This window comes from Leptonotus elevatus, chromosome 2 (assembly GCF_054856555.1).
Source record: "Leptonotus elevatus isolate MCC_2025b chromosome 2, RoL_Lele_1.0, whole genome shotgun sequence".
Lineage (NCBI taxonomy): Eukaryota > Metazoa > Chordata > Actinopteri > Syngnathiformes > Syngnathidae > Leptonotus > Leptonotus elevatus.
The window spans coordinates 44,569,418-44,641,506 of NC_141240.1; the positions used below are offsets into that span (position 1 = coordinate 44,569,418).

The window sequence follows — 72,089 nt, forward strand, 5'->3', positions numbered from 1 at the left end:
GGAATGGCAACGTGATGGTGGTTTGGTCCATCGGCAGTTTGGGGTACCCAAATCTGCAAGAAACGTTTCCTTTCCGACAAGACTTTGTGTGGTTTTTGCTGTGTGCCTGAACGCTGGTGACAATGTCGTGCAGTTCAGGGTCCTCAATCGGGTCTGGTATTTTGCAAGTGATGTACTTGTCGATTAAGTCAATGGCTTCTTGACAACATCTGAGGTCGGGTTCTTCGATGACTGGCGCACCCTTAATCCAGAGCAGCATGTGAGCGTGCGGACTTCCTCTGGCTTGAAATTCTACACGATAGAAGTGGTCTTTTACCGGACCGAGAGGCTGTGCAGGAGACAGGATGAATGCCATAAGAGCATCCATCCTTTTCTCAAAAAGGCGCAACACTGTGACCGGATTGCTGCGAAGAACATCGCATTTGGCATTCCAGTCGAGATGGGAAAAGTCCCCTTGTTCGCCTTGCTGCGCTTTGACTATCTCGATTACTTCAGGCCATCTCATTTCCGCAGCAGAAAAGGTAAGGAAGAATGTGGGGTTGCCCAACTGCCTGGTCATTGCATGGAGGTCCCTAAGGGCACCCTCCCAAAAAGCCGGCGTGCCTCTCAAGGGCTGCATGAAGCGCATCGCATGCTCTCTTTGGATGAGCTTCTCCAGTTCATCTTTGTCCTGAAGCATCCGGTTTGAAATCTTCCTCCCATCCCAAATGAGGGCTATCCCCTTGCGGGCCTGAATGGACATGCTGTTGGTGGCCAGATAGATGCGTTTCTGTCACAAACTGCGCAAAGAAAAGGTAACTTTGATCTTTGGCAAATCGAGTGTCAACGGAGAATAACCTTGCATTGAAATACAAACTGGGTGACAGCTTAATTTCTCTCGCCTCATCGAGTGAGTTCTGTCCTGTTGGGAACTGAACGGGAAAGGCCATGGCTTCGAGGTTTGGCACGGCAAAAAATCCCACCGGCTTGTTTCCTTGGGCAGGAGCGATGCTAAATATGCCGTCCCCATATGACAGCTTTTCCTGCGCGATGTCAGGAGGCTGCATACAGGTGTCGAGCGTCAAGCCCGGCCTGAGCTCCTCTTTGCTCTCTTGGGGTGTCTGTTGCCCTTTGGTTGCGGGGGTGTCGCTGCTCTCTGGCTGTGCATCGGCCTCAGGGATGTTCTCTTCTCCTACCCCCTCGTCTTCCTCTTCTTGGAGACTTTCAAACTGAGCGCTTTCATCTATAGATACAGTTTTGTATTCTGGATGAATGCGTTTCAGTATCGTCAGTGCTGCCAAGACATTTGTCATGTTGACAGTGTAAAAATGCTGGTAACCTTTGTACACAATGCGGCGCTTCAGCTTCACCTGGAGAAGCTGGGCCTCACTGCGCGGCCTTGGGAGGGAGTTCACTACGGCTTCCATCTCTGATGGAACGCACACCACAGAACCGTGTACGGCCCTTTGCCGTCCTTTGGGCAACGCAACAATCTTTGCAAAAGGGATGATTTTTGCAATTAGCTGTCGTTCAAGTACATTTAATTCCGACAGCTCTTCGGGAATGGGTGCCAGTGCCAAGTTATTTGCCACCGCCTGGGGTGGCATGCCACCTCTGAACAGATGGTTGTCACAGGTATGACAAATCCACTCCTGCATCCGTTCTTGAGGAACGGTACATGGGGCGGGGCAACTACAAGTGTGAACAAACTGGCCTGTCAAGCACGCAAACGCCACATCAACATCTTTGGTGTATCTGGCTCGTTTGCAATGCTTTACTTGATTGGGGAAAAGCGCACGGTGGCACACTGTGCAGATATACGTCGGCCCATGCCGAACCCTTTCCCGGAAAGAAGCGATGGTGGCTTCCATTTCTGGATCTACGAGTGCCTGCTTCATTTCCACAGAGACGTCTACTACACCGTTTGCCTGACCCTGCTCAATTTCCTGACACTGGGGAATGATGTGACTATATTTCCTTATTATTTTCACAGCACAATTTAACTTGTGGCGAATACGTTTTAGCGCGTTTGAATCACGCCTGTCCTCTTTGTTTTGTAAACAGCGCCTAATATGAGAGAACCTGAAAGCTGAATCTTTTTGGTACCTTTCTCCCATGTAATTTTTCTGTTGACTCTGAAAAGATATATCCTTTTTGTACCTCTCTCGCAAGTAATGTTTTTGTTTACTTTGAAAAGAAAGGTCATTTTTGTACCTCTCTCGCAAGTATTGTTTTTGTTTACTTTGAAAAGAAAGGTCATTTCTGTATTTATCTCTTATGTACCTTTTCATCAATATCTTCCGCTTTTGCTGAAAAGCAAGATCGTGTTGGTATTTATCAATCAGATATTGCTGCCGTTTTGCCTTAAAAGCAGAATCACTGTTGTATCTATTCTTCTGATAGAGCTTCTTTTTTCCTTAACGCAAGGATCACTGTGATATTTAGAATTAGATGTAATTGAAAGTTTTCTTTGGCACTTACGAATGGGTTGACGTTCTCTATATAAATGTTTTGCACGCTGACTTTTACTCCATTTAGAAAGATCTATATTAACATGCAGCAGTTTGAGTCCTTGCTGAGGTTCCGGAATATTTTGACTCTCATTAATTTGACTTGCTTGGCTATTTGGCTCAACATGTACCGCACTATGTAGCTCTTGATTTGGTACAATACCGATCACAAGTTGTATCGCTTTACTTGGGGATTCACCTAATTCAATTAGTAGCTCTTCATTTGCCTTTGATATGGTTGTAGTAGAATCCCGATGCGTCTTAATGGAACTGCCATCAATATGAAAAGAGACTGGCACAAACTCATAGGTTGCAAACCGGCTATGTCCTTCAAAAAGCTGACGCAAATGCTCAACCAAGCCACACAAGTGAGAAAAAGTCAACATAATTGCAGTTCCGTTTGGGTGTGGCAAGCCCACTTCAGATCTGGAATGTGAATCAAATAACCCAAAGTATCCTGATCTGTCACGGAATACTGCAAAACACTCTGGATTCACAATCAAGAAAGCAAGAGTGACATTTTGTGACAAGCACTCAAGCTGAGCTCCAAGAGACAATCCCAAGTCTCTTTGGGTATGACCGTCATCTATGACATAACCAACGCTGAGCTCATGCATCTGTACATTATAGACATTGGTGTCCGTCATGACTTGTTTTGGCATCTCCTCGACAGTCAAGTGATCATTCCCAAAGTTATGGTCCAAAATCAATTGCTGTTTAGCACCCACGTAAAGAGAGTCCCCGTGTTCAAGCACTCTGTCAAGTTCAAGCGAATTAAACTGCAACCCCTCAGCATGGAAGGCCAAGAAAGTGAGAGCCATACAAGTACATTGGTGGTTGCGAGAAAAACTTGAGTACCTTTCATCCATCTGTGAATGTGTGGCCCTCACGGATAGCGTGCGTTGAGGAAGTCCCACAGCAGGATCCTGAAATGATTGAAACCATTTTAATTATCTTAAATTCTAACTAATATAATTTTAAACATTTCATATGTTAATGGTTAATGTTGTGAGTATAAAAAAGTTACCTCAGTCCCAGGACGACGGGGGGATGATGGTCTGGAAGGAACCTCCGCAGGGGCTGGCCTTTCCTCTGGCTGAAACGACAAGCAAACAATAATTTTTTAACACAGCACTTGTGTGAAGGGTCACTAATTTCTGTTTGTGATTTTAAGTAAGACTTCTCAGGGCTGATAAGAATGCAATGCAAACCTGGTGCTCTCTCCGTGTGCTCTTATGGGCTGGCTGCTGTCGTCCTGCGGTGGATAGAGATAGAGAGATATATATTATTAAATTTTTTTATTTTTTTTGCTTTTACTGCGAAGCATTGTTATGACAAGAATGGACAATTAACTATACTTTTTTTTTTGTCATGAAGATGGATATGTAAATATAACGGGCAAACAAAATAGGAAAACTGAAATACCTTCTTATCCTTTGGATCCTGGGCAGTCCTCAGGGCTGGAAAGATGAGCTGGAGACAGCTTGTCCATCGCCTCCAACATGGGTGGGCTGAACCAGAGAGGGTTCAATGGGATGTTGCACTGTAAAAAACACAACAAAATAGAAATAGAGAAATAGAATTTTAACATGTGCCATGGTAAAAGGCTGAATGAATCCATGATCACCATCACAAACCTGGAGAGTGCCCATCCACCCAGTGGGCCCACAGGTGACCTCAGAGTCCACAACCGAGCTGCTCTGAAATGACTAGTGACATTATTGCAACACACACATTCATAAAATTTAAGGTTTTCAAAAACATGTTAGGAGGTTTTCAAAAACATATTAGGCTTGCGTTTACCTCCTTGGCCTTCCCGACGAGTGTCCAGTCAAAAGGGTTGGAAGGCTGAGGCGCAGTGACCTCACCCTTAACAACCACTTTTGGTCTGAACACTCGAGCTGGTGGCGAACGCTGAGGAGCAGCCGGTGCAGGTGGTGCAGTCCTCTCCATCCGCAGGTTGACGGCAGCCCACAGCAACCGCGCAAGCACCGACATCCCATCGCTGTCACTGAGGTGTACCTTCCAGACATGATCAGAAAAAATATTATACATCTACAAACATACTTTTGATAGGAGGAGCACTAATAAAATGTTTGTTTGTTTTTTGCAGCAACTAATGTACTTACACCGTGTCTCTACACCACAAGTGAAGATGTGACAGCGGGAAGTGGCCAGCAACAGATAGGTAGCGAATACCTACAGTAACAAAGGAAAAAACATTATTAGCTCAAGAGTCCCCCCCGCTGAGACACCAATGAAATCAGATCAGGAGGTGACTTAAAGAAAAGTAGAACTTTGTGTGTGAAAACAATTTTCAACATGGAACATACCCATAAGTACTGCCACCCGGTTGTACTCCTGGCGAAGAAGGTCCTGCTGGTCCAGCTCGACGTTCAGACGAGGGGGGAAGTCCAGCACAACGACCTGCACAAAGTTTAAAACTGTAAAATATACATCTGGAGCAAGATGAACTTTCAATCGTATTCCATCCTTCAATATTCATTAACTGTTTAACTACGGGAAAAGGCTGAAATGTATTTTAAACAGAACATATTTGACATATGCAAGTACATACTTGAAATGTAAATGTATGATCTATATGAAGGAAATGTGTGAACTTACGTTGGGCCAGCGGCTGCAGACGGTGTGCAAGAGCTGGCCAAAGTCAGCCGCTGCCTCAGCGATGGGGCGGCCCAAGTTGTTGCTGGGAGCCAAAATGCAGACCACCTCGGGTGACCGAGGCAGAACAGCATTCAGCACGCAACTCGGAGGCCCTGGCACCCGGGGTGGACATCACGGCAAACGAGAAACGTCCCTCCGGCATCTTCACAACCCCATCGGCAATGGCTCGCAGGTGGGAGTCACCAACAACCAGGACAAACTGTTACAAAAGAAAAAAAAAAGTAGTAATTGAAAAAAGGAAAGAAGTAATTAAAAAAAAATAGACACAAATGAAGGTTGTTAATTTGTTATAAAGGCAGAGTTGATTATAAAACATACCGTGTTGTCCTGGTTCAGTACTGGAATGACCAGTTTGTGCCTCCGCCCAGTCACAGCTGAAACTGGCCATTCCCGAACTCTGTGGCGCCAGCCAGTGCCTCTGCCTAAAATGATGCACACACAGAATACCATGTCAAGTCTCAACTTCAATTGCTGACAATGCACAGTACAAGTACATGTTCCACTTTGAGTGTATATGAACCTGCAAAATATTGGAATTGCTTAAAATAATCGATTGTAAAACTGCTGCAAAAGCAATTAAAATTATGACTGACCTGGTACCAGAGCCTTGGCACCAACAGGGGACACCTAAAACATAAAGCATAGACATTACACAATTGTAGGCATGTGCAGTATGTCAAGGAGGGGAAGCTTGAGGACCCAAATGCGGGAAGACAGGGCGAGGAGGCAGAGGCTCAATCAAAAAGGGGATTTTAATTTCTATAAAACAAAAGGCGAGATCTAAATTGCACGGAAAAACATAACATGGAGAAAACAAGGCAAAACGGGCAGCATGACATGGGGGGGAAAATTCAAGGCAAAAACGGGCAGCATCACAGGGGGAAATACAACAATGACCCGACACAGACAGAGGGGAGACAGCAGACTAAATACACAGACTAAAGACACAACAAGACACACCTGGGGCAAGACACAAGTGGCTGAGGGCACTGATTGGATCACACGAGGAAGGGCAGGATCACACTTAAACAAGACCAAGGGAGACACACAAGGAAAACAGAACCCAAAACATGACAGAACCCCTCCCTCAAGGGACGGCTCCCAGACGTCCCTAACACATAAAGGTCCAAAAACAGGGCGGGCGGAGGGGGGCCCGGAGGCGGGAACCTGGCACACCCATCAAGGCCAGTCCGGAGGGCGCCCCGGACACCACACTGGAGCAAAGAGCGACCACAACGTGCGCCGCCAGACAGGGAGAAGACGGCAGTGGGACGTGCACCTCCTTGGCACGGGGTCTTAGGGCTGCCGCGGCACGGGGTCTTGGGGCTGCCGCGGAGGCGGCAGACGCGGTTCGGGGACTTGGAACTGCGGCGGCAGACGCGGTTCGGGGACTTGGAACTGCGGCGGCAGACGCGGTTCGGGGACTTGGAACTGCGGCGGCAGACGCGGTTCGGGGACTTGGAACTGCGGTGGCAGACGCGGTTCGGGGACTTGGAACTGCGGCGGCAGACGTGGTTCGGAGAGTTGAAGGTGCGACAGACGTGGTTCGGGGAGTTGGGGCTGGTGACTCCGAGCGCCACCAGCTGAAGCCCAACGACGCACGACTCCCTCAATCAAGGACGACAGCAGGTCCAATTGGGCGGCCATGGCGTGCTGGATCTCCTCATGGCGTGACAGGCGCGCCTCCTGATTCCACATCTTGGCTTTCAGCGCTCCCGCTGGGTCCTTCTCGGGTCGGGTCATTCTGTCAAGGAGGGGAAGCTTGAGGACCCAAATGCGGGAAGACAGGGCGAGGAGGCAGAGGCTCAATCAAAAAGGGGATTTTAATTTCTACAAAACAAAAGGTGAGATCTAAATTGCACGGAAAAACATAATATGGAGAAAACAAGGCAAAACGGGCAGCATGACATGGGGGGAAAATTCAAGGCAAAAACGGGCAGCATCACAGGGGGAAATACAACAATGACCCGACACAGACAGAGGGGAGACAGCAGACTAAATACACAGACTAACGACACAACAAGACACACCTGGGGCAAGACACAAGTGGCTGAGGGCACTGATTGGATCACACGAGGAAGGGCAGGATCACACTTAAACAAGACCAAGGGAGACACGCAAGGAAAACAGAACCCAAAACATGACACAGTCACCATAATATAGAGTAAAAAGCAAACATAGGTTGTAATGGTTAAATTAGTTTCAATTAAAATTGACCAGGTATTTTGTACATACAAGTGATGTTAATTCAGGCCAGGTTTATTAATGAAATTCTTAATCACAAAAGAGATTCAAGGACTTAACTGATACTTTTGTTTGTGTCTGAAATACAGTCACAATTGCTCAATTTTGCTAGAATTTTCTGATCAAATACATGAGCAGAAAGGCAGCAGATTGTACCAGATTAGATTATAGTATAAAGGAAGTATATAGAAATATGTTTTTGACAAAACAATGACATACACTGTTTAGATAGACATGAAGTCTAAAACAAAACATTAGTTGTTAAATATAACCGTCTTAGTTATTATTATTTACATCTGGTCTATGTAACTTAAAAGAAACCATGTGAAATATCTGTGTCCGGGCTCAGCATCTCACAAATTTGTGATCAATGTTAGTGAGTTTATTTTTGACATCAGTAAAATTTTTGAAATCTTGTAGAAAACAGACTTCATCACAATTAAATTCAGAATTAGTTTGACATGAATAAAGCAATGCACAAATATCGCTCAGTCATACACTCTATATTTGTCAAACTATGCCCTGGTGAAGACAATCTTGTGTTGAAACATGTTGGTAGTCCATTTTTAATAAAGGATTTTTTTACATTACTATTGAGTGTCTTGAATACACAGACTGCTTTTTACATAAGCATTTTAGCATTTTTTTCTGCTTGACTCTATATTTGTAGCCGGAAATAATGTGTATTGCACATTAACAAAGTTAATTGCATTTTGCCTGCTGTGGAACATACCTGGTGGGTAGCCACAGTAGAGGTATGCGGTGGGGAGCGGGCGTCCACAGTGGCGAGCCGACTGGCTGGAGCTGAAGTTCGGACTCTGGCCTTCTAAATACACATTGCAAATGTTTAGGATATTAAAAAAAAGTGTAATAGTAATAAAAAAATGATAAACTCTTGCTAAAATATGGCGTGAAACTCGTACCTTGTTCACTGGAGACTGCATCGTGGTCCCATCACTGGTGGCAGAGGGTGGGGACCGAGGCTGAAAACAAAATATACAGCACATTGAGGACCTAGCAGTGTGACTCAAAATAACTCAACACAGAATACACCACCGCCAAGTGCAGAATTGAATAGAGGCAAAGTACCTGCTGGGGTGCGATGTTTGGGCTCAGTTCCGGAGCAGCAAGGTCCAGCTTCTTCCATCGGCGCTTGGCTGCCTCGGAACGCTTCCCCTTCCGCGGCATGCTGCTACAGCAACCTTTACTGTAAGCAAAAAGAAAAGAAAAAAAACTTCCCAAGACAAAGTCAAAAGTAAACTGACTGGCAGTAAAAAAGAAATGAAATTTAAACACAACAAAATAGTAAAGTAATGATATTAGAGTGTTTGTAATGTGCTGTTGAGTGCAAGTTCAGCTGTATTTGCGTTCTAGACTCTGTGATGTAGATCTTATATATGTATTATGTTGTTTGAGGGCAAGATGGAAGCAGGTAGATGAGGTGGAAGTCCAAGGCGGTGCTGAAGGTTTGAAATCCAAGTATCACGGTCAGCAGCTTTCCAATTCGCACAGTGCTCAGCGGATCGCTAAAAGATTCAAGATAAAATTTGTAGTTAATCTCAGATGTGTATGAAACATTAAAAATGTACATTGAGTCTAATGAGGCAGTGGTGTCATTGTAATAAAAATAAGAAACCGTCATCAATTGAAGTATAGTAACATCACACATTGTATAGTTCATTGATTATAAATAATGGATGGGGTGAGCAGAGCCTTCAATAAATCCTCAACAATAGAAAAAAATGGATCCACTATAGACTTCCTTGTTTATTTATTAACAAAGAAAACGGTATTGTAATAACATTGTTACTTTTTTTTTCTTTTAGATTAATTTCCATGAGGTGAAACGGTTTGGCAAAATGGATGGATATTCTGGATGGCCATGAAAAAAACGATCGCTACAGAAACCAACGGTAATCTTTCAAGGGGGAAAATAAAGGCAGCTTTGACAATTTACAAATGTGTGCTGTAGTCAATCAATGAAGGTCATTTAACAGTGTAAAATACTTCCAAAATCCCTCATCGGCGCCGCTCCGCGACACGGTCGAGCAGGACACGCCACTCAACAACCGACGCCCCCCTCCCCCACCCCCACCACAACGACGACAGAATAGACAAAAACCTTACTGTATATTGTAGCAACGAGGGCTATACACAATTGAGATTTAGAGCCTACTCAAACTTTTCTTTGTTTTTGTTTTCTTTTACTGCATATTAAAACCTTAAAGTGAGATCTGCTAGCACTAGCTAGCGCTAGCAGGTGTAGTTAGCATGTAGGCTACCATGTCTAGCACTTAACTTTACCTATCTTGTTAAAACAGCAGCCGGATAACACAACGTTCAAACACATCAAATACGTTTCAATACATCGCCAGTATTAACGTGATGTAGTTTAGGATGGGGGAAAACTTGCAAAATCTCACTTATTTAGCATTATACATCAGACTAAAAATAATTGCCGTGCAACACTTACCTCAGACGAGATGAAATGGGACGAGACCGTCGTCGAGAACCTTCTAAAATAGTCTCATTCATGCGTCTTTAATTGGCCACAGCACAGACAAGCAGAAAACGACCAATCAGGGAAAAGAGATAGGACAACACGAACTCCAACTATCAGCAAGAGGGGTCCGTCGTCTAGAACCTTCCAAAATCAAGCGAATGTCATTGGCCACAGCACAGACAGGGAAAAAAACGGACCAATCAGGGTTAGGATTAGAAAAAACCGCGCGAGAGAAGACAACGCGAAGTCCCAACTATCACAAGATGGGTTGCAGCCCGATGGTGAGGTTGGAGCGCGCTGCATCCGAGGAGACCAGTTTAAGGGGGCAACTGCGCTGCGTGCAAGGTTCAATAATGCGGATTGTGTCATACAACACTCGCGGGTTGCGAGTAGGACATACTGCTACATACAGGACAGGCTGTCTGGTAGTGGATGCGCTGCTTGACCAATTGTATGTGTTTTTTGCACATCAACATACAAAAATAAATACATATAAAAAGATAAAAATTGTAATTCAAACATCCACTTTTTTAACCACTAAAAAGAACCAACCATTGTCTAATTCATATCTTTGTTTTCAGTGTTAAGGGAGTGACACATATTTTAATTACTATGCATTTAAAAAAATCTGATTAATCTGTTATTTTAATTTCAGCAATTATCACCTGTCTAAATTATTCAACACAGACAAATCTTTACAAGCGATGAAATATTTCTACAAAAAATCCAGTATTATATATTTTATTATTGGCTACATTGTACATGTCACTGATTTTTTTTTTAAAGTATATTAAACATAAAACAATCTAGTTAAATGAACCTTCCAATTTGAATTTGTTGATTTACACCATTAACCAAATTTTATTAACATCTTACAAATTCCTTTTATATGTCTATGTGTGCCCTGAGGAAACTGTGGAGACAACATGCGCACAGTCACTGTTTGTGCATCTTGAAGAACTCATCAATATTATAAAAGAAAACATTTATTTTAGCAAAGGAAATGGACAATTTTTAGTATTAAATAATAAACCATAATCAGCAAAAAACACAGTAATAGTCACGCTACAAATTTGGAAAATAATCAAATAAAAACATTTTGTGACTGAAAAGTCCTGGCTGTACCTAATCAATTGGCCAAGATGGCCGCCGCCCTCGGCGAGCGGAGTGGCGAGAATCCTGGTCATACCTAATCAATTGGCCAAGATGGCCGCCGCCCCGGGTGGGCAGAGGGGAGAGAATCCTTGGTGTACCTAATTAATTGGCCAAGATGGCCGCCGCCCTGGGTGGGCGAAGTGGCGAGAATCCAGGGTGTACCTAATTAATTGACCAGAATCCTGGGTGTACCTAATCAATTGGCCAAGATAGTAGTAGTAGTAATAGTATTTGCAATAGTAGTAGTCGTATATAGGCCAAGCCTTGAGTACACCAAGAAAAAAAGGGGCTGAGTTGAGCTCAACAGTGAGAGATGATTGGCTGAGGCAGTTGCTATGCAAAAACGACAGATCATTCACGCACACACATTTGATTTTAACTTGTTGCGAGACGTCACGCACCCACATTCCATTGATTTTGTATAGGATACGCTCACCTCAAACAAAAGCCTCTCACGACCTAACGGTTGAAGATGCAGATTCCAGAAATGGCTCGTTAGAACGGCAAGGGTTTGGGGAACGCGAGCATGTTCTCAGTTTTTTAATCGGATGAAAAATGACCAACTTAGGAGCAGGTTGAAAACTTATGATTGATCGAAAATGAAGAGGGAAAAACGGCGAAAATAACATTGAAAAGAGATCGAAATAGTCCGACTTCTCCTCGCTTAAAGTGAAAATAAAGGTACTAAATGACACATTAGCCAAATAAAACTTAGTTTTTCAGAAAGCAGAGGCTTGTGGCTACAAAATGTGCCAATTTGATGTCTAGTGAGCAAAGATTGTGGCCATGGTGACGAGTTGAAGTGAAACTTTTGGAAATAGATTTTTTGGTTCCCGTCACTGAAGCCTTAATTAGTCACACTCTAAATAGGCGACTTTCACCCCTTTGCTCACTGTCTTTGAACCCGCACAGGGGGGAGAGCTTTCATTCCTTAATTTTTTTTTTGACACTGAGCTAAAGATGACAAAAATTCCAACAAAATGAGCTAAAATTCATATCGGAGCTAAAATTCATATCGGTCGGTCAACGTATGCGCGTGTCTTGGAAAAAGGTGTTTGATTGGAGTTGATCTCTTTCGGATTCCCATTCATTCCTATGGGACTTTATTTGGGAGTTTTTTGGGAATAGCGTCGCCATGGTAACTGGGAATTCCCTTGCGGAAAAATCGGTGGAAGATTAAAAAAAATAATAAAAAGAAGAAGAAGAATAATACTAGAAAAATTTCCGCGGAAATTTTGAATGGGCCTGCTGACTCTTGCAAGGTGGAAAGATGCATGCTCTGAACTGTTTGCCAAATGTTGGTGTACTTTACCTCTCAATTTGTGTCAGCAGGAATAGAGTTCAAGACAATTTGTAATAACTGCAGTTATTACATGTGTAATGGCTTCCCTTATGTCTTGATTGACATTTTAGTCATATCAAAAGGGAATCAGTTTAATTTCTTGCTTATAGTGTAAGTGATTAACTAAAATATAAAATGCAATATACTGTATCATGGAGCAAATACAGTATGAATGCAGTGTTTAAATTTGACATTGCATATTAAAAGGCATGTTGGTGCTGATCAATATTGCAGGAATATTACTCCAAAGTACATGTAAAACGGCTCTTAAAAGAGCCGTTTTGGGTCTTTGTTACACAGCATCTTCATCTTTTCCTGAGCACACAAAGGAACAAGTTGTTAGAAAATAGGCAGCAAAACTGAACAGTTAAAACTTAATCTAAATACTCATCCAATACACATGTGACGGTTTTTCAGTGAGGAATCCTGTAGAATAAATCATTTTGGTCTACGTTTGCGGGATCCCTTTTTTCATCTTTTCTCTCCACCAGTTGTACCGGACATAACAACCTTGATATCCTTGGCCATGTCAAGTAGCGCCCCTTGCTGCGCTCCATCCACCTGTATTGCATGTGAAAATGAAAAATGAGTGTTCAATGTTTGCCTAGATCAATTCAGTAATCAATCATCACTTACCATCACAGTTCATCCCTTACCATCGCAGTTCCTCACTGACACCAACACTTTTCATTGTGTTATAGTCACAATCACAATAAGGACAAACAAAACATTCAAGTCCAAATGCACGATGTCCTGCTAACAGAAAAGCACACTGATTAAAAGTAGCGTCATACAACACTGCTCAAAATAAGGGAGCGCTTAAATGGCATATCCCATGTCTTAAATTCAATTTAAAGCTCAATAAGTTTAGAACTAACTAAATGATAAATATGTCTACAAAAAAAATGATTGGCCGCTCTGATTTTGAGTGTAGTTCTGTTATGACACAAATTTTGAACGAGCAAAGGATTTAACTTTTCAGCCTTTACAATTTAAAGTACAGTATCCCCCTGTTTTGAGCAGTGGTATGAAAGGCTCAATAACATTTGCAAAGGCACACTTGTGAAAATGGTGCCCTTGCGATCTACAATGAGCTGACACAAGAAGTTAACACACAGTAGACCGGACTGTGGTAACTGTAATAAGTGTGCAGAACGCCTGATTGAACACAACAATCTGGGCGAGATATGTAAATGTGATCAATCAGTGTCTGCTTTCCAGTTGTGGCCTGGGTGATCAGCTGTGAAAAGCCTCTGGACTGAAACAAGTCCAGAATGGATTTCTTTCCCTTTGAAAGTAAATCCTCATTAAAGTCTCCGCAAACAACAATAGGCTGGCAGTCCATCACGGCCAAGGCATCCAAGAAACTTCCAAGGTTTGGAAGAAAGGTGCGATTGGCTGGCAACCAGTTCAGGGTGTACCCCGCCTACTGCCCGAAGCCAGCTGGGATAGGCTCCAGCAACCCCCGCGACCCTTGTGAGGACAAGCGGTACAGAAAATGGATGGATGGATGGGGAAGAAGGATCCAGACGAATGAGTTTCAGTGAGGCAAAGGACATCTGCCAGCCTCAACTCATGATGAGACTTTAAGTCATCAATATGAGATGGAAGCCCCTTGGTGTTGTGATGAACAATGGTCAAGGTGGGAAAAGCAGTTTGCGGCATTTTGGAAAAGTACAACAATGGTCTTGTACTTTGGAAAGAAGCGCGCGTCATACTGTCCATTGCCGCCGTGACGTTGGGATTGGCGTAGATTTTGGATTCGTCAAAGTCTATGACCCTCAATCCCTGAAGTGACGTTGTGCGGCTTAGGGCAACATAGGCCATTCCAGGTTCAAACACACGCTTAAGAGACACCACTGCAGAGGTCATCGTCATGCCTTGCACTTTGTGAGCCGTGCATCCAAAGGCAAGCTTCATGGGGAATTGCCGCCTGACCACGCCTTTTATGCCCAGGTTTTCCTCCGACCTTTCGATATAGACCAAGTCATCCGTCGGCCCCAGAATTTTCTTGCTTAATTTCTGGCCCGCTTCGGGATTGTCTAGCCTCAGTCCGAGCAAGGTCACTTTCTCCGCCGACCCCTTTGGGGCGCTTTGAACAATGTTGCCTATTGTGCCAAAGGTCCCGTTCACCAATCCGTCCTCGACATCCAAATTCCGAAGAAGCATAACCCGTGCTCCTACACCAGCTTGAAGGGCATCCGGTAGATCCCTTCTCGACCCAATGATCACTTTGGTCACGGTGACCATCGCCCCCGACCGTGGGCTCTTCCTGTAGTCCTCTGCGGGAATATTGACCACAGTCAATTTGAGAGCAGCCACAGTTGCTGCATTGTGCCTATCCACCTCTTTATTGGTGGCAAAGATATGCAGAGTATCCGCAGGGAGGTCTCGCGCATCCGTGACAGCCGTGGTGAGTAACGCCCTGTCACCATCGCCGAGTGGATCAGCCTTCCCCTTCTCCCTGATCCTGTTCAAAAGCGACGTCGTCTTTTTGCCGCATGATTTGAGTAAGCTTGACCATCTGAAAATCTGTCCAGAGGTCAAGAAGATCGTTGTCAGAAACGCAGAGGGGTTTGGACCTTCCGAGGGGTGGCAGTTGGTAGAAGTCCCCAACTGCAAGAACGGAGATGCCCCCAAATGGTCTCTGGTTGCCCTTGATTTGCTGAAATCTCCAGTGGACATAGGCAAAGAGTTCCTTGGAGACCATGGAGATCTCGTCGATGATCAAAATTTCCACGTTGCAAAGGGTTGCTCACAATGCGTCCAACGTATTCCCCAGCGCTTGGTAAGGAGGCTTTAGAGTCCTGGGGAGTTTCAAGAGGGAATGAAGAGTTTTCCCTGAGATGTTGTAAGCCGCCGTGCCAGTAAACGACGTCAGCAGCACAGCAGGCTTGGCCATATCCACTTCGCTGCGGAACCTGGGAAGCTGACGGAGAATCTTACTGGCCTCCTGGTAAATGCACTTGATGACATGCGATTTACCACAGCCAGCTCCTCCGGAGATGAAATAAAAGAAGGGCTCGAGGAGACGATCCGAAACGCGTTTCAAACACCACTCGCGCACAGCGTAAAAGACGGACGCTTGCGTTTCATTGAGACTGCGGTACATGTTCCTCACAAATTCGGCGCTCAACTTTGGCGCCTCAAACGCCGGCAAGACCGCGCCGCTACCAGGAGCGTCCTGGTAGGCTGGAACCTCATCTTGCGGGTCTTCCTGTAACGGATTAGATTCGCGTTCGGCAACACACTCCAAACGCTCTGCTTCTACCTCCGGCGCAAAAGTGCTCCACGCGTTGAGAACCGCACGAAGCTCTTTCAATTTTTCGAATGCATTGTCCACGGTCTTTCCCCGTCCTTCGTACCGCCCCCGATTGCGGTCGAATATAGCCCGCACCCGACCGAACTTTGATTCCCGGGTACCGTAGAACTCCTCGTACGTTTTGAGGTTTTCAGACCTGAGCTCGGCGTCGTCTCTGTGGGGGAGGTACAATTTAAGATGGGTCCTGTAATACTTCTCAGCATACTTTTTGATTGAGAAGCGAGTGAATCTGATGACGGCATCTTTTCCAATCCGCTTCTGGATGAATCCCTTGCCGTGTGAGAGGGGAATGACATTCTTGCTCTCAGTCTGCTGACCATAGACGACCCGGTATTCGGATGCGAATTCGGCGAGACACATCCGCTCAAACATTGCCGTTCTAGGTCTTGCCACATATTTGTCTGAAAGACCAGACATCCACACGTTGTCTGCGTCCGGTTGCATGGTCCTCAGTCTACTCATGGGTAGACTCAATTTCACGCCATCCTCAGCAGTCTGGATGAAAACTACGCTGCGCGAGCACTTCTCGTGCTCCGGTTTGGAAATGTACGACATCATGTACATGAGACACGCGACGTCGAGCAGGTACCGAATATCCATGTTGGCGTTCCATGCCCGCAGCAGATGTGGGTTGTAAGCATTGATCCAGCTTTCCGTTGGAGCACGCTTCAACATGACAACCATTCCGGAGGTCAGATTAGTGACGCTGTCCTTGTAGATGTCCATTGTCAAATTGGCCTTTTTGAGAAGCTCCGGCAAGTCCTGCGGGACATCCGCGTCCATGAGGATCTCTCTGATGCGTTAGAGCTCTTCTTTAGCCTCCCTTTGTTTTTCGGTGAGGCGAGCCGATTTGGCCGCCTGCTTCCCATGCTGGCCTTCCACACTCTTGTCCGTTGGGACGTCTTCAGTCTCCGTCTGGAATGGCAACGTGATGGTGGTTTGGTCCATCGGCAGTTTGGGGTACCCAAATCTGCAAGAAACGTTTCCTTTCCGACAAGACTTTGTGTGGTTTTTGCTGTGTGCCTGAACGCTGGTGACAATGTCGTGCAGTTCAGGGTCCTCAATCGGGTCTGGTATTTTGCAAGTGATGTACTTGTCGATTAAGTCAATGGCTTCTTGACAACATCTGAGGTCGGGTTCTTCGATGACTGGCGCACCCTTAATCCAGAGCAGCATGTGAGCGTGCGGACTTCCTCTGGCTTGAAATTCTACACGATAGAAGTGGTCTTTTACCGGACCGAGAGGCTGTGCAGGAGACAGGATGAATGCCATAAGAGCATCCATCCTTTTCTCAAAAAGGCGCATCACTGTGACCGGATTGCTGCGAAGAACATCGCATTTGGCATTCCAGTCGAGATGGGAAAAGTCCCCTTGTTCGCCTTGCTGCGCTTTGACTATCTCGATTACTTCAGGCCATCTCATTTCCGCAGCAGAAAAGGTAAGGAAGAATGTGGGCTTGCCCAACTGCCTGGTCATTGCATGGAGGTCCCTAAGGGCACCCTCCCAAAAAGCCGGCGTGCCTCTCAAGGGCTGCATGAAGCGCATCGCATGCTCTCTTTGGATGAGCTTCTCCAGTTCATCTTTGTCCTGAAGCATCCGGTTTGAAATCTTCCTCCCATCCCAAATGAGGGCTATCCCCTTGCGGGCCTGAATGGACATGCTGTTGGTGGCCAGATAGATGCGTTTCTGTCACAAACTGCGCAAAGAAAAGGTAACTTTGATCTTTGGCAAATCGAGTGTCAACGGAGAATAACCTTGCATTGAAATACAAACTGGGTGACAGCTTAATTTCTCTCGCCTCATCGAGTGAGTTCTGTCCTGTTGGGAACTGAACGGGAAAGGCCATGGCTTCGAGGTTTGGCACGGCAAAAAATCCCACCGGCTTGTTTCCTTGGGCAGGAGCGATGCTAAATATGCCGTCCCCATATGACAGCTTTTCCTGCGCGATGTCAGGAGGCTGCATACAGGTGTCGAGCGTCAAGCCCGGCCTGAGCTCCTCTTTGCTCTCTTGGGGAGTCTGTTGCTCTTTGTTTGCGGGGGTGTCGCTGCTCTCTGGCTGTGCATCGGCCTCAGGGATGTTCTCTTCTCCTACCCCCTCGTCTTCCTCTTCTTGGAGACTTTCAAACTGAGCGCTTTCATCTATAGATACAGTTTTGTATTCTGGATGAATGCGTTTCAGTATCGTCAGTGCTGCCAAGACATTTGTCATGTTGACAGTGTAAAAATGCTGGTAACCTTTGTACACAATGCGGCGCTTCAGCTTCACCTGGAGAAGCTGGGCCTCACTGCGCGGCCTTGGGAGGGAGTTCACTGTGGCTTCCATCTCTGATGGAACGCACACCACAGAACCGTGTACGGCTCTTTGCCGTCCTTTGGGCAACGCAACAATCTTTGCAAAAGGGATGATTTTTGCAATTAGCTGTCGTTCAAGTACATTTAATTCCGACAGCTCTTCGGGAATGGGTGCCAGTGCCAAGTTATTTGCCACCGCCTGGGGTGGCATGCCACCTCTGAACAGATGGTTGTCACAGGTATGACAAATCCACTCCTGCATCCGTTCTTGAGCAACGGTACATGGGGCGGGGAAACTACAAGTGTGAACAAACTGGCCTGTCAAGCACGCAAACGCCACATCAACATCTTTGGTGTATCTGGCTCGTTTGCAATGCTTTACTTGATTGGGGAAAAGCGCACGGTGGCACACTGTGCAGATATACGTCGGCCCATGCCGAACCCTTTCCCGGAAAGAAGCGATGGTGGCTTCCATTTCTGGATCTACGAGTGCCTGCTTCATTTCCACAGAGACGTCTACTACACCGTTTGCCTGACCCTGCTCAATTTCCTGACACTGGGGAATGATGTGACTATATTTCCTTATTATTTTCACAGCACAATTTAACTTGTGGCGAATACGTTTTAGCGCGTTTGAATCACACCTGTCCTCTTTGTTTTGTAAACAGCGCCTAATATGAGAGAGCCTGAAAGCTGAATCTTTTTGGTACCTTTCTCGCATGTAATTTTTCTGTTGACTCTGAAAAGATATATCCTTTTTGTACCTCTCTCGCAAGTAATGTTTTCGTTGACTTTGAAAAGAAAGGTCTTTTCTGTACCTCTCTCGCAAGTATCGTTTTCGTTGACTTCGAAAAGAAAGGTCTTTTTCGTACCTCTCTCGCCAGTATCGTTTTTGTTTACTTTGAAAAGAAAGGTCATTTTTGTACCTCTCGCCAGTATCGTTTTTGTTTACTTTGAAAAGAAAGGTCATTTTTGTACCTCTCTCTCGCAAGTATTGTTTTTGTTTACTTTGAAAAGAAAGGTAATTTCTGTATTTAACTCTTATGTACCTTTTCATCACTATCTTCCGCTTTTGCTGAAAAGCAAGATCGTGTTGGTATTTATCAATCAGATATTGCTGCCGTTTTGCCTTAAAAGCAGAATCACTGTTGTATCTATTCTTCCGATAGAGCTTCTTTTTTCCTTAAAGCACAGATCACTGTGATATTTAGAATTAGATGTAATTGAAAGTTTTCTTTGGCACTTACGAATGGGTTGACGTTCTCTATATAAATGTTTTGCACGCTGACTTTTACTCCATTTAGAAAGATCTATATTAACATGCAGCAGTTTGAGTCCTTGCTGAGGTTCCGGAATATTTTGACTCTCATTAATTTGACTTGCTTGGCTATTTGGTTCAACATGTACCGCACTATGTAGCTCTTGATTTGGTACAATACCGATCACAATTTGTATCGCTTTAGTTGGGGAATCACCTAATTCAATTAGTAGCTCTTCATTTGCCTTTGATATGGTTGTAGTAGAATCCCGATGCGTGTTAATGGAACTGCCGTCAATATGAAAAGAGACTGGCACAAACTCATAGGTTGCAAACCGGCCATGTCCTTCAAAAAGCTGACGCAAATGCTCAACCAAGCCACACAAGTGAGAAAAAGTCAACATAATTGCAGTTCCGTTTGGGTGTGGCAAGCCCACTTCAGATCTGGAATGTGAATCAAATAACCCAAAGTATCCTGATCTGTCACGGAATACTGCAAAACACTCTGGATTCACAATCAAGAAAGCAAGAGTGACATTTTGTGAAAAGCACTCAAGCTGAGCTCCAAGAGACAAATCCCAAGTCTCTTTTGGTATGACCGTCATCTATGACATAACCAACGCTGAGCTCATGCATCTGTACATTATAGACATTGGTGTCCGTCATGACTTGTTTTGGCATCTCCTCGACAGTCAAGTGATCATTCCCAAAGTTATGGTCCAAAATCAATTGCTGTTTAGCACCCACGTAAAGAGAGTCCCCGTGTTCAAGCACTCTGTCAAGTTCAAGCGAATTAAACTGCAACCCCTCAGCGTGGAAGGCCAAGAAAGTGAGAGCCATACAAGTACACTGGTGGTTGCGAGAAAAACTTGAGTACCTTTCATCCATCTGTGAATGTGTGGCCCTCACGGATAGCGTGCGTTGAGGAAGTCCCACAGCAGGATCCTGAAATGATTGAAACCATTTTAATTATCTTAAATTCTAACTAATATAATTTTAAACATTTCATATGTTAATGGTTAATGTTGTGAGTATAAAAAAAATTACCTCAGTCCCAGGACGACGGGGGGATGATGGTCTGGAAGGAACCTCCGCAGGGGCTGGCCTTTCCTCTGGCTGAAACGACAAGCAAACAATATTTTTTTAACACACAGCACTTGTGTGAAGGGTCACTAATTTCTGTTTGTGATTTTAAGTAAGACTTCTCAGGGCTGATAAGAATGCAATGCAAACCTGGTGCTCTCTCCGTGTGCTCTTATGGGCTGGCTGCTGTCTGTGCCCTGCGGTGGATAGAGATAGAGAGATATATATTATTAAATTTTTTTTTTTTTTTGCTTTTACTGCGAAGCATTGTTACGACAAGAATGGACAATTAACTATACTTTTTTTTTGTCATGAAGATAGATATGTAAACATAACGGGCAAACAAAATAGGAAAACTGAAATACCTTCTTATCCTTTGGATCCTGGGCAGTCCTCAGGGCTGGAAAGATGAGCTGGAGACAGCTTGTCCATCGCCTCCAACATGGGTGGGCTGAACCAGAGAGGGTTCAATGGGATGTTGCACTGTAAAAAACACAACAAAATAGAAATAGAGAAATAGAATTTTAACATGTGCCATGGTAAAAGGCTGAATGAATCCATGATCACCATCACAAACCTGGAGAGTGCCCATCCACCCAGTGGGCCCACAGGTGACCTCAGAGTCCACAACCGAGCTGCTCTGAAATGACTAGTGACATTATTGCAACACACACATTCATAAAATTTAAGGTTTTCAAAAACATGTTAGGCTTGCGTTTACCTCCTTGGCCTTCCCGACGAGTGTCCAGTCAAAAGGGTTGGAAGGCTGAGGCGCAGTGACCTCACCCTTAACAACCACTTTTGGTCTGAACACTCGAGCTGGTGGCGAACGCTGAGGAGCAGCCGGTGCAGGTGGTGCAGTCCTCTCCATCCGCAGGTTGACGGCAGCCCACAGCAACCGCGCAAGCACCGACATCCCATCGCTGTCACTGAGGTGTACCTTCCAGACATGATCAGAAAAAATATTATACATCTACAAACATACTTTTGATAGGAGGAGCACTAATAAAATGTTTGTTTGTTTTTTGCAGCAACTAATGTACTTACACCGTCTCTACACCACAAGTGAAGATGTGACAGCAGGAAGTGGCCAGCAACAGATAGGTAGCGAATACCTACAGTAACAAAGGAAAAAACATTATTAGCTCAAGAGTCCCCCCCGCTGAGACACCAATGAAATCAGATCAGGAGGTGACTTAAAGAAAAGTAGAACTTTGTGTGTGAAAACAATTTTCAACATGGAACATACCCATAAGTGCTGCCACCCGGTTGTACTCCTGGCGAAGAAGGTCCTGCTGGTCCAGCTCGACGTTCAGACGAGGGGGGAAGTCCAGCACAACGACCTGCACAAAGTTTAAAACTGTAAAATATACATCTGGAGCAAGATGAACTTTCAATCGTATTCCATCCTTCAATATTCATTAACTGTTTAACTACGGGAAAAGGCTGAAATGTATTTTAAACAGAACATATTTGACATATGCAAGTACATACTTGAAATGTAAATGTATGATCTATATGAAGGAAATGTGTGAACTTACGTTGGGCCAGCGGCTGCAGACGGTGTGCAAGAGCTGGCCAAAGTCAGCCGCTGCCTCAGCGATGGGGCGGCCCAAGTTGTTGCTGGGAGCCAAAATGCAGACCACCTCGGGTGACCGAGGCAGAACAGCATTCAGCACGCAACTCGGAGGCCCTGGCACCCGGGGTGGACATCACGGCAAACGAGAAACGTCCCTCCGGCATCTTCACAACCCCATCGGCAATGGCTCGCAGGTGGGAGTCACCAACAACCAGGACAAACTGTTACAAAAGAAAAAAAAAAGTAGTAATTGAAAAAAGGAAAGAAGTAATTAAAAAAAAAATAGACACAAATGAAGGTTGTTAATTTGTTATAAAGGCAGAGTTGATTATAAAACATACCGTGTTGTCCTGGTTCAGTACTGGAATGACCAGTTTGTGCCTCCGCCCAGTCACAGCTGAAACTGGCCATTCCCGAACTCTGTGGCGCCAGCCAGTGCCTCTGCCTAAAATGATGCACACACAGAATACCATGTCAAGTCTCAACTTCAATTGCTGACAATGCACAGTACAAGTACATGTTCCACTTTGAGTGTATATGAACCAGCAAAATATTGGAATTGTTTAAAATAATCGATTGTAAAACTGCTGCAAAAGCAATTAAAATTATGACTGACCTGGTACCAGAGCCTTGGCACCAACAGGGGACATCTAAAACATAAAGCATAGACATTACACAATTGTAGGCATGTGCAGTCTGTCAAGGAGGGGAAGCTTGAGGACCCAAATGCGGGAAGACAGGGCGAGGAGGCAGAGGCTCAATCAAAAAGGGGATTTTAATTTCTATAAAACAAAAGGCGAGATCTAAATTGCACGGAAAAACATAACATGGAGAAAACAAGGCAAAACGGGCAGCATGACATGGGGGGGAAAATTCAAGGCAAAAACGGGCAGCATCACAGGGGGAAATACAACAATGACCCGACACAGACAGAGGGGAGACAGCAGACTAAATACACAGACTAAAGACACAACAAGACACACCTGGGGCAAGACACAAGTGGCTGAGGGCACTGATTGGATCACACGAGGAAGGGCAGGATCACACTTAAACAAGACCAAGGGAGACACACAAGGAAAACAGAACCCAAAACATGACAGAACCCCTCCCTCAAGGGACGGCTCCCAGACGTCCCTAACACATAAAGGTCCAAAAACAGGGCGGGCGGAGGGGGGCCCGGAGGCGGGAACCTGGCACACCCATCAAGGCCAGTCCGGAGGGCGCCCCGGACACCACACTGGAGCAAAGAGCGACCACAACGTGCGCCGCCAGACAGGGAGAAGACGGCAGTGGGACGTGCACCTCCTTGGCACGGGGTCTTAGGGCTGCCGCGGCACGGGGTCTTGGGGCTGCCGCGGAGGCGGCAGACGCGGTTCGGGGTCTTGGGGCTGCCGCGGAGGCGGCAGACGCGGTTCGGGCACTGGGAGCGGAGGCGGCAGACGCGGTTCGGGGACTGGGAGCGGAGGCGGCAGACGCGGTTCGGGGACTGGGAACTGCGGCGGCAGACGCGGTTCGGGGACTGGGAACTGCGGCGGCAGACGCGGTTCGGGGACTGGGAACTGCGGCGGCAGACGCGGTTCGGGGACTGGGAACTGCGGCGGCAGACGCGGTTCGGGGACTGGGAACTGCGGCGGCAGACGCGGTTCGGGGACTGGGAACTGCGGCGGCAGACGCGGTTCGGGGACTGGGAACTGCGGCGGCAGACGCGGTTCGGGGACTGGGAACTGCGGCGGCAGACGCGGTTCGGGGACTGGGAACTGCGGCGGCAGACGCGGTTCGGGGACTGGGAACTGCGGCGGCAGACGCGGTTCGGGGACTTGGAACTGCGGCGGCAGACGCGGTTCGGGGACTTGGAACTGCGGCGGCAGACGCGGTTCGGGGACTTGGAACTGCGGCGGCAGACGCGGTTCGGGGACTTGGAACTGCGGCGGCAGACGCGGTTCGGGGACTTGGAACTGCGGCGGCAGACGCGGTTCGGGGACTTGGAACTGCGGCGGCAGACGCGGTTCGGGGACTTGGAACTGCGGCGGCAGACGCGGTTCGGGGACTTGGAACTGCGGCGGCAGACGTGGTTCGGAGAGTTGAAGGTGCGACAGACGTGGTTCGGGGAGTTGGGGCTGGTGACTCCGAGCGCCACCAGCTGAAGCCCAACGACGCACGACTCCCTCAATCAAGGACGACAGCAGGTCCAATTGGGCGGCCATGGCGTGCTGGATCTCCTCATGGCGTGACAGGCGCGCCTCCTGATTCCACATCTTGGCTTTCAGCGCTCCCGCTGGGTCCTTCTCGGGTCGGGTCATTCTGTCAAGGAGGGGAAGCTTGAGGACCCAAATGCGGGAAGACAGGGCGAGGAGGCAGAGGCTCAATCAAAAAGGGGATTTTAATTTCTACAAAACAAAAGGTGAGATCTAAATTGCACGGAAAAACATAATATGGAGAAAACAAGGCAAAACGGGCAGCATGACATGGAGGGAAAATTCAAGGCAAAAACGGGCAGCATCACAGGGGGAAATACAACAATGACCCGACACAGACACAGACACAGGGAGACAGCAGACTAAATACACAGACTAACGACACAACAAGACACACCTGGGGCAAGACACAAGTGGCTGAGGGCACTGATTGGATCACACGAGGAAGGGCAGGATCACACTTAAACAAGACCAAGGGAGACACGCAAGGAAAACAGAACCCAAAACATGACACAGTCACCATAATATAGAGTAAAAAGCAAACATAGGTTGTAATGGTTAAATTAGTTTCAATTAAAATTGACCAGGTATTTTGTACATACAAGTGATGTTAATTCAGGCCAGGTTTATTAATGAAATTCTTAATCACAAAAGAGATTCAAGGACTTAACTGATACTTTTGTTTGTGTCTGAAATACAGTCACAATTGCTCAATTTTGCTAGAATTTTCTGATCAAATACATGAGCAGAAAGGCAGCAGATTGTACCAGATTAGATTATAGTATAAAGGAAGTATATAGAAATATGTTTTTGACAAAACAATGACATATACTGTTTAGATAGACATGAAGTCTAAAACAAAACATTAGTTGTTAAATATAACCGTCTTAGTTATTATTATTTACATCTGGTCTATGTAATTTAAAAGAAACCATGTGAAATATCTGTGTCCGGGCTCGGCATCTCACAAATTTGTGATCAATGTTAGTGAGTTTATTTTTGACATCAGTAAAAATTTTGAAATCTTCTAGAAAACAGACTTCATCACAATTAAATTCAGAATTAGTTTGACATGAATAAAGCAATGCACAAATATCGCTCAGTCATACACTCTATATTTGTCAAACTATGCCCTGGTGAAGACAATCTTGTGTTGAAACATGTTGGTAGTCCATTTTTAATAAAGGATTTTTTTACATTACTATTGAGTGTCTTGAATACACAGACTGCTTTTTACATAAGCATTTTAGCATTTTTTTCTGCTTGACTATATTTGTAGCCGGAAATAATGTGTATTGCACATTAACAAAGTTAATTGCATTTTGCCTGCTGTGGAACATACCTGGTGGGCAGCCACAGTAGAGGTATGCGGTGGGGAGCGGGCGTCCACAGTGGCGAGCCGACTGGCTGGAGCTGAAGTTCGGACTCTGGCCTTCTAAATCACATTGCAAATGTTTAGGATATTAAAAAAAAGTGTAATAGTAATAAAAAAATGATAAACTCTTGCTAAAATATGGCGTGAAACTCGTACCTTGTTCACTGGAGACTGCATCGTGGTCCCATCACTGGTGGCAGAGGGTGGGGACCGAGGCTGAAAACAAAATATACAGCACATTGAGGACCTAGCAGTGTGACTCAAAATAACTCAACACAGAATACACCACCGCCAAGTGCAGAATTGAATAGAGGCAAAGTACCTGCTGGGGTGCGATGTTTGGGCTCAGTTCCGGAGCAGCAAGGTCCAGCTTCTTCCATCGGCGCTTGGCTGCCTCGGAACGCTTCCCCTTCCGCGGCATGCTGCTACAGCTACCTTTACTGTAAGCAAAAAGAAAATAAAAAAAACTTCCCAAGACAAAGTCAAAAGTAAACTGGCAGTAAAAAAGAAAATAAATTTAAACACAACAAAATAGTAAAGTAATGATATTAGAGTGTTTGTAATGTGCTGTTGAGTGCAAGTTCAGCTGTATTTGCGTTCTAGACTCTGTGATGTAGATCTTATATATGTATTATGTTGTTTGAGGGCAAGATGGAAGCAGGTAGATGAGGTGGAAGTCCAAGGCGGTGCTGAAGGTTTGAAATCCAAGTATCACGGTCAGCAGCTTTCCAATTCGCACAGTGCTCAGCGGATCGCTAAAAGATTCAAGATAAAATTTGTAGTTAATCTCAGATGTGTTTGAAACATTAAAAATGTACATTGAGTCTAATGAGGCAGTGGTGTCATTGTAATAAAAATAAGAAACCGTCATCAATTGAAGTATAGTAACATCACACATTGTATAGTTCATTGATTATAAATAATGGATGGGGTGAGCAGAGCCTTCAATAAATCCTCAACAATAGAAAAAAATGGATCCACTATAGACTTCCTTGTTTACTTATTAACAAAGAAAACGGTATTGTAATAACATTGTTACTTTTTTTTTCTTTTAGATTAATTTCCATGAGGTGAAACGGTTTGGCAAAATGGATGGATATTCTGGATGGCCGTGAAAAAAACGATCGCTACAGAAACCAACGGTAATCTTTCAAGGGGGAAAATAAAGGCAGCTTTGACAATTTACAAATGTGTGCTGTAGTCAATCAATGAAGGTCATTTAACAGTGTAAAATACTTCCAAAATCCCTCATCGGCGCCGCTCCGCGACACGGTCGAGCAGGACACGCCACTCAACAACCGACGCCCCCCTCCCCCACCCCCACCACAACGACGACAGAATAGACAAAAACCTTACTGTATATTGTAGCAACGAGGGCTATACACAATTGAGATTTAGAGCCTACTCAAACTTTTCTTTGTTTTTGTTTTCTTTTACTGCACATTAAAACCTTAAAGTGAGATCTGCTAGCTCTAGCTAGCGCTAGCAGGTGTAGTTAGCATGTAGGCTACCATGTCTAGCACTTAACTTTACCTATCTTGTTAATACAGCAGCCGGATAACACAACATCCAAATATGGAGGTAAATATGGTGCAAAACTAACTTGTGCAAAAAATTTGTACCTGTAGAAAAAAGTCTAAATTTGTGATTTGTATCTGTAAAAAAAATGTGTGCCTGTAAAAAAAAAAATTGTGTCTGTAAAAGAAATTTGTACCTGTAAAAAAAAAAAATGTGTATGTGTAAAACAAATTTGTATCTGTAAAAACAAATTTGTACCTGTAAAAGTCATGATTTGTATCTGTACAAATTTTTTTTGTACCTGTACAAAAACTATAAATTTGTATCTGTAAAAGTTGTGATTTGTACCTGTAGAAATGACAACTTGTAGTCAAAGAAGTCGCCACTAGGAGTCACAAGTGGGCTTTCTGCTGCTGTTCAGTGACGTGAGTTTTGCCCCATTTGTCGCGCTACAAATGGAGCAAAACTAATTTGTACTTGTAGAGCGCCGTGATTTGTACTCGTAAAGAAGGGGGCGGGCTCTGGTGTAATGAAGGGTTGTCTTGACCAATCAAGTGAGAAGGATTTGAGCGGATTGGAGCGCAACCTCATTGGTTTAGCGAACGACGGTGGCGGGACTCGCGGAAGGATACAAGCAGGACACATCGTCGCCAACCAACATACATATTAAGAATACTTCAGTCTCTTTTGGTTTTTGCTATGACAAGGTAAGTATTATGTTACTTCATCATTCTTTCAAATATTGACGATGGTCATCCAACCTGTTTTTATGATTAGCATCACATATTTAGCTTTCTAGCTAGCTGGCATTTGATTTCATGCTAAAGCAGTCTAGTCATTATCGTCATTTCTGGCGCCACGGACTTAATTGCATCTCATGCTTTGGAATATTGTGGCTATATGACAACAATGAACAACTAAACTACTTCATTATATGCCAAGAATGGTGCAGTGCGCTGCTCCCCTGTGTTGGTTAAAATTGTTATTTCTTGTATTAGTTAGCTGGCTAACAAACGAATTCATGTAGCTCACATATGCGCCATTGACAGGTACTGGAGGGAAGATGCACCCAATCGATGTTATGTATGTACACATTTGACTCCATAGTGTTCTTTATCTTGTTTTGCCTTCTAGAAAAATGACCGATCAGAGCAACAGCTCTTCGCTGCAGCAGCAGGTGAGCGGAATATCGCTACTGCCTTGACATTAATGGTGTGTTTTTTGTTATTATTTCTTCCTGTTTGCATAATAATGTAATCAATAATAATGCACATTACACACGACCTATACAGAGTGTCCCAAAAGTCTCTTTACAATTATAACAATTTTGAGATATTTTAAGTACCTTCATTTGTGTGAGTTTTTTTTTAAACTTAATTTAATAGACCTCTATATGGGCATCATCATTTACACCAAGCACATGAAAACGGTACTCGATTTGTTGCCATGTTTGCTGCAGGTTTACCATCCATCAACACAGTATCTGAAACAAATAAATTCAATATGAATGAATACTTTAATTAACAAACACTGGTTAAAATAAAACAAATCTGTTTAAGACATCTCAACAACTGCCTTTGTAATATATTGTTTTAAAAATTGTAAACATGTTATGGACACCCTATATTTCTCTCTAGGAACTGCTGCTGAATCTTTTACTGGCCCGACTCCATAACAGACTATCAGCTGCCCTTGAGCGTGCCCCTCTGGACCTGGACTATCTACAATTTATAATTTCACAGGACATGGTTTTACTGAGTGCACTAGCTAACCAAATTCAGATCCCTCAGCAAGTGTATGAAGCCCTTACTGATGTGCATGGTCTACTCTCTGCCCAAGATGAAATGGAGCTTCATGTAAGTGAAGTGGTAAACACTAACACTTGTAAAACCTAAAAACTTGAAGCTATTTACGACACAAGTCCAAGCTACAGTTTTTCATTTTTGCAATATCGCATGATTTTAAATTTTCATTTGATTTGTAGCTTTATAGGATATCCCCTTGAGATGCAACATCTAATTTTCAAAGGTGACACTCCAACACATACAAATAGTAATAATGTACAAAATAAAGGTAAAGAATTCTGCTATGTTCTTTTTTTTAATCACCCTTACTTTCTCATTACTTGAAATTAATGGAATGTTTGTTTCATTTATGAAACTGCATTTATCATTTTAAACTACTTTTTTTGTTGATAATAGAAAAAAAACATTTGCCATTGAAATGCTTAAATTTAAAAGGATTTAGAACAATTCAAACATGCTCTCAAAAATGATTAAATAATTAATTGGATAGCCAAGTAGTTGATTAATTGTTGCACCCAGTTGCTTGTTTGTCCAAATATGATTCACTTTTTTACATGGTTTAAAATGTCTTCTTTAATTAAAAAAAAAAGGGGGGGGGCACAATTACATTGACATTACAGAATTGAACGTCTTTGGCGAGATGTCTACACAGCAGTCACTTGCCTCTACTATGCTGCGTTGCACCAAATGGAGGAAGATGATCTCCTGGACCTGTCCAGCAGTGTTCACCTTTTCTGCTGCCATTATGTCTTCATTCCTCGCTTACAAGCCCAGCTTGATGTTTTTAAAGATGGCTGGGACAGTCATCCCATGAGCAGCGAGGGAAATCGTACCCCGAACCAACTGTGGCACATGGGACTGCACTATAATGTACAAGAGTCTAATGATGTTGTAAGTACTTTTAAAAAATTGGTAAGCAAAACTTACTTTAAACAGTAGACAATGAATTGTTTTTCATATCAACTACAGGATTTGAACATCCCCCTGATAAACTGGGAGAGTAGTGGCCTTGTGTCCAGCAACACCGACTCTTGTGTCTATGTGCCTGAAACTGACTGCCCTTTGACACCTCAAGAACTGGCTGGACTCCATGCTGCTGTGGATCCAGCAGGACCTTCTACACGCATGGGAGTAGACCATTATTTGGCTGCAGTGAACTACATGCACAGTATAAACTATGTGTAGGGTCTAGCCAAGCGCTTCTGGGCTGTTATTTGTTTAAAACTGCCTGCACTAAATTACATTTTATAATTTAGTGCTATATATTGTCTTTTCGTACAAATTGACAATGAACTGTAATAAGAACCTATCTAGCAAAACATCAGAACTACATTATTTAAAGTAATGAAATAAAGATTTTGATCTATACCAAACCAAAACCAGTATCAGTTGTGGCGATGCAGTTCTTTAAATGGTCACTGAATTCTGTGTAATGGCTGTAGTGGCCAGGTAACTTTAAGTTTTGGAAGCATGTAGAAGACGTGGGATGTTCCGCTCTCACCACCTCCACTTTCATATCTGGCATGGGTATCTCCCATCCCACCCAGAACTTCAGGAGTCTTTTAAGATTCTCTTGAGACCCTAAAAAAAAGGAGAAAAAAAGTGGAATTAAGCTGTGCATGCTATTAAGTAACAATAATCAATTAGATTACTGTTTTTATAATTTAATTTATGTATTTTTTTGAGAAAAAAACAGGTTCTGCAACATCTGGGAAAAAAAGTGATCCCTGCTAGAGGATGATCATTTAAGAAAATCAAATCACAGATGTATCTATAAATTAAAATTCTGCCTTGTAGCAATATGTGTATGCTTATGCTTAATACTCATAATACAACTTGTGTTCATAAACAAGAAAAAAATGGTTAAAAACACCTTGATTTTCAACCACATTTGAAAATCTGCATTTTTGCATTACAAAATGTGCACAAATATCAACATGTAATTTACCTGTCCTCACAAACTGACGCAAGTACCCCATTATTCTACATCTACAGTCAACGGAGTAACCATCTTCATCGTCCAACCCAGATTCCTCAGGCCATTTGATTAGGTCCAAAACAACCTAGGACAGCAAATGAGACAATCATTATGGCACCATAGTTGGCATTGAACCAATTCATTCTATTTTACAATTTTCTCTCTAATTTATACATATGGTCAATCCACACATGGGTGTTAATTGTGTGAAGGCTGATGTTGTGGTCTCAACAGCCTAACAATGAAATGTGTATCCTGCTGAGGAGAACATGTGATTGTTGATTTCTCATCAGACTTTGTTCAAGGTTGGAATTGTTCACTGAAAATGATTCCAAATCAAAATTTCCTTGGAACAAGGAAAAAACATTAAAAATGTTTGCATAACTGAACATATGATGACGAATATTCAATAATATAACCCTAACCCTAAGCAAACACTCTCCCTCTCATTTGGATATGGGCTTAAAGGTTGTATCTAACTGTGCGTCAAAGGTTTGCATGCAAGGGACTGTGCATGTAGCGAGTTTTTCTTTGTTGTCAGTTTTTAATTATTATTTATTCTAAGGTTGCAAAGATGTTCTCAAGACACTTGCAAAGTATATTTACGGCACCAAACATTCTATGTAAATCGCAAAGGAATAATGAACATGTTGAAATTTCTTTGCGAGTGTCTGCCACACAGCGGCCGAAATGAGTTTCTTCCGTTGGGTGTCCGGGCTTTCCCTTAAGAGATTTGGTGAGAAGCTCAGTCATCCGGGAGGGACTCAGGGTCGAGCCGCTGTTCCTCCGCGTGGAAAGGAGCCAGTTAAGGGGGCTCGGGTATCTGGTTCGGAAGCCTCCTGGACGCCTTCCTGGAGAGGTGTTCCGGGCATGTCCCACCGGCGGCAGACCCCGGGGACGACCCAGGACATGCTGGAGAGACTATGTCTCTGGGCTGGCCTGGGAACGCCTTGGGATCCAGCCGGAGGAACTGGTTCAAGTGGCTGAGGAGGTCTGGGCTTCCCTCCTAAAGCTGCTGCCCCCGTGAATCCGACTCCGGATTAGCGGTAATAAATGGATGGATGGGTGGTGGGTCTGGCAAACATCTTTGCAACCTTGAACTAACCCTAATGAAAAAATAAATATTTTTTTGTTTTGCCAGACTGTCACATCAAATCAAAATTGATATAGCTCCTTTCATACATTACATTGCAACTCAAAAGCGTTGAGTGAGTAAAACATCCATAGTACAGCACAAAGAAAACCCTAACCTTCCCCCCAACATGCCCATGAGCAGGCTCACTCAAACTCGCACAACCTTTAAAAAAAAGTGTAATTAAGTTATCTGGTCAATCTTGACCTAATGAATTCCGTTTGCATTCCCATAAATTCCAGTTAATTCCCATGCAAAAAAAAATATTTTGAAAATTACAGACATTTTAGAATCCTAGACATGCTTCATTGAATACCTCCACACTGCACTCAGACTTTGTTTCTGTTGGAAAAACTGATGCCACTGCATCGGGTCGAGACTCCAATAACAGCATAATGAGGGTTTCTTTTAGTCCTTGCTTCAGCTGTTTGAGTTGGCGGGAGTTTCGGCCGAGCACCTTAAAGTATCACAGGGGTGAGTGAGGTATGGATGAAGGGACTCCAAGTAAATATATACATGCAGTAAATTAAATTCAATTATTACTCTGTGCACATTCAAACACTGGTCTGTATATATTGCTGTACAGCCGATCGCCCATACACACCGTGCAAGCCATTGAAGCCACAGGGCGACCATCTTACCTCTCCCATCCTGAGAGAAGACTACTATATATACTATAGGTATACATACAGATTAGACATATACAGCTCCTAGGCTCTTAGTGTCGGGCCGGGAGGCAGGTGTGGCAAGGTGGTCACAATTTTTTTAACAAGTGGACACTGGACAGTATGTGCTGCTTTGACGACCCCTTTTTTCTTTTATCGCTCAGTTCTTTAGACCCCAATATTAGATTTGGCAGAGGCATCTTTTGTTGAGTTAGTTATAATTCATTTATTAAAAAATGTACAATTTTCCTCCTACAACCCTCATTAAGCATATAATGTATACATGTATTTAAGGCAAGTTGTAAAATGTCTGAAGTCCTCTTGTTTATGTTTAATAAATTTATAAACATCGTAAATCAAATGTTCTCCAATTTCAATACGGTAAATATATTCGAGGATCGTGTGTGACATAATGTTCATTGTGACATATTGTGATGGCTGCGAGATATCAGGAGGGTATAATTTGATGCTCAAAGCCTGGTTTCCAGTTGATGCTGACAGGGTTTGTGAGGCTCACTTTATTACCGGTAATTACTTGAGCCTATAGATTTGTTATTTGGAGAGGATTTAAAAAACGAAGAAATCGAGTTTGTGCAGTAGCTATAAAAAAACACTAAGTCATATTTCTTTTTCAGTCTTATTCAGGTGTTCCAAAGCATGATCAACAGCCACCCTGACTTGTTCCTCGCCTTGAAATGGGCGATATTGTTTGACGTCTCATCTATACAGCGCGACTGAGCCCGCTATCATTTTCTGTCACACAACCAACCGCGCATGCGCAAACATTTTTCATCAAAGATCCTCCCTATAGGATTGTGTTAGAGTAGACAATATTAAGTATTGTACTCTTTGCGTGTTCAATTAACTGAATGGTGAGATCCTGGTGAAGAAGTCCCCTTGCAAAGGTGAATATTTTTCAGAAGCTTCTGATCACACAATTGAAGTCACCCAAGCAGTGCTCTGTTCAAATGTGTCTTCTCTCCAGCCCACATCATTATTTATTCAAAAGAGGGTTCATAGAAAAGTCAGCCCACAACACACCTGGTTACAACTGAATGAATACAAGAGAATCCGTTCCGTTCCGTTCCGTTCCGTTCCGTCTTCAATTCCGCTTATCCGGGGTCGGGTCGCGGGGGCAGCAGCTTTAGCAGGGAAGCCCAGACTTCCCTCTCCTCAGCCACTTCAGCCAGCTCCTCCGATGGGATCCCAAGGCGTTCCCAAGCCAGCCGTGAGACGTAGTCTCTCCAGCGTGTCCTGGGTCGTCCCCGGGGCCTCCTGCCGGTAGGACATGCCCGGAACACCTCCCCAGGGAGGCGCCCAGGAGGCATCCGAACCAGATGCCCCAGCCACCTCAACTGGTTCCTCTCAACGTGGAGGAGTAGCGGCTCGACGCTGAGTCCCTCCCGAATGACCGAGCTTCTCACCCTATCTCTAAGGGAGAGCCCGGACACCCTGCGGAGAAAACTCATTTCGGCCGCTTGTATCCGGGATCTCGTTCTTTCGGTCACGACCCACAGCTCGTGACCATAGGTGAGGACAGGAACGTAGATCGACCGGTAAATCGAGAGCTTTGCCTTTCGGCTCAGCTCCTTCTTCACCACAACGGACCGATACAGCGTCCGCATCACTGCAGACGCTGCACCGATCCGTCTGTCGATCTCCCACTCTAACCTACCCTCACTCGTGAACAAGACCCCAAGATACTTGAACTCCTCCACTTGGGGCAGGACCTCATCCCCGACCCGCAGAGAGCACTCCACCCTTTTCCGACTGAGGACCATGGTCTCGGATTTGGAGGTGCTGATCCTCATCCCAACCGCTTCACACTCGGCTGCAAACCGCTCCAGTGAGAGCTGGAGATCACGGCTTGAAGAAGCCAGCAGCACCACATCATCTGCAAAAAGCAGAGATGCGATGTTGAGGCCACCAAACCGGACCCCCTCGACACTCCGGCTGCGCCTAGAAATTCTGTCCATAAAAATTACGAACAGAATCGGTGACAAAGGGCAACCTTGACGGAGTCCGACCCTCACAGGAAACGAATTCGACTTACTGCCGGCAATGCGGACCAAACTCTGACATCGGTCGTACAGGGACCGAATAGCCCGTATCAGGGGGCCCGGTACCCCATACTCCCGAAGCACCCCCCACAGGACTCCCCGAGGGACACGGTCAAACGCCTTCTCCAAGTCCACAAAACACATAAGGACTGGTTGGGCGAACTCCCACGCACCCTCAAGGATCCTGCCGAGGGTGTAGAGCTGGTCCACTGTTCCATGGTCCATTCGGACTCAACGTCCCCCGCCTCCCCCGGGACAACGGAGAAGCTCTGCCGGAGGTGGGCGTTGAAACTCTTTCTGACAGGGGATTCTGCCAGACGTTCCCAGCAGACCCTCACAATACGTTTGGGCCTGCCTGGTCGGACCAGCATCTTACCCCGCCATCGGAGCCAACACACCACCAGGTGGTGATCAGTTGACAGCTCCGCCCCTCTCTTAACCCGAGTGTCCAACACATACGGCCGCAAATCCGATGACACGACTACAAAGTCGATCATCGAACTGCGGCCTAGGGTGTCCTGGTGCCAAGTGCACATGTGGACACCCTTGTGCTTGAACATGGTGTTCGTTATGGTCAGTCCGTGACGAGCACAGAAGTCCAACAACAAAACACCGCTCGGGTTTCGATCGGGGGGGCCGTTCCTCCCAATCACGCCCCTCCAGGTCTCACTGTCATTACCCACGTGAGCGTTGAAGTCCCCCAGCAGAACGAGGGAGTCCCCGGGGGGAGCGCTCTCCAGCACACCCTCCAAGGACTCCAGAAAGGGTGGGTACTCTGAGCTGTTGTTCGGTGCATAAGCACAAACAACAGTCAGGACCCGTCCCCCCACCCGTAGGCGGAGGGAGGCTACCCTCTCGTTCACCGGGGTAAACCCCAACGCACAGGCGCCCAGCCGGGGGGCAATGAGTATGCCCACACCTGCTCTGCGCCTCTCACCGTGGGCAACTCCAGAGTGGAAGAGGGTCCAGCCCCTCTCGAGAGGATTGGTACCAGAACCCAAGCCGTGTGTGGAGGTGAGTCCGACTATATCTAGTCGGAACTTCTCAGCCTCGCACATCAGCTTGGGCTCCTTCCCTGTCAGAGAGGTGACATTCCATGTCCCCAGAACTAGCTTCAGTAGCCGAGGGTCGGACCGCCAAGGCCCCCGCCTTTGGCTGCCACCCAGCTCACTGCGCACCCGACCCCTTTGGCCCCTTCCACCGGTGGTGAGCCCATGGGAGGGGGGACCCACGTTGCCTTTTCGGGCTGTGCCCGGCCGGGCCCCATGGGTGTAGGCCCGGCCACCAGACGCTCGTCTTCGAGCCCCACCTCCAGGCCTAGCTCCAGAGGGGGGCCCCGGTGACCCGCGTCCGGGCAAGGGAAACGAAAATCCAAAGTTTGTATGCATCATTGGGGTCCTTCGAGCCATGCTTTGTCTGGTCCCTCACCTAGGACCTGTTTGCCATGGGTGGCCCTACCAGGGGCATGAAGCCCCGGACAACATAGCTCCCAGGTTCATTGGGACACGCAAACCCCTCCACCACGATAAGGTGATGACTCACGGAGGAGAGAATCCGTTCCCATGGGTATAAATCAGATTAGAAAAAATACAATAACAATAAGCCTGACTCCCTTCCGACACAGCAGAATCCGGCCCTCCCATTTAGAGATAGCGAATGAATAGACAGACCCGTTGCTCTTTCTCATGAAAGTAACACAGATAAGAATATATTTCTATTCATTCAGCCATACTGAGTTAACATAATTATACCTACATCTACACAGCTATAACTAATTACAAAATGGTTAAAATATAAAGTAAAACAGTAAAAATGTATACAAAGTTAACAATTGTATGCCGAGAAACATTTATTGAGAGTAATAATATGGAATTGGCCTATCGGCTATCCAGTTACATATACAGAGGTAATGTGTAAAATGTACATTTATCAAAGCATGATATACTGTTAGATAGGAGACACTTAAGTAGGACAACTTTTGATGGATATAACGCTAGTCAGCCACACTTACTGCATGCTGAAGTAGATTGTGAAGGAGCCAGGTGCTGTTACTAGCCGTTAATATAGGCATGTCCCATGCCAATGCCAGGTCATTAACAGCCGTTGTCTGACACTCATTGAGTCCTCTTTTTTCACTTGTTTCTTCCTTTCCAGCAGATTCTTGATTCTCAAACAGCTTTAAAAAGAAAATACCGCACATTTATTTCCAATAAATTACATTTAAAAAGTAAAAGTATAGTCCATATTTTTTCATTGAATGACAATGTTTTCCAATGGATAACCTTGCACTTTACCGTACTTACCGGGCGTATGGTCTCCCCGATGTCCATGTCTGCCACATCTTCTAACATGATTGTCGCTGTCTGTGGTGATTTACCAAGCAACACATGAATTACTGCTGGGCTAATACCTAACAGACAAGGGCCCCCATGAAGGAAAGAATGCCCAATCATTCTTCCTGCCATGACAAACAGGTCATTCTGTGCAAATACTTGGGAAGTGGCAGGAATTAAATGATCTGGTTGGCCTTCAAACAGCACAGTGCCGCATGCGGTTCCTATAAAAAATTAAAAAAAATGTTAATGGGGTTTGCCATTTTATGTTCAATACGGTTATAATAACCACATGATTGCAATTTCCTGCCTATGATTGTGTATTAATCTTTAGATTGACAGATTTGTCATGTGTTATGGCTATGCTGTCTGTTGTTAGTTATTCATAGTATAGCTGAATGATAACTTGTATTTGCTGAATGATTAATTTACAATAATTTGCAATATAATCACTGACCATAACTAAAGCTGTCTGCCAGGATGGTGCACGTAATTCCTTCATAAGATCATGAGTCAATTATCTAACATTTATGTTCTATTTTGCCTTGCAACTTAAACAAACAACCTTTAGTGGAGTTGGGCCAGTGTCTTTAGGATTCTTTAAGACCTACCGCAATCAAGTTTGAAACCATGTTGTAACTTGTGCATTATCATACTGAAGAAGTGTCTGTTAACCCCTTCTCCAATAGCCACATCTCCTAAAAACACAAGCAATCACATCCATCTTTCAGGTCATGGGTTTTCTGGCCTTCAAATTTGTATTTTTCATGTTTTCATATGTTCATGTGGGATTGCTGTTGTTACAGCATTGTACTCCCACAATAAAAATATTCATGCAACATGCAACATGGACCACTTTCGTGTCATTACATATTTTGAATGACTGCCGTAGCCACAGTACAGTGATGCGAAGATAACTGTCCTTCTGGCAGCACTTGTACGACGCCTTCAGCCACATCTCCATGCAAATGCATCAGTTTCCAGGGAGATAGGCTACTCAAGCTAGCTGTCTTAGCGGTTGTTCATAGAAAGCTTTAAGTGTGAACTTAAAAAAGAAAAGAAAAAAAAATAAGTTTAACAAGTACATTACTACATTATTGTAATTTTGGTGCTCATGCGCACTAACATGCTACTTATCTGCACCCCTACAAATATATAAAAAGCAAAACATGTTACGAATACAATACTCAAAAACAACATGTGTGAATTGAGGTTTGTTTACAGCACCTTTTAGTTTAGCTTGAAATGGTTTGGCCCAATCTATATTGGGAGTCTTGTAAAAAGTGAGGATTCTGGCTTCCTGGTCCATTATGTCTTCTCCAATGTCTATTATTATTTTTAGGTATGGCTTATCTTCATTGGTTTGCAGACACTGCCTTCTGTACTGGTCAGCTGCTAATTCCGGATCCACTACGTTTTGCCATGCTGTAGTAACACACAAAAAATAGAAGAAAACAACTGTTTATTATAATTGAAGTTGTAATTTAAAAAGTAATGAATTGCACAACATTCACTACTCTACAAATTGTGCCTATAACCAATTTGTAGAATAAACAAAGACATATGCAAGTCTATGACAAACTCAATAATTGTAATTCGATTTTTGGTGAGATGGAAAAAAAATTACAGCACTGTAATGAATATTGGCATTTTAACATCTTTCAATGTGATTGTTTTTCTTAACTTTCACCAAACATGTCATTATTTATTCATAAATTTTTTTAGACAAATACTAACGCATCTCATCCATTTCATCAGGTCTGGACTGTAAAAGGGTATTGTCTGTTGAGAGGGTCGCTGTTGATGTCGTTATATCAGGTGATGAGCAGATAACTGATGCACCAGTGCTGCTTTGAGTCATGTGGTCACTCGGCATATATGATTGTGCAGAAGTGGAGCTACCACATGGAAATCTTGAAAAAGATTGAATGAACACACGTTTTAGCACACATATTAAGAAAAAAAACAAACATTTTATACAGTTTGATTATCACACTTGCATCATCCAAAAAAGAAAACTCATACACAGTGGTCATGTGTCAAATTATGTACAATTTTATATCTTGAAAATGTACCTGACGATTTACATGAAGAAATTTACGCTTTATTTATATATTTTTTATTTTTTTCTTAAAGAGCTCAGTATTGTTCATTCGGAAATGTCATCATCATTGCTCTTTATTTATTTTTATTTATTTTTATTTTTTTATTTTGTTTGTGTGTGTGTGTGGGTGAGTATGTGTATGTGCGTGCGTGCGTGTATTTGTTAGCTCACCAAAAAAACCTATTAGAAAAAATCTCATACCGTTCACCTAAACCGAACACCGCCGTCAGGAGACCCGAGGGGACCAAAGAAAACCAAGGAAGGTGAAATCCAGCACCGACCAGGCACCACCCACCAGAACTCCTCCCCAACCCAAGAAACATCCAGACCCCAACAAATCCAAAAAACATAAAATCAGGGAGGCCTCAAGAGACCGAAGGAGAGACCGAGAAAAGGAAGGAAGGACAGACGAAGCCGAGTGAGATCCACAGACACCAGCCTCCACCGATTCAATGACCTGAGGAGGAAACAGATTGTGTCTGAGTTTCGGTAGATGCTGGTGTGGTGGATCTGGCATGCTTGAAAATCTCCACCAAAGAGGGGAGCCGTTGACCCCTGCCGGAACAGAGCAAGCGCAACACCTCAGGGCCCCCCAGGCCGCGGCAGCGCCAAAGGACGACCCCCGGGCCCCGCCAGGACCACCGGCCGAAGAGCAATCCCAGGAGCAGGAGCACCCCCCGCCCCAACACGGCCCGCGCCCCCGACCCAACGCAGCAGAACGGGGCACTGCAGGCCCGCCAGGCACCCCACCGGCCCCCAACCCCCGCACCCCCCACGAACCCCCGCCCCCCCATCCACCCCGCCACCCACCCCAACCCAGCCCCAGCCGCCCCCAGGTCCCCAATCCCCCAGACACCCCACCACCCCCACACCCCGCAACCCCCACCACCGCCCCCCCCCAACAAAGCCCCCCCCCCCCCCCGACCCCACCCCGACCAACCGGCAGCCCCCCAACCCCCGACCCCCAGCCCCCGGGGACCACCCGCACCCAGGCACCGGCGCCGAAGAGGGGCCGGACAGCGGAGCGGAGAGGGCAGCCGCGCCCACCCCACCCCCCGCCGTGTGGAGGGACGGAACACCGGGGGCAGAAGGAGGAGATGGGGGCACCGGAGGGCGGCCGACACCCCCGAACCCCAGGCCCAGCGGGGGAAGGCCCCGGTCGTCACCCCAGCGTTCTTTGTGAAAGTTAACCCCTGTTACTGAGTCCGCCAGCTCGCCGACTGGCGAACTCTACCCCTAAGGGGAAATTTACGCTTTACATTTCAAGCACCATTATAAGTAATAAATTAATTGTAGTATTTTGTGCATATTCTCATGCAGTTTTGATATCTCTAAATTTACGTCTGTCATACCTGTCACCACATGAACTTGCATGGTGTGCAACAATTTCCGCAGGAAATATATTTCCACAAATTGGACAGGAGTCCTAAAAGTACCAAGCATATAGAGACATGGTTTCATAAAGTAGAAGTAACATAACTGTTGAATACAATATAGAACAAAGTATAGCAGATCATGACATTTGAATAAACACACTACTGTTACACAAATACACGGATTGCTTACCTCACTAATTACTTCTAAATCATGTTCTGCTGTCGGGACCGTTTCGTCTTCACAATCATCCTTCGTCTATGGAAAATATGGAATCAAATGAATAGAATTTTCATAAGACAAACTTGACAGTTCCACCGAAAAAGCCAAATGTTCATAGACAGGTGCCTGTGACAGGAGTTTAAAAAAGAAGTAATTTGACAAAAAAATTGCTATGCTTAAAATGACTTTTATCTGTTAACCCTGTGATTTTTAACAAGTGTGCGGTGAGAAATCGTCAGGTTTTCTAGTGGAAAATAATCAAATGTCAATTACTAGTTAATAAAAAAAAAAGTATATTTTTTTATTGATTTATAGCAACCAGCACGTATAGTAGCAGATATGGGCAACATGCCACGGACTTCCAACTTCTGTAACGCTGCTCAATTTGAACGTTGCCGTTGATAGGTGTGAGTGTGTAGGCCAGGGTGTCTCAGTTCTCCAAAGCACTTCGGAGAACTGAAACACCCTACACACGAAAACAGCATAGGTGTCTGACTTACTCAATGCTGACTGAAAAAGAAGTGGGTATACTCAGTATACCCGCGTATACCCTGGACTTCACCACTGGGTGTTATCAAGGGCTTAAAGTTTTTAAAAAAATCCTGAGCCTGAACTTTTCCAGGGAGCGGTGGTGCAGTGTCCAACATGCCGATTCGTTGTTCGACCGGCATCAAGCCATTACTATTTGATTTGTCGCCGTGGATGGAATGGGCATTTGGGAAACTCATTAAATTCCCAATTGGCCAGTCCTCCCCAAGCGTCAGGTCATCTCTTTCATTATCCATTTATATTATGTATGGTACAGTATAGCATCCCCTCTAGTGCTGCAGCTATCAAATATTTAGGTATACAAACATCATATGGAAAATTCTATTGAATAATCAGGTATTTGGATTAAATATAAATATTTTCGCACGGTGAAAGAACAATTATGAATAAAGAAGACAATAAAAATATATTCCCACTTACTAATGATCGACCAACTTTCATTTCTAGATAATCAACTTTTTTGTTTTACTTAAATTTAAATTGTGCTTAACAGCACATTATTTTCCTCTCTAGAAAGTTTGGGAGATTTTACAAAAATCTCTCCCCATGGATTGAACTTCCGTTAAATATTAGGACACTTTCATCTCTACCCACTCTTAAAACACACTTACTTACCTACTTTTTTTTCATTTAATTGACTTATTCATTTACCCGCTTAAGATAATTATTGATTTTTTTGGTGATATTTTTGTTTTACCTCTTTACACACTTTTATATCCGCTGTCGCACACACTTGTTTTTCCCACGGACTCTTAGAAACAACCCCCAAACACTTCCACCTTGCCAGCGCTTCTGCAGAGCGTGAGAGCGTGCAAACGCCTGACGTCACGCTCAAGGAGAAACCTTACGTTTCCGTCCCGAAACCGTCATCATTATTTGACAAAACAGGAAAAATAGGGGCAACAGCCATTGTGCCACAGTAGTGCCTCCTGTCCTTTAACATTTTTCTTAAGCATGTGTGGGTGATAAATATGGTTGTTTTAACACTCCAAAATTTGACATGCGCCTTTAAGTTACGTGAACTTCCTGCCACGCATATTCAGCCAACATTCAGCCAGTCACGAATGTACGTATGGATGTAGGCCGTGTGCCTCACAATGAACTGAAATAATAAGTAGAGCCATTATCATTGGCCAGTAAAGGAGTAGTCAAATACAACAAAAATCAAACCAAGTGCAGAGTAGACTGAGCTTTGCACTATATTAGAGCTGGGTACGAAAAGATAGCCCTTAGACTACAAAGATAAAGGGAAAAAATGCTACCACAGCTGAGCAAATGTAATAATTTGATTTTATCTATTAGGGAAACATTTGTAAAGACAACTTACATGAGCTCTACAGGACTCAATGTGGACCTGGATCAAGGGCAATGGAACCATCTGGCCACAGGTCATGCATCCATTTTTGGGCATTTTGTTGAACTCAGCAGCATCATACGGCAGTGGGGTAGTATCTATTTCTTCTTGAAGAGGGACAATGTACAGCACATTTTTCCCATTGTTCGAAGCAGTTTTGAGAGATTTGGCAGTGTATCTTTGTGAACCTTGAGCCACAGGATTTAATCTTCTTTGTCCACCGCCTCCTTAAAAAGTAAGAAAAACAAACAAAGAAACTGTCATGTCTGGGAAGATCTGGTTTTGGTTGAGGGTCCCGATTGGTCCTGAGTGGGTTCCAGCCTTTCCGCGGGTTGACCAATCCGGGCCCTCGGCCACTTGTGCCTGGCCCCAGGTGTGGCGAGTTACCCAATTAGTGTGGGTGTATTTAGTTCCCGGGTGGTGATCAGTCGGCGTGCGATCATTGCCGCTTGTCACGGTCACCACCGGAGTTCTGGCTGTCAGTTTGATTTTGTAACTTTTCAGTTTGTTGTTTAGTTAGCATTAACCAGTACCCTGGTTAGTGTTTTCTGAAAAATAAAGCACGCCAGTCTCGCTCCTGCTGTGGTTCTCCTGCCTCCCTGCATTTTGGGTCCTCCACTTCACACGCCGACAGACACCACACCGCCCCGTGACCACACCGTAACAGAAACTATACAAATTTGAAGGACTTTCATCAACAAACAAAATATACCACCATAACCTTTTCAGATATTCACAAAAAATATATATATTTGTGATATGCCGCAAACTATCGGTAGTTTGCAATTCCACTGATCACAAACAGTTGTGGCGATTACTTGACTACTTAGATCATGTTCAGAATAATAACGCATCACCAACTTGCTGCAGTTAAATAACCATCATTACTTTACAGCTTCAATTCGTTGGTGTATGCACATAATTATAATAAAGACAATTACTATGATGGTTAAATTTGCAGCTTGTAACAGCATTCCAGACATTAATAAATAAAATGTTACACTCACAATTAATTCAACTACGCAAAGTTGCAATAATACTAGGAAACCATTCTGTGGCATTAGTAGGCATAATTTAGAAGTATTAAATTGATCAACAAAATTAAAAAAAGAGGTATGTACCTGAAAGGGGGGGATTTTCAAAGATTATGAGTTTCTGCTGAGGCCTTGTGACAAATATGTCATGTTTTGTAACTTTCAGTGTTTTCATTGACAATTGTGATGCTACGTCAAAATGGCAGTCATATACTGCATATGGTTTGGAGTCAGATTTATCCCACTGGGAGTGACCCAGTTCTGGCCTAAAAGCGTTAGAGGCAAATGTAAACAGCAAAGATTGCTGATTACAGTAATTTATTTGTTCTGGTTAATACAGTCATTCCAAAACACATTGTGTCACGTGAACATATTATATCATGTATTTACTGTGCATTTTCCTTGAACGCTTTGAGGTCGGAACTGACAATCTAAGTGGGATAAATCCGATTTTCCACTTTCCTCAAGTGCAGAAATTATCGTTGGTGAAATGAAGCTTTCCACTCGTTGAAAAGTATTAGACTTTGGATCGTCGTAATTTGATTTGTGAGGATTGTTTTGTTTTGAGAACGTGAAAAACTATAATTTTAACAATATGCCTGCTTTGTATGCTTGTCACGTTGTTGTCACGGTGTTACATTGTGGAAATATAAGAGATGCCAGAACTTCGGAATTGTCAATTTGAGTTCGTAAACGGAGAAAGTTGTGAGCAAGCATGTGTGTTCCTGTTTTGATGTTAACTACGGGCGTACAGTAGCTTTGTTTTAGCTGTTAAAAAACACGAGTTAACTGACTAATGTTTACATTACACGTGGCAGTGTGTTAGCGCACCAAACAGGACATCGTGTACCATTACATCAAACACACATGACAACCTGTGTGTGCTCAGGCTATCTTACTGACACGAATGTACCAATGGATTCAGGCATCATCCGCAACGTGCTTTTCTTTTTATATATCACATTTGATAATGCAATTAATTGTCCATGTAGTCATGATTAACCAACTTATCTTAATGTGCAACAACTGGCAGCGTTGAACCTGAACAAGTTAAACGAACAAAAGCCCATTAATGCATGTATATTGCTGCCCGATGCACACTTAAGTCAGTGTGGTTAATTTTGGCATCTGAGAATGGCAGTTCATTTTCATTATACACTGCCAGGTTTCACTAGACATCAATGAGAAAAGCTGTAAACAAGGCTTCAGATGAAGGGGACCAAATGCCTTATTTGGCAACCACGGCCTCGAAGTGTCACACTGTCGGATAATTTAGAGCTTGGTATAAAAAACAAAATTAAATCAAAGAAAATTGAAGTATGTATTGTTAGAGTTTACAATATTTGTATTCTACTCTTTGTGTGTTCAATTAACTGAATGGTGAGATTCTGGTGAAGAAGTCCCTTTGCAAAGGTATTATAATTATCAGAAGCTTCTGATCACACAAATGAAGTCACCCAAGCAGTGTTCTGTTCAAAAGTGTGTGTCCCTCCTTCTCCTGCACATCATTATTTATTGAAAAGTGGGTGAATACGAAAAGTCTCCTCTCCCCTCCCATTCACAAAAAGGCAGAAGTTCCCAGGAATACAAATCAGATTAGACCTAAACAATAATAAGTCAGCCTGTCCTTGGACTCGACCGACTGAGACTGGTACAAACTCTACTCCCTCTTTCCCAGGCAAGAGAGACAGATAAGAATACAATAGACAATACTATTCATTGAGCTACACAGCTATAACTAAATCCAAAACGGCTAAAATATAAATTGAAACTGAAAAACAATGTTAATAATTCAACAGTATCCAATGAAGAACCATACCTGTAACTTTTTTAAGAAACCAGCCACCTTGTAAATCTCGCATCCTGGGATATTCTTCTTGGAGCAGTCTGCTTATCTGAAAGTAGTAAGCAAGTGCTGCTGACATAGTTAATTGTTATATGTATAAATTTTCATAAAACTTTGTTAGCTGCAAATGAAAATTAACAGTTTTGCGATATGGTGGAAAATTCAAATGACGGTATCGGGAGGGTAACCAAACAGACCGACCGACATCTTAAGATTATAATTCGTTGTCCGTTTGACAGAGGGAGTCAATGCGCACAAGGATCAGAATTAATTTATTTATTTGCAGTAATTGCGGAGCAGTTTTGCGTATCATGACTTCATTTGAGGAGCAAATTTATTTTTTCCTCTCCTTTTTTTTTTCTTTCTTTAAGGAGCGAATTTAGAATTTTGTGGAGCAATTTCTTTTTTCTTTTTGTACCCGGTTAATTCCAGGGACGCTTAGCCTGGCCGAGGGTCAAGAAAAGCCTGGCGGCTCACCGCTCTATTAAAACGCTGGGGAAAACACTGGTTTCCATTTAGTCTTTTCACGATACCGAAATTTTGACTTTGATACTAAAACCTGCATAAAATACCTCAATGCCGGTACTGAAACGCTAGACAAAACTCTAAAACATCAGCAAAAGCAGCAAAATTAAAACTGGCTAAAGAACTTCAAATTATTTTTACTTATTATTAATTTGAAATATTGGGACGTATACATGTTAAATTTATGTACATACGGTATATATTTATGTTTATACTGTATGTGCTTTCACATTGCATTCTGTATTCTTGAAGTGCTGTATTTGACTGCATTTGATGTCATCCGTTTTAAAAATTGGCAATAGTGGCACTCCAATAACTCAATGTAACGTTGCTTGATTGTTCGTGCATGTCTCGGCTCTTCTCCATTTCGCTCCTAATTAGTCGAATGCATCATCAAATACTACAAATTGGGAACAAAATAATTCAAACTCCACTTATTTTTAAGGGAAGTGTCAAAAATGCGTCACAACCTGTGTCTGTTGCTCTGTCAGTCGTCTGAGCTTTTACTATGCATAAGTGTGATATCCTACTGTGTGCCTGTTCATTGAACGCACTGTGCCTAAGTCCACTGCAGGAATGATTGCTGCTTTTTCTTCTGCTTCTTCACGAAAAACATTTGCTCTTGTCACAAAACCTTTCTAAAACTGAAAATTGAAAACCACACGTGTTCTTCGTGTGCTGATTGAAAACATGCGTAGGCAATGCCAATGCTGTTGGATAGCTTACGTGGACGTCCAGCGAGCACTACACTTAATAAGCTTAATTAGCGCTTCATGCTTCTCCACGAGGAGTGCACGTCCAGCAAGCGCTTCAGTGCGTGAAGCTATCTTCCTGCGCCCTCTCGCACACACGCTAAAAGAGGCGTGTCGCTTACTTAAGGCGTTTTCCACATATCGGTAGATAGAAAACAAGAGTTGGCGGGCTGTCTCGTTTTTTTTTTTTTAAGTACCGGTACTAAGAAAAAAATTATACCGAGCCGTTTTTGACACCAAAACATAAAAGGTATGGTACTGGCACCGGTATCCCGTGCAACACTATTTTCATTACACTTTTGCGAAATACTTGTATTTAGACATGTCTCAAAAACCATGGGAAAGCAAATTTTTTGGGCCGATATTTGCATTTTTTTTAAATTACAGTGTTTCCATTAACAGTTTGCTTTTGCACAACTTGCATTTTGCGCAAATCTGAGGGTAATGGAAACACACATATACAGAAGGAAACAAAACATTAAAAAACAATACAATGGCAAGACTCAAGTGTAGAATTGTCTTTTAGGCTTACCTCTGCGTGATCGGCATTGTCACCCATATTTATGGTCCTCCTCCCAAGACCCGCTTCCAAGAGAAAAGTTTCCTCTTTTGGCGTTTTTTCCAGGTTTGTTGATAGCAGACAGAACTGCAGTTCTATCAACTTACACACAGAAACATTAGGAGGATTTGCCAAACTTCTTTTGCGCTTCTGACCTCGAGAAGCAAACACTGGGAAACATCTATGAAGCACAAAAAGTTTTTAATTAGTGAACATTAAATTGTCAAGGATCTAATATCTGTCAGTGACTCAAAGACAAATATATATTCTAAATATATTATATTTAATATTTTTTTTAAAATTCAATGGTACAAAGTTGTTGTTTTTTAAAGCTACATACCACATGAGTACTCTCATTCTAAAATCGTAATATCGTTAACCAATGTAATATTGGCTTCCATTTTTCAAAAACAAGCTAGCACATTGTAATGGCCACTTACCTCTGCATCTCTTGCTGCACTGTGCCTGGTCTGGCTATGACACTGCTGGTAGGCCTCATAGCTGCTGGTTGAACAGTGTGCTGGGATGTAGGTTGAGCAACAGGTGAAGAACTTGTGGTGCTTCCAAGCTGATGACTTAAGCAGTCAAGCAGCACACGGACTGCTGATTCCACATTTAGTGTATTCTGAAAATATAGAGGTATGTGAAGGCTGCATACAGCAATTAGAGACAGCTGGAACATGAGATTTTTGAGTGACTAAATGGATGTGTTGTCACATGTGCTGAACAGCTGAAAAATGAAAATATACATTAATTAAATAATTGTTTAATGGATCAAATACAAGACATTCCCAAAAAAGAGGGGGAAACAACCAACTACAGCACTACAAATCACACAAAAGGGCTCATCTCGATTGTCTTAATTGAAACATACAACTACGAGCTCCAAGTTGTCCTTCAAATCTTTGGAAGCAACTCAAAAGATTTTCTTATGCAGCCGTTTTAAGGAGGGAGTAAATTGTTTTAAAGACACATCTTGGAACAAGGATGGACCACTGAAAAGATTTCATGGGTCAGCTTAAGTAACGGGTCCGCTGATAGATCCTCTAAGGAAGTCATATAGCTTCTTGATGTTGAGGTTTGAAAACCAGCTGGACTGTAAATGATCATAAACTAATATTGCATTGTTTATCATATTGGATAGTACATCATATTTCAGATTTAATATACAGTAAATATTTTGTTGCAGTATGTCTGTTCTTTTTTGTGAAGTGTTTGATACTAATATGACTTAATTATATGGGTGTTAAAAAAAGATTCAGCAATATATCACGAAATTACAGAGCACAGCACAATTCTTGAATTGATTTGATACGCGGCCGAATCTATTTTTAAACCTCAATTTTTTTAATGGAAATATTCAACCAACGTCTTACTTTAGGGTTAGGGTTCATACGTTAAACATGGAAGAATGTTATATTAATGGACATTAAGCCTTAATATTTTATTTCAATACTGTTCAAACATCAAACAGATTTCAACAGGTTGTTGTTAAATACAGTGGCTCACAGTTATGAACCTGAAGTTTAGTATTAGTAAATAAATAAATGTTCATACAAATCTTACAGTGTACACGTACAAGTTAACTGATGAGTATTTTCTAAATTTGAGTTAAAAACAAACACACGCAATAAACAATTTATAGATTCGTATCAGGATTAATTGGTATCGAATAGAATCGTGACCTATGAATCGTGGTACGGATCAAATCGCCACGTACTAGGCAATTCACACCCCTACTTAATTACACTGGCTCATGATTACCACATCTAAGAAAGTGATACCACCTACGCCTGAGGAATTTGTCAAATTACACAATCAAGGGATGACGTCTCATTTTCCTGAATTATTTACAAAAGGCCAGTTGTTGTTTTTTAAGGTTGGTTGGGTTATTCGAAATGCTCGTCCTGTTGAGTGTAACAGTAGTAGTAGTACGGCATCATAACTGATAAATTAATATTAATTTAATAACATGTTTACAATTTTTAAAACAATATATTACAAAGGCAGTTGTTGAGATGTCTTAAACAGATTTGTTTTATTTTAACCAGTGTTTGTTAATTAAAGTATTCATTCATATTGAATTTATTTGTTTCAGATACTGTGTTGATGGATGGTAAACCTGCAGCAAACATGGCAACAAATCGAGTACCGTTTTCATGTGCTTGGTGTAAATGATGATGCCCATATAGAGGTCTATTAAATTAAGTTTAAAAAAAAACTCACACAAATGAAGGTACTTAAAATATCTCAAAATTGTTATAATTGTAAAGAGACTTTTGGGACACTCTGTATAGGTCGTGTGTAATGTGCATTATTATTGATTACATTATTATGCAAACAGGAAGAAATAATAACAAAAAACACACCATTAATGTCAAGGCAGTAGCGATATTCCGCTCACCTGCTGCTGCAGCGAAGAGCTGTTGCTCTGATCGGTCATTTTTCTAGAAGGCAAAACAAGATAAAGAACACTATGGAGTCAAATGTGTACATACATAACATCGATTGGGTGCATCTTCCCTCCAGTACCTGTCAATGGCGCATATGTGAGCTACATGAATTAGTTTGTTAGCCAGCTAACTAATACAAGAAATAACAATTTTAACCAACACAGGGGAGCAGCGCACTGCACCATTCTTGGCATATAATGAAGTAGTTTAGTTGTTCATTGTTGTCATATAGCCACAATATTCCAAAGCATGAGATGCAATTAAGTCCGTGGCGCCAGAAATGACGATAATGACTAGACTGCTTTAGCATGATATCAAATGCCAGCTAGCTAGAAAGCTAAATATGTGATGCTAATCATAAAAACAGGTTGGATGACCATCGTTTAAACAACAATATTTGAAAGAATGATGAAGTAACATAATACTTACCTTGTAATAGCAAAAACCAAAAGAGACTGAAGTATTCTTAATATGTATGTTGGTTGGCGACGATGTGTCCTGCTTGTATCCTTCCGCGAGTCCCGCCACCGTCGTTCGCTAAACCAATGAGGTTGCGCTCCAATCCGCTCAAATCCTTCTCACTTGATTGGTCAAAACAACCCTTCATTACACCAGAGCCCGCCCCCTTCTTTACGAGTACAAATCACGGCGCTCTACAAGTACAAATTAGTTTTGCTCCATTTGTAGCGCGACAAATGGGGCAAAACTCACGTCACTGAACAGCAGCAGAAAACCCACTTGTGACTCCTAGTGGAGACTTCTTTGACTACAAGTTGTCATTTCTACAGGTACAAATCACAACTTTTACAGATACAAATTTATAGTTTTTGTACAGGTACAAAAAATTTTTTGTACAGATACAAATCATGACTTTTGCAGGTACAAATTTGTTTTTACAGATACAAATTTGTTTTACACATACACATTTTTTTTTTACAGGTACAAATTTCTTTTACAGACACAATTTTTTTTTTACAGGCACACTTTTTTTTTACAGATACAAATCACAAATTTAGACTTTTTTCTACAGGTACAAATTTTTTGCACAAGTTAGTTTTGCACCATATTTACCTCCATATTTGAACGTTGTGTTATCCGGCTGCTGTTTTAACAAGATAGGTAAAGTTAAGTGCTAGACATGGTAGCCTACATGCTAACTACACCTGCTAGCGCTAGCTAGAGCTAGCAGATCTCACTTTAAGGTTTTATTGTGCAGTAAAAGAAAACAAAAACAAAGAAAAGCTTGAGTAGGCTCTAAATCTCAATTGTGTATAGCCCTCGTTGCTACAATATACAGTAAGGTGTTTGTCTATTCTGTCGTGGTGGTGGGGGTGGGGGAGGGGAGATACAAATCACGACTTTTACAGATACAAATTTAGACTTTTTTCTACAGGTACAAATTTTTTGCACAAGTTAGTTTTGCACCATATTTACCTCCATATTCAAACACATCAAATACACGTTTCAATACATCGCCAGTATTAACGTGATGTAGTTTAGGATGGGGAAAACTTGCAAAATCTAACTTATTTGCATTATACATCAGACTAAAAATAATTGCCGTGCAACACTTACCTCAGACGAGATGAAATGGGACGAGACCGTCGTCGAGAACCTTCTAAAATAGTCTCATTCATGCGTCTTTAATTGGCCACAGCACAGACAAGCAGAAAACGACCAATCAGGGAAAAGAGATAGGACAACACGAACTCCAAATATCAGCAAGAGGGGTCCGTCGTCTAGAACCTTCCAAAATCAAGCGAATGTCATTGGCCACAGCACAGACAGGGAAAAAAGCGGACCAATCAGGGTTAGGATTAGAAAAAAACGCGCGAGAGAAGACAACGCGAAGTCCCAACTATCACAAGATGGGTTGCAGCCCGATGGTGAGGTTGGAGCGCGCTGCATCCGAGGAGGAGTCCAGTTTAAGGGGGCAACTGCGCTGCGTGCAGCTGCAAGGTTCAATAATGCGGATTGTGTCATACAACACTCGCGGGTTGCGAGTAGGACATACTGCTACATACAGGACAGGCTGTCTGGTGGTGGATGCGCTGCTTGACCAATTGTATGTGTTTTTTGCACATCAACATAAAAAAATAAATACATATAAAAAGATAAAAATTGTAATTCAAACATCCACTTTTTTAACCACTAAAAAGAACCAACCATTGTCTAATTCATATCTTTGTTTTCAGTGTTAAGGGAGTGACACATATTTTAATTACTATGCATTTAAAAAAATCTGATTAATCTGTTATTTTAATTTTAGCAATTATCACCTGTCTAAATTATTCAACACAGACAAATCTTTACAAATGATGAAATGTTTCTACAAAATATCCAGTATTATATATTTTTTTATTGGCTACATTGTACATGTCACTGATTTTTTTTTAAAAGTATATTGAACATAAAACAATCTAGTTAAATGAACCTTCCAATTTGAATTTGTTGATTTACACCATTAACCAAATTTTATTAACATCTTACAAATTCCTTTTATATGTCTATGTGTGCCCTGAGGAAACTGTGGAGACAACATGCGCACAGTCACTGTTTGTGCATCTTTAAGAACTCATCAATATCACAAAAGAAAACATTTACTTTAGCAAAGGAAATGGACAATTTTTAGTATTAAATAATAAACCATAATCAGCAAAAAACACAGTAATAGTCACGCTACAAATTTGGAAAATAATCAAATAAAAACATTTTGTGACTGAAAAGTCCTGGCTGTACCTAATCAATTGGTCAAGATGGCCGCCGCCCTCGGCGAGCGGAGTGGCGAGAATCCTGGTCATACCTAATCAATTGGCCAAGATGGCCGCCGCCCCGGGTGGGCAGAGGGGAGAGAATCCTTGGTGTACCTAATTAATTGGCCAAGATGGCCGCCGCCCTGGGTGGGCGGAGTGGCGAGAATCCAGGGTGTACCTAATGAATTGACCAGAATCCTGGGTGTACCTAATCAATTGGCCAAGATAGTAGTAGTAGTAATAGTATTTGCAATAGTAGTAGTCGTATATAGGCCAAGCCTTGAGTACACCAAGAAAAAAAGGGGCTGAGTTGAGCTCAACAGTGAGAGATGATTGGCTGAGGCAGTTGCTATGCAAAAGTGACAGACCATTCACGCACACACATTTGATTTTAACTTGTTGCGAGACGTCACGCACCCACATTCCATTGATTTTGTATAGGATACGCTCACCTCAAACAAAAGCCTCTCACGACCTAACGGTTGAAGATGCAGATTCCAGAAATGGCTCGTTAGAACGGCAAGGGTTTGGGGAACGCGAGCATGTTCTCAGTTTTTTAATCGGATGAAAAATGACCAACTTAGGAGCAGGTTGAAAACTTATGATTGATCGAAAACGAAAAGGGAAAAACGGCGAAAATAACATTGAAAAGAGATCGAAATAGTCCGACTTCTCCTCGCTTAAAGTGAAAATAAAGGTACTAAATGACACCTTAGCCAAATAAAACTTAGTTTTTCAGAAAGCAGAGGCTTGTGGCTACAAAATGTGCCAATTTGATGTCTAGTGAGCAAAGATTGTGGCCATGGTGACGAGTTGAAGTGAAACTTTTGGAAATAGATTTTTTGGTTCCCGTCACTGAAGCCTTAATTAGTCACACTCTAAATAGGCGACTTTCACCCCTTTGCTCACTGTCTTTGAACCCGCACAGGGGGGAGAGCTTTCATTCCTTAATTTTTTTTTTGACACTGAGCTAAAGATGACAAAAATTCCAACAAAATGAGCTAAAATTCATATCGGTCGGTCAACGTATGTGCGCGCAGCGTGTCTTGGAAAAAGGTGCTTGATTGGAGTTGATCTCTTTCGGTTTCCCATTCATTCCTATGGGACTTTATTTGGGAGTTTTTTGGGAATAGCGTCGCCATGGTAACTGGGAATTCCCTTGCGGAAAAATCGGTGGAAGATTAAAAAAAATAATAAAAAGAAGAAGAAGAATAATACTAGAAAAATTTCCGCGGAAATTTTGAATGGGCCTGCTGACTCTTGCAAGGTGGAAACATGCATGCTCTGAACTGTTTGCCAAATGTTGGTGTACTTTACCTCTCAATTTGTGTCAGCAGGAATAGAGTTCAGGACAATTTGTAATAACTGCAGTTATTACATGTGTAATGGCTTCCCTTATGTCTTGATTGACATTTTAGTCATATCAAAAGGGAATCAGTTTAATTTCTTGCTTATAGTGTAAGTGATTAACTAAAATATAAAATGCAATATACTGTATCATGGAGCAAATACAGTATGAATGCAGTGTTTAAATTTGACATTGCATATTAAAAGGCATGTTGGTGCTGATCAATATTGCAGGAATATTACTCCAAAGTACATGTAAAACGGCTCTTAAAAGAGCCGTTTTGGGTCTTTGTTACACAGCATCTTCATCTTTTCCTGAGCACACAAAGGAACAAGTTGTTAGAAAATAGGCAGCAAAACTGAACAGTTAAAACTTAATCTAAATACTCATCCAATACACATGTGACGGTTTTTCAGTGAGGAATCCTGTAGAATAAATCATTTTGGTCTACGTTTGCGGGATCCCTTTTTTCATCTTTTCTCTCCACCAGTTGTACCAGACATAACAACCTTGATATCCTTGGCCATGTCAAGTAGCGCCCCTTGCTGCGCTCCATCCACCTGTATTGCATGTGAAAATGAAAAATGAGTGTTCAATGTTTGCCTAGATCAATTCAGTAATCAATCATCACTTACCATCGCAGTTCCTCACTGACACCAACACTTTTCATTGTGTTATAGTCACAATCACAATAAGGACAAACAAAACATTCAAGTCCAAATGCACGATGTCCTGCTAACAGAAAAGCACACTGATTAAAAGTACCGTCATACAACACTGCTCAAAATAAGGGAGCGCTTAAATGACATATCCCATGTCTTAAATTCAATTTAAAGCTCAATACGTTTAGAACTAACTAAATGATAAATATGTCTACAAAAAAAATGATTGGCCGCTCTGATTTTGAGTGTAGTTCTGTTATGACACCAATTTTGAACGAGCAAAGGATTTAACTTTTCAGCCTTTACAATTTAAAGTACAGTATCCCCCTCTTTTGAGCAGTGGTATGAAAGGCTCAATAACATTTGCAAAGGCGCACTTGTGAAAATGGTGCCCTTGCGATCGACAATGAGCTGACACAAGAAGTTAACACACAGTAGACCGGACTGTGGTAACTGTAATAAGTGTGCAGAACGCCTGATTGAACACAACAATCTGGGCGAGATATGTAAATGTGATCAATCAGTGTCTGCTTTCCAGTTGTGGCCTGGGTGATCAGCTGTGAAAAGCCTCTGGACTGAAACAAGTCCAGAATGGATTTCTTTCCCTTTGAAAGCAAATCCTCATTAAAGTCTCCGCAAACAACAATAGGCTGGCAGTCCATCACGGCCAAGGCATCCAAGAGACTTCCAAGGTTTGGAAGAAAGGTGCCAAGACTCAGGTTGGGTGGCCTGTAGACCGTAGCTATCAAAGCCTGGACGGGAGCGTCAACCCTGATGACAGCAAATTCCAGGTCAACCACATTCCGAATAAACCGACGGGGCTCCGCTCGAAGACAATCGCGATAATAGACTGCGACTCCGCCACCCTTTTTTTGGGCCATGTCCAGTCTATTTGAATACGAAACTTGTCTGTTGCGCACAAAAGTGCTGCATCCCTCCAGTTGCAAGGGAGGGGGGGAAGAAGGATCTGCGATTGGCTGGCAACCAGTTCAGGGTGTACCCCGCCTACTGCCCGAAGCCAGCTGGGATAGGCTCCAGCAACCCCCGCGACCCTTGTGAGGACAAGCGGTACAGAAAATGGATGGATGGATGGGGAAGAAGGATCCAGACAAATGAGTTTCAGTGAGGCAAAGGACATCTGCCAGCCTCAACTCATGATGAGACTTTAAGTCGTCAATATGAGATGGAAGCCCCTCGGTGTTGTGATGAACAATGGTCAAGGTGGGAAAAGCAGTTTGCGGCATTTTGGAAAAGTACAACAATGGTCTTGTACTTCGGAAAGAAGCGCGCGTCATACTGTCCATTGCCGTCGTGACGTTGGGATTGGCGTAGATTTTGGATTCGTCAAAGTCTATGACCCTCAATCCCTGAAGTGACGTCGTGCGGCTTAGGGCAACATAGGCCATTCCAGGTTAAAAAAAAATACGCTTAAGAGACACCACTGCAGAGGTCATCGTCATGCCTTGCACTTTGTGAGCCGTGCATCCAAAGGCAAGCTTCATGGGGAATTGCCGCCTGACCACGCCTTTTATGCCCAGGTTTTCCTCCGACCTTTCGATATAGACCAAGTCATCCGTTGGCCCCAGAATTTTCTTGCGCAATTTCTGGCCCGCTTCGGGATTGTCTAGCCTCAGTCCGAGCAAGGTCACTTTCTCCGCCGACCCCTTTGGGGCGCTTTGAACAAATTGTTGCCTATTGTGCCAAAGGTCCCGTTCACCAATCCGTCCTCGACATCCAAATTCCGAAGAAGCATAACCCGTGCTCCTACACCAGGTTGAAGGGTATCCGGTAGATCCCTTCTCGACCCCATGATCACTTTGGTCACGGTGACCATCGCCCCCGACCGTGGGCTCTTTCTGTAGTCCTCTGCGGGAATATTGACCACAGTCAATTTGAGAGCAGCCACAGTTGCTGCATTGTGCCTATCCACCTCTTTATTGGTGGCAAAGATATGCAGAGTATCCGCAGGGAGGTCTCGCGCATCCGTGACAGCCGTGGTGAGTAACGCCCTGTCACCATCGCCGAGCGGATCAGCCTTCCCCTTTTCCCTGATCCTGTTCAAAAGCTCGGCAAAAGCGACGTCGTCTTTTTGCCGCATGATTTGAGTAAGCTTGACCATCTGAAAATCTGTCCAGAGGTCAAGAAGATCGTTGTCAGAAACGCAGAGGGGTTTGGACCTTCCGAGGGGTGGCAGTTGGTAGAAGTCCCCAACTGCAAGAACGGAGATACCCCCAAATGGTCTGTTGTTGCTCTTGATTTGCTGAAATCTCCGGTGGACATAGGCAAAGAGTTCCTTGGAGACCATGGAGATCTCGTCGATGATCAAAATTTCCACGTTGCAAAGGGTTGCTCTCAATGCGTCCAACGTATTCCCCAGCGCCTGGTAAGGAGGATTTAGAGTCCTGGGGAGTTTCAAGAGGGAATGAAGAGTTTTCCCTGAGATGTTGTAAGCCGCCGTGCCAGTAAACGACGTCAGCAGCACAGCAGGCTTGGCCATATCCGCTTCGTCGCGGAGCCTGGGAAGCTGGCGGAGAATCTTACTGGCCTCCTGGTAAATGCACTTGATGACATGCGATTTACCACAGCCAGCTCCTCCGGAGATGAAATAAAAGAAGGGCTCGAGGAGACGATCCGAAACGCGTTTCAAACACCACTCGCGCACAGCGTAGAAGACGGACGCTTGCGTTTCATTGAGACTGCGGTACATGTTCCTCACAAATTCGGCGCTCAACTTTGGCGCCTCAAACGCCGGCAAGACCGCGCCGCTACCAGGAGCGTCCTGGTAGGCCGGAACCTCATCTTGCGGGTCTTCCTGTAACGGATTAGATTCGCGTTCGGCAACACACTCCAAACGCTCTGCTTCTACCTCCGGCGCAAAAGTGCTCCACGCGTTGAGAACCGCACGAAGCTCTTTCAATTTTTCGAAGGCATTGTCCACGGTCTTTCCCCGTCCTTCGTACCGCCCCCGATTGCGGTCCGCGATAGCCCGCACCCGACCGAACTTTGATTCCCCGGCACCGTAGAACTCCTCGTACGTTTTGAGGTTTTCAGACCTGAGCTCAGCGTCGTCTCTGTGGGGGAGGTACAATTTAAGCTGTGTCCTGTAATACTTCTCAGCATACTTTTTGATTGAGAAGCGAGTGAATCTGATGACGGCATCTTTTCCAATCCGCTTCTGGATGAATCCCCTGCCGTGTGAGAGGGGAATGACATTCTTGCCCTCAATCTGCTGACCGTAGACGACCCGGTATTCGGATGCGAATTCGGCGAGACACATCCGCTCAAACATTGCCGTTCTAGGTCTTGCCACATATTTGTCTGGCAGACCAGACATCCACACGTTGTCTGCGTCCGGATGCATGGTCTTCAGTCTACTCATGGGTAGACTCAATTTCACGCCATCCTCAGCCGTCTGGATGAAAACTACGCTGCGCGAGCACTTCTTCAGAGGGAGACTGCATGTCCGCGCCACCGCTTCTTGAGCGCTCACCTCTCTGTGCTTGGAATACGCCGCCATTATTTTCATCAATTGAAGTATAGTAACATCACACATTGTATAGTTCATTGATTATAAATAATGGATGGGGTGAGCAGAGCCTTCAATAAATCCTCAACAATAGAAAAAAATGGATCCACTATAGACTTCCTTGTTTACTTATTAACAAAGAAAACGGTATTGTAATAACATTGTTACTTTTTTTTTCTTTTAGATTAATTTCTATGAGGTGAAACGGTTTGGCAAAATGGATGGATATTCTGGATGGCCGTGAAAAAAACGATCGCGACAGAAACCAACGGTAATCTTTCAAGGGGGAAAATAAAGGCAGCTTTGACAATTTACAAATGTGTGCTGTAGTCAATCAATGAAGGTCATTTAACAGTGTAAAATACTTCCAAAATCCCTCATCGGCGCCGCTCCGCTACACGATCGAGCAGGACACGCCACTCAACAACCGACGCCCCCCTCCCCCACCCCCACCCCCACCACGACGACGACAGACGAGACAAAAGCCTTACTGTATATTGTAGCAACGATGGATATACACAATTGAGATTTAGAGCCTACTCAAACTTTTCTTTGTTTTTGTTTTCTTTTACTGCACATTAAAACCTTAAAGTGAGATCTGCTAGCTCTAGCTAGCGCTAGCAGGTGTAGTTAGCATGTAGGTTACCATGTCTAGCACTTAACTTTACCTATATCTTGTTAAAACAGCAGCCGGATAACACAACGTTCAAACACATCAAATACGTTTCAATACATTGCCAGTATTAACGTGATGTAGTTTAAGATGGGGGAAAACTTGCAAAATCTCACTTATTTAGCATTATACATCAGACTACAAACAACTGCCGTGCAACACTTACCTCAGACTAGATGAAATGGGAAGAAGCCGTGGTCGAGAACCTTCTAAAATAGTCTCATTCAAGCGTCTCTAATTGGCCACAGCACAGACAAGCAGAAAACGACCAATCAGGGAAAAGAGACAAGACAACATGAACTCCAACTATCAGCAAGAGGGGTCCGTCGTCTAGAACCTTCCAAAATCAAGCGAATGTCATTGGCCACAGCACAGACAGGGAAAAAAGCGGACCAATCAGGGTTAGGATTAGAAAAAGACGCGCGAGAGAAGACAACGCGAAGTCCCAACTATCACAAGATGGGTTGCAGCCCGATGGTGAGGTTGGAGCGCGCTGCATCCGAGGAGGAGTCCAGTTTAAGGGGGCAACTGCGCTGCGTGCAGCTGCAAGGTTCAATAATGCGGATTGTGTCATACAACACTCGCGGGTTGCGAGTAGGACATACTGCTACATACAGGACATACTGCTACATACAGGACAGGCTGTCTGGTGGTGGATGCACTGCTTGTATGTGTTTTTTGCACAACAAAAAAAAAAAATAAATAAATAAAAAAAGATACAAATTGTAATTCAAACATCCACTTTTTTAACCACTAAAAAGAACCAACCATTGTCTAATTCATATCTTTGTTTTCAGTGTTAAGGGAGTGACACATTTTAATTACTATGCATTTAAAATAATGTGATGAATCTGTTATTTTAATTTCAGCAATTATCACCTGTCTAAATTATTCAACACAGACAAATCTTTACAAGTGATGAAATGTTTCTACAAAATATCCAGTATTATATATTTTATTATTGGCTACATTGTACATGTCACTGATTTTTTTGAACATAAAACAATGTAGTTAAATGAACCTTCCAATTTGAATTTGTTGATTTACACCATTAACCCAATTTTATCAACATCTTACAAATTACTTTTATATGTGTATGTGTGCCCTGAGGAAACAACATGTGCACAGTCACTGTTTGTGCATCTTGAAGAACTCATCAATATTATAAAAGAAAACATTTATTTTAGCAAAGGAAATGGACAATTTGTAGTATTTAATAATAAACCACAATCATCAAAAAAACACAGTAATAGTCACATGCTACAAATTTGGAAAAGAATCAAATAAAACAATTTTGTGACTGAAAAGTCCTGGCTGTACCTAATCAATTGGCCAAGATGGCCGCCGCCCTGGGTGGGCGGAGTGGCAAGAATCCAGGGTGTACCTAATGAATTGACCAGAATCCTGGGTGTACCTAATCAATTGGCCAAGATAGTAGTAGTAGTAATAGTATTTGCAATAGTAGTAGTCGTAGATAGGCCAAGCCTTGAGTACACCAAGAAAAAAAGGGGGTGAGTTGAGCTCAACAGTGAGAGAAATAATTGGCTGAGGCAGTTGCTATGCAAAAGTGAGAGACCAGGCAGTATAGCTAAAAAAGCACTATTTAAATAGCAGTCCATTCCATTTCATTTAAAAATAATAATAATGTGTGTGTATTGTGTGTGTTTTTTTAAATGTTTTTTTTTTAATGTAAATGAGCTGAACAGTTTAAAATTTAAACCATTGAAATCGGTCAAGAAATGTGGAAGTTCACCATAATCAACATCAACTAAAAGTATCTTACTGCCATTTTACAAAACATGCACATTCACGCACACACATTTGATTTTAAGTTGTTAGGAGACGTCACGCACCCACATTCCATTGATTTTGTATAGGATTACGCTCACCTCAAACAAAAGCCTCTCGCGACTTAACGGTTGAAGATGCAGATTCCAGAAATGGCTCGTTAGAACGGCAAGGGTTTGGGGAACGCGAGCATGTTCTCAGTTTTTTAATTGGATGAAAAATGACCAAATGAGAGCAGGTTGAAAACTTATGATTGATCGAAAATGAAGAGGGAAAAAACGGCGAAATTAACATGGAGGAGATAGGCGCCAAAGTCCGACTTCTCCTCGCTTAAAGTGAAAATAAAGGTACTAAATGACACCTTAGCCAAATAAAACTTAGTTTTTCAGAAAGCAGAGGCTTGTGGCTACAAAATGTGCGAATTTGATGTCTAGTGAGCAAAGATTGTGGCCATGGTGACGAGTTGAAGTAAAACTTTTGGAAATAGATTTTTTGGTTCCCACCACTGAAATTTTAATTGCGTAATAGAGTGGCGATTACACTCACTGTCTTTGAACCCGCACAGGGGGAAGAACTTTCATTCCTTAATTTTTTTTTTGACACTGAGCTAAAGATAGGAAAAATTCCAACAAAATGAGCTAAAATTCATATCAATTGGTTAACGTATGCGCACGCAGCGTGTCTTGGAAAAAGGTGCTTGATGTGTGATTTTGTCTTTCCTTTTCACATTCATTTCCTATGGGACCTTCTTTCCCTGAATTTTGGGAGTTTTTTGGGAATAGCATCGCCATGGTAACTGGGAATTCCTAGAAAAATAATGCCGCACCGAGTCAGATCGAGCCGCATCGTTTGATACTTCATTTGTCCTGGTGCGATGTACGGTACGGGCCGCATTCTTGCGGAAAAATCGGTGGAAGATTAAAAAACTAGAAAAATTCCCGCGGAAATTTTGAATGGGCCTGCTAACTCTTGCAACTCTTTTCAATGAGCTGAACAGTTTAAAATTTCAACCGCTGAAATCGCTCAAGAAATGTGGAAGTTATAATCAACTAAAAGTATTACTGCCCCTTTAAGAAACATGCACATTCACGCACACACATTTGATTTTAACTAACATTTCAATGAGCTGAACAGTTTAAAATTGAAACCATTGAAATCGCTCAAGAAATGTAAAAGTTAACCATAATCAACAGTATGTTACTGCCCCTTTAAGAAACATGCACATTCACGCACACACATTTGATTTTAACTAACATTTCAATGAGCTGAACAGTTTAAAATTTAAACCATTGAAATCGGTCAAGAAATGTGGAATCTACCATAATCAACAGTATCTTACTGCCCCTTTACAAAACATGCACATTCACGCACACACATTTGATTTTAAGTTGTTAGGAGACGTCACGCACCAACATTCCATTGATTTGTATAGGATTACGCTCACCTCAAACAAAAGCCTCTCGCGACTTAACGGTTGAAGATGCAGATTCCAGAAATGGCTCGTTAGAACGGCAAGGATTGGGGGACGCGAGCATGTTCTCAGTTTTTTAATCGGATGAAAAATGACCAAATGAGAGCAGGTTGAAAACTTATGATTGATCGAAAATGAAGAGGGGAAAACGGAAAACATTGAAAAGAGATCAAAATAGTGCGACTTCTCCTCGCTTAAAGTTAAAATAAAGGTACTAAATGACACCTTAGCCAAATAAAACTAACCCTAGCAGAGGTTTGTGGCTACAAAATGTGCGAATTTGATGTCTAGTGAGCAAAGATTGTGGCCATGGTGACGAGTTAAAGTGAAACTTTTGGAAATATATTTTTTGGTTCCCAGCACTCTGTCCTTAATTAGTCACGCTCTAGCTGATGCAAGAAAGGCGACTTTCACCCCTTTGCTCACTGTCTTTGAACCCGCACAGGGGGAGAGCTTTCATTCCTTAATTTTTTTTTTGACACTGAGCTAAAGATGACAAAAATTCCAACAAAATGAGCTAAAATTCATATCGGTCGGTCAACGTATGCGCGCGCAGCGTGTCTTGGAAAAAGGTGCTTGATTGGAGTTGATGTCTTTCGGATTCCCATTCATTCCTATGGGACTTTATTTGGGAGTTTTTTGGGAATAGCGTCGCCTTGGTAACTGGGAATTCTTAGAAAAATAATAGCGCAGCGAGTCAGATCGAGCCGCATCGTTTGATACCTCATTTGTCCCGGTGCGATCTACGGTTCGGGCCGCATTTTTGCCATCGCAGTTCATCCCTTACCATCGCAGTTCCTCACTGACAACAACACTTTTCATTGTGTTGTAGTCACAATCACAATAAGGACAAAAAAAACATTCAAGTCCAAATGCACGATGTCCTGCTAACAGAAAAGCACACTGATTAAAAGTACCTTCATACAACACTGCTCAAAATAAGGGAGCGCTTAAATGACATATCCCATGTCTTAAATTCAATTTAAAGCTCAATACGTTTAGAACTAACTAAATGATAAATATGTCTACAAAAAAAAAGATTGGCCGCTCTGATTTAACCCTAGTTTAAACCCCTACTTTGAAACCCTAACCCTAGTTTAAAACCCTACTTTGAAACCCTAACCCTAGTTTGAAACCCTAACCCTAGTTTAAACCCCTACTTTGAAACCCTAACCCTAGTTTAAACCCCTACTTTGAAACCCTTACCCTAGTTTAAAACCCTACTTTGAAACCCTAACCCTAGTTTAAACCCCTACTTTAGAACCCTAACCCTAGGTTAAAACCCTACTTTGAAACCCTAACCCTAGTTTAAACCTCTACTTTGAAACACTAACCCTAGTTTAAAACCTTACTTTGAAACCCTATCCCTAGTTTGAGACCCTAAACCTAGTTTAAACCCCTACTTTGAAACCCTAATCCTAGTTCAAACTACTACTTTGAAACCCTAACCCTAGTTTAAAACCCTACTTTGAAACCCTAACCCTAGTTTAAACCCCTACTTTAGAACCCTAACCCTAGGTTAAAACCCTACTTTGAAACCCTAACCTTAGTTTAAACCCCTACTTTAAAACCCTAACCCTCGTTTAAAACCCTACTTTGAAACCCTAAGCCTAGTTTAAACCTCTACTTTGAAACCCTAATCCTAGTTTAAAACCTTACTTTGAAACCCTATCCCTAGTTTGAGACCCTAAACCTAATTTAAACCCTTACTTTGAAACCCTAACCCTAGTTTAAACCTGTACTTTGAAACCCTAACCCTAGTTTGAAACCCTACTTTGAAACCCTAACCCTAGTTTGAAACCCTACTTTGAAACCCTAACCCTAGTTTAAAACCCTATTTTGAAACATTAACCCTAGTTTAAACCCGTACTTTGAAACCCTAACCCTAGTTTGAAACCCTACTTTGAAACCCTAACCCTAGTTTGAAACCCTACTTTGAAACCCTAACCCTAGTTTAAACCCCTACTTTGAAACCCTAACCCTAGTTTAAACCCCTAATTGAAACTTTATCCCTAGTTTAAACCCCTACTTTGAAACCCTAACCCTAGTTTAAAACCCTACTTTGAAACCCTAACCCTAGTTTAAACCCCTACTTTAGAACCCTAACCCTAGGTTAAAACCCTACTTTGAAACCCTAACCTTAGTTTAAACCCCTACTTTAAAACCCTAACCCTCGTTTAAAACCCTACTTTGAAACCCTAAGCCTAGTTTAAACCTCTACTTTGAAACCCTAATCCTAGTTTAAAACCTTACTTTGAAACCCTATCCCTAGTTTGAGACCCTAAACCTAATTTAAACCCTTACTTTGAAACCCTAACCCTAGTTTAAACCTGTACTTTGAAACCCTAACCCTAGTTTGAAACCCTACTTTGAAACCCTAACCCTAGTTTGAAACCCTACTTTGAAACCCTAACCCTAGTTTAAAACCCTATTTTGAAACATTAACCCTAGTTTAAACCCGTACTTTGAAACCCTAACCCTAGTTTGAAACCCTACTTTGAAACCCTAACCCTAGTTTGAAACCCTACTTTGAAACCCTAACCCTAGTTTAAACCCCTACTTTGAAACCCTAACCCTAGTTTAAACCCCTAATTGAAACTTTATCCCTAGTTTAAACCCCTACTTTGAAACCCTAACCCTAGTTTAAACCCCTACTTTGAAACCCTAACCCTAGTTTAAACCCCTAATTGAAACTTTATCCCTAGTTTAAACCCCTACTTTGAAACCCTAACCCTAGTTTAAACCCCTACTTTGAAACCCTAACCCTAGTTTAAACCCCTAATTGAAACTTTATCCCTAGTTTAAACCCCTACTTTGAAACCCTAACCATAGTTTAAACCCCTATTTTGAAACCCTAACCCTTGTTTAAAACCCTACTTTGAAACCCTAACCCTAGTTTAAACCCCTACTTTGAAACCCTAACCCTAGTTTAAACCACCATTTTGAAACCTTAACCTAGTTTAAAACCCTACTTTGAAACCCTAACCCTAGTTTAAACCCCTACTTTGAAACCTTAACCCTAGTTTAAACCCTAACCCTCGTTTAAACACCTACTTTGAAACCCTAACCCTAGTTTAAACCACTACTTTGAAACCCTAACCCTAGTTTAAAACCCTACTTTGAAACCCTAACCCTAGTTTAAACCCCTACTTTGAAACCCTAACCCTAGTTTAAAACCCTACTTTGAAACCCTAACCCTAGTTTAAAACCCTACTTTGAAACCTTAACTCTAGTTTGAAACCCTAACCTTAGTTTGAAACCCTAACCCTAGTTTAAACCCCTACTTTGAAACCCTAACCCTAGTTTAAACCCCTACTTTGAAACCCTAACCCTAGTTTAAAACCCTACTTTAAAACCCTAACCCTAGTTTAAAATCCTACTTTGAAACCCTAACCCTAGTTTAAACCCCTACTTTGAAACCCTAAACCTAGTTTAAAACCCTACTTTGAAACCCTAACCCTAGTTTGAAACCCTAACCCTAGTTTAAAACCCTACTTTGAAACCCTAACCCTAGTTTGAAAACCTAACCCTAGTTTAAACCCCTACTTTGAAACCCTAACCCTAGTTTAAACCCCTACTTTGAAACCCTAACCCGAGTTTAAACCCCTACTTTGAAACCCTAACCCTAGTTTAAACCCCTACTTTGAAACCCTAACCCTAGTTTAAAACCCTACTTTGAAACCCTAACCCTAGTTTAAACCACTACTTTAAAACCCTAACCCTAGTTTAAAATCCTACTTTGAAACCCTAACCCTAGTTTAAACCCCTACTTTGAAACCCCAAACCTAGTTTAAAACCCTACTTTGAAACCCTAACCCTAGTTTGAAACCCTAACCCTAGTTTAAAACCCTACTTTGAAACCCTAACCCTAGTTTGAAAACCTAACCCTAGTTTAAACCCCTACTTTGAAACCCTAACCCTAGTTCAAACCCCTAGTTTGAAACCCTAACCCGAGTTTAAACCCCTACTTTGAAACCCTAACCTGAGTTTAAACCCCTACTTTGAAAACCTAACCCTAGTTTAAACCCCTACTTTGAAACCCTAATCCTAGTTTAAACCCCTACTTTGAAACCCTAACCCTAGTTTAAACCCCTACTTTGAAACCCTAACCCTAGTTTAAACCCTTACTTTGAAACCCTAAGCCTAGTTTGAAACCCTAACCCTAATTTAAACCCCTACTTTAGAACCCTAACCCTAGGTTAAACCCCTACTTTGAAACCCTAACCTTAGTTTAAAATCCTACTTTGAAACCTTAACCCTAGTTTAAACCCCTACTTTGAAACCCTAACCCTAGTTTAAACCCCTACTTTGAAATCCTAATCCTAGTTTAAACCCCTACTTTGAAACCCTAACCCGAGTTTAAACCCCTACTTTGAAACCCTAAACCTAGTTTAAAACCCTACTTTGAAACCCTAACCCTACTTTAAACCCCTACTTTGAAACCATAACCATAGTTCAAACCCATACTTTGAAACCTTAACCCTAGTTTAAACCCCTACTTTGAAACCCTAACCCTAGTTTAAACCCCTAATTGAAACTTTATCCCTAGTTTAAACCCCTACTTTGAAACCCTAACCCTAGTTTAAACCCCTACTTTGAAACCCTAACCCTAGTTTAAACCCCTAATTGAAACTTTATCCCTAGTTTAAACCCCTACTTTGAAACCCTAACCCTAGTTTAAACCCCTACTTTGAAACCCTAACCCTAGTTTAAACCCCTAATTGAAACTTTATCCCTAGTTTAAACCCCTACTTTGAAACCCTAACCATAGTTTAAACCCCTACTTTGAAACCCTAACCCATGTTTAAAACCCTACTTTGAAACCCTAACCCTAGTTTAAACCCCTACTTTGAAACCCTAACCCTAGTTTAAACCACCTTTTTGAAACCTTAACCTAGTTTAAAACCCTACTTTGAAACCCTAACCCTAGTTTAAACCCCTACTTTGAAACCTTAACCCTAGTTTAAACCCTAACCCTTGTTTAAACACCTACTTTGAAACCCTAACCCTAGTTTAAACCACTACTTTGAAACCCTAACCCTAGTTTAAAACCCTACTTTGAAACCCTAACCCTAGTTTAAACCCCTACTTTGAAACCCTAACCCTAGTTTAAAACCCTACTTTGAAACCCTAACCCTAGTTTAAAACCCTACTTTGAAACCTTAACTCTAGTTTGAAACCCTAACCCTAGTTTGAAAACCTAACCCTAGTTTAAACCCCTACTTTGAAAACCTAACCCTAGTTCAAACCCCTAGTTTGAAACCCTAACCCGAGTTTAAACCCCTACTTTGAAACCCTAACCTGAGTTTAAACCCCTACTTTGAAAACCTAACCCTAGTTTAAACCCCTACTTTGAAACCCTAATCCTAGTTTAAACCCCTACTTTGAAACCCTAACCCTAGTTTAAACCCCTACTTTGAAACCCTAACCCTAGTTTAAACCCTTACTTTGAAACCCTAAGCCTAGTTTGAAACCCTAACCCTAATTTAAACCCCTACTTTAGAACCCTAACCCTAGGTTAAACCCCTACTTTGAAACCCTAACCTTAGTTTAAAATCCTACTTTGAAACCTTAACCCTAGTTTAAACCCCTACTTTGAAACCCTAACCCTAGTTTAAACCCCTACTTTGAAATCCTAATCCTAGTTTAAACCCCTACTTTGAAACCCTAACCCGAGTTTAAACCCCTACTTTGAAACCCTAAACCTAGTTTAAAACCCTACTTTGAAACCCTAACCCTACTTTAAACCCCTACTTTGAAACCATAACCATAGTTCAAACCCATACTTTGAAACCTTAACCCTAGTTTAAACCCCTACTTTGAAACCCTAACCCTAGTTTAAGCCCCTAATTGAAACTTTATCCCTAGTTTAAACCCCTACTTTGAAACCCTAACCCTAGTTTAAACCCCTACTTTGAAACCCTAACCCTAGTTTAAACCCCTAATTGAAACTTTATCCCTAGTTTAAACCCCTACTTTGAAACCCTAACCCTAGTTTAAACCCCTACTTTGAAACCCTAACCCTAGTTTAAACCCCTAATTGAAACTTTATCCCTAGTTTAAACCCCTACTTTGAAACCCTAACCATAGTTTAAACCCCTACATTGAAACCCTAACCCTTGTTTAAAACCCTACTTTGAAACCCTAACCCTAGTTTAAACCCCTACTTTGAAACCCTAACCCTAGTTTAAACCACCATTTTGAAACCTTAACCTAGTTTAAAACCCTACTTTGAAACCCTAACCCTAGTTTAAACCCCTACTTTGAAACCTTAACCCTAGTTTAAACCCTAACCCTCGTTTAAACACCTACTTTGAAACCCTAACCCTAGTTTAAACCACTACTTTGAAACCCTAACCCTAGTTTAAAACCCTACTTTGAAACCCTAACCCTAGTTTAAACCCCTACTTTGAAACCCTAACCCTAGTTTAAAACCCTACTTTGAAACCCTAACCCTAGTTTAAAACCCTACTTTGAAACCTTAACTCTAGTTTGAAACCCTAACCTTAGTTTGAAACCCTAACCCTAGTTTAAACCCCTACTTTGAAACCCTAACCCTAGTTTAAACCCCTACTTTGAAACCCTAACCCTAGTTTAAAACCCTACTTTAAAACCCTAACCCTAGTTTAAAATCCTACTTTGAGACCCTAACCCTAGTTTAAACCCCTACTTTGAAACCCTAAACCTAGTTTAAATCCCTACTTTGAAACCCTAACCTTAGTTTGAAACCCTAACCCTAGTTTAAAACCCTACTTTGAAACCCTAACCCTAGTTTGAAAACCTAACCCTAGTTTAAACCCCTACTTTGAAACCCTAACCCTAGTTTAAACCCCTACTTTGAAACCCTAACCCGAGTTTAAACCCCTACTTTGAAACCCTAACCCTAGTTTAAACCCCTACTTTGAAACCCTAACCCTAGTTTAAAACCCTACTTTGAAACCCTAACCCTAGTTTAAACCACTACTTTAAAACCCTAACCCTAGTTTAAAATCCTACTTTGAAACCCTAACCCTAGTTTAAACCCCTACTTTGAAACCCCAAACCTAGTTTAAAACCCTACTTTGAAACCCTAACCCTAGTTTGAAACCCTAACCCTAGTTTAAAACCCTACTTTGAAACCCTAACCCTAGTTTGAAAACCTAACCCTAGTTTAAACCCCTACTTTGAAACCCTAACCCTAGTTCAAACCCCTAGTTTGAAACCCTAACCCGAGTTTAAACCCCTACTTTGAAACCCTAACCTGAGTTTAAACCCCTACTTTGAAAACCTAACCCTAGTTTAAACCCCTACTTTGAAACCCTAATCCTAGTTTAAACCCCTACTTTGAAACCCTAACCCTAGTTTAAACCCCTACTTTGAAACCCTAACCCTAGTTTAAACCCTTACTTTGAAACCCTAAGCCTAGTTTGAAACCCTAACCCTAATTTAAACCCCTACTTTAGAACCCTAACCCTAGGTTAAACCCCTACTTTGAAACCCTAACCTTAGTTTAAAATCCTACTTTGAAACCTTAACCCTAGTTTAAACCCCTACTTTGAAACCCTAACCCTAGTTTTAACCCCTACTTTGAAACCCTAACCCTAGTTTAAACCCCTTCTTTGAAACCCTAACCCTAGTTTGAAACCCTAACCCTAGTTTAAACCCCTACTTTGAAACCCTAATCCTAGTTTAAAGCCCTACTTTGAAACCCTAACCCTAGTTTAAACCCCTACTTTGAAACCCTAACCCTAGTTTAAACCCCTACTTTGAAACCCTAACCCTAGTTTAAACCCTTACTTTGAAACCCTAAGCCTAGTTTGAAACCCTAACCCTAATTTAAACCCCTACTTTAGAACCCTAACCCTAGGTTAAACCCCTACTTTGAAACCCTAACCTTAGTTTAAAATCCTACTTTGAAACCTTAACCCTAGTTTAAACCCCTACTTTGAAACCCTAACCCTGGTTTAAACCCCTACTTTGAAATCCTAATCCTAGTTTAAACCCCTACTTTGAAACCCTATCCCTAGTTTAAACCCCTACTTTGAAACCCTAACCCTAGTTTAAACCCCTTCTTTGAAACCCTAACCCTAGTTTGAAACCCTAACCCTAATTTAAACCCCTACTTTAGAACCTTAACCCTAGGTTAAACCCCTACTTTGAAACCCTCACCTTAGTTTAAAATCCTACTTTGAAACCTTAACCCTAGTTTAAACCCCTACTTTGAAACCCTAACCCTAGTTTAAAACCCTACTTTGAAACCCTATTCCTAGTTTAAAACCAGACTTTGAAACCCTAACCCTAGATTAAACCCCTACTTTGAATCCCTAACCCTAGTTTAAACCCCTACTTTGAAACCCTAACCCTAGTTTAAAACCCTACTTTGAAACCCTAACACTAGTTTGAAAACCTTACCCTAAATTAAACCCCTACTTTGAAACCCTAACCCTAGTTTAAAACCCTACTTTGAAACCCTAACCCTAGTTTGAAAACCTAACCCTAGTTTAAACCCCTACTTTGAAACCTTAACCCTAGTTTGAAACCCTACTTTGAATCCCTAACCCTAGTTTAAACCCCTACTTTGAAACCCTAACCCTAGTTTAAAACCCTACTTTGAAACACTTACCCTAGTTTAAAACCCTACTTTGAAACCCTAACCCTAGTTTAAAACCCTACTTTGAAACCCTAACCCTAGTTTAAACCCCTACTTTGAAACACTTACCCTAGTTTAAAACCCTACTTTGAAACCCTAACCCTAATTTGAAACCCTACTTTGAAACCCTTTCTCTAGTTTAAACCCCCACTTTGAAACCCTAACCCTAGTTTGAAACCCTTTTTTGGAACCCTAACCCTAGTTTAAACCCCTACTTTGAAACCTTAACCCTAGTTTAAAACAACTACTTTGAAACCCTAACCCTAGTTTAAAACCCTACTTTGAAACCCTAACCCTAGTTTAACCCCTACTTTGAAAACCTGACCCTAGTTTACACCATTACTTTGCAACCCTAACCCTAGTTTACACCATTACATTGCAACCCTAACCCTTGTTTAAACCCCAACTTTGAAACCCTAACCCTAGTTTAGATCCCTACTTTGAAACCCTAACCCTAGTTTAAACCCCTACTTTGAATCCCTAACCCTAGTTTAAACCCCTACTTTGAATCCCTAACCCTAGTTTAAACCCCTACTTTGAATCCCTAACCCTAGTTTAAACCCCTACTTTGAATCCCTAACCCTAGTTTAAACCACTACTTTGAAACCCTAACCCTAGTTTAAAACCCTACTTTGAAACCCTAACCCTAGTTTAAAACCCTACTTTGAAACCCTAACCCTAGTTTAAACCCCTACTTTGAAACCCTAACCCTAGTTTAAACCATTACTTTGCAACCCTAACCCTAGTTTAAACCCCTACTTTGAAACCCTAATCCTAGTTTAAACCCCTACTTTGAATCCCTAACCCTAGTTTAGATCCCAACTTTGAAACCCTAACCCTAGTTTAAACCCCTACTTTGAAACCCTAACCCTACGTTAAACCCCTACTTTGAAACCTAACCCTAGTTTAAACCCCTATTTTGAATCCCTAACCCTAGTTTAAACCCCTACTTTGAAACCCTAACCCTAGTTTAAAACCCTACTTAGAAACCCTAACCCTAGTTTAAACCCCTACTTTTAAACCCTAACCCTAGTTTAAACCATTACTTGGCAACCCTAAACCTAGTTTAAACCCCTACTTTGAAACCTAACCCTAGTTTTAACCCCTACTTTGAATCCCTAACCCTAGTTTAGATCCCTACTTTGAAACCCTAACCCTAGTTTAAACCCCTACTTTGAAACACTTACCCTACTTTAAACCCCTACTTTGAAACCCTAACCCTAGTTTAAACCCCTACTTTGAATCCCTAACCCTAGTTTAAACCCCTACTTTTTAAACCCTAACCCTAGTTGAAACCCCTACGTTGAAACCTTAACCCTAGTTTAAACCACTACTTGGAAACCCTAACCCTAGTTTAAACCCCTACTTTGAATCCCTAACCCTACTTTAAACCGCTACTTAGAAAACCTAACCCTAGTTTAAACCCCTACTTTGAATCCCTAACCCTAGTTTAA

The 72,089-nt window shown here is 42.6% G+C and overlaps 1 protein-coding gene and 1 long non-coding RNA gene across 2 annotated transcripts; both read right to left on the reverse strand.

Annotated features, from left to right (window-relative positions):
• Positions 1-29,443: 29,443 nt before the first annotated feature.
• LOC147180177 (G2/M phase-specific E3 ubiquitin-protein ligase-like) lies at positions 29,444-37,759 on the reverse strand. Its single transcript, XM_086069392.1, has 5 exons — positions 36,984-37,759; positions 36,692-36,856; positions 32,272-32,412; positions 30,794-30,908; positions 29,444-30,426 (listed from the first exon to the last, which is right to left on the reverse strand). The coding sequence occupies exons 1-5, from the start codon at positions 37,143-37,145 to the stop codon at positions 30,209-30,211; spliced, it is 801 nt and encodes a 266-aa protein (XP_085925518.1). The 5' UTR covers positions 37,146-37,759; the 3' UTR covers positions 29,444-30,208.
• A 571-nt stretch (positions 37,760-38,330) lies between these two features.
• LOC147180178 (uncharacterized) lies at positions 38,331-40,545 on the reverse strand. The gene is made up of 3 exons (XR_015094155.1): positions 40,470-40,545; positions 38,751-38,926; positions 38,331-38,438 (listed from the first exon to the last, which is right to left on the reverse strand). It is a non-coding gene; the product is annotated as an uncharacterized LOC147180178 (long non-coding RNA).
• Between the last annotated feature and the right edge of the window lie 31,544 nt (positions 40,546-72,089).

Excerpts from the sequence above, each read along its gene's own strand:
- LOC147180177 (XM_086069392.1), bottom strand. The coding sequence starts at position 37,145 with ATGGCAGGAAGAATGATTGGGCATTCTTTCCTTCATGGGGGCCCTTGT. Across the intron at positions 36,857-36,983 it reads TCGGGGAGACCATACGCCCG|CTGTTTGAGAATCAAGAATC; the intron begins GTAAGTACGGTA and ends TTCTTTTTAAAG. Across the intron at positions 30,427-30,793 it reads GCGTCAGTTTGTGAGGACAG|GGTCTCAAGAGAATCTTAAA; the intron begins GTAAATTACATG and ends CCTTTTTTTTAG.